Raw genomic sequence first — 70,946 nt, 5'->3', positions numbered from 1 at the left:
TGCATAGTTCTCGTTAGTATAAAAACTTTTCAATAACTCAAACCAGATTTTACCCAGAAAATGGATATAAAGAGAAGTAACTTGAATTCATCTATGTTAATCTGAAGCATAGTTTCCTCAAGTTCTTTAATATAATTTGCTGGTGTCAAGTTGAATTCATCTTTGCTAACATTGAGCTTCCACCAAACTCATTAAACTCAACATGTGCATGTGTCAAAGAACATAAATTCTCTTTAAAAAATCAACTAAATGTTGCCCGGCATCATCCTACAGAGTTAAATAGACAGTGACAGAGCTGCATAAGAAGTAGTTGTTATTCATGTATTGTATGATGGGAGCGTTTCAAACGTGTGAAAAAAAGAAGACAAAAAAAATTCACTTACGAACCTAATACGAACCGGAAGGCAATACGCTGGTGGATGATGATCTTTTGGTATGGGAGAACAACATAGGTCACAAGACGAACTGGAAGGCAGTAGTTCTGATTCAGCTGAGATGGCTTTAAAATACAGGACGACTGGAGACTTTCCGGTGAATCTCATTGTCATAGTTTCAGCTTTCCGGCGACTTTGTCGGTTCGTCGGCGGTCTCCCACCCCTCTTTCTCTTTCGGATCTCGTTCTACGTTGTCGGAACAGTTTCGTTTTGGCGTTATTTGGAGGCACTCCTCCGTCTATTGTGTTGAAGAGAGACCGCCGCCGACGGGACCATGGCGGTTCTTCTGGTTGCTCTCCTTTCAGGTGTGGTCTCTTCTCTCCAACGGAACGACGAAGGCGGAGTGCGCGGATTTCTCGGACCTGTGTGACGACGGCGCTACAGACGATCTGGAAGCGGTTAGGGTTTGGAGTCGGGTCTTCAGATCCCGGCGTTTTGCGGCCGCGGGGCTCCTCCGAAGGTGATCAAGCATGATGGTGAACTGTCGACGGATCTTGCGCTGGTTGTGGACGCCCCAGCGTGAAGTCCCGGCCCACCGGAATGCCGACTGCTGGTGTTCAATTCGGGGTCAGAACTCAGTTTCTCGAGCCTTCTTTTGCTCATACCATTCTCCTCTCTGCTATTAGATTGTTTGTTTGTGACTGAGGTTGAAGCCTTGTAACCTAGAGCCGACGTTTCTCCGGTACACCGGATGATTGTACTGTTTCAGATCCCCGTTTTAGGGTTGAAATTAATGGAAAAAAAAGAAAAAAAAAGGAGTTGAAAAGAATCCATAAAGATGAGAGTGAAGAAAATATTGATTGATAGGATATGGATCGCAGTAACAGAGATAATGAACACGAAAAGGAGAAGACGAAGAGTGTGAGTCAGAACTGATCGACACTTCCATAGGATATTAGGGTTTCGGAAGTGGGTCGATTTGGGCCAAAACGAAATAGGATGAGTCCACACAAAGAACATAATTTTTTTTTCATTTTCTAATAAGCTGAGGTGACGTGGCAAAAATCAAGTTTTTCATTGGTTGATTTTTTAAACCTACGTGCATAGGTTCATTGGAGCTCTTATTTGGCTTTTAGTATTGCGATGATATTGATTTCTACGAATAGTTAGGTTTGTTTTCTTGAATGAAAAATCAAATAAAATTAAGGGAATCTGCTTTCTTACGAACTTAGTTTTTTTAAAAAAATTAAACGGATATGTTCTTATATAATGTTGGATACTCTTTACCTCGAATATAAATTTTAAAAATATTATAGATCAAATTAGATTTTTATATAGATAAATTGTAGATTATTATTAAACAACAAAGCTTTAAGATCTATCATATATATTATCAACAACTTTTCTCGAACTTGAACAAGCTTATGGACCCAACATCTTTTAAACAATCAGTGATCCACGAAACCAGTAGATAAGATTAGTTTTCCCAGCATAGAAGAAATTAGTTTATCCACCGCCCAGTATGTTATGATTACGAAAGGAAATTAAAGAGATGTGGCGTATCTTCTTATCCTTAACAAGAAAGCGATAAGATAATAAAGATATACGTGGAGTTCATTAATAACAGACGACCAACTAACATATACATCTCATTCACAATCACATCACATCTACACTAACAACGACAACTGGTTGTTTCCTTCAGTTATCAATCATGTTTGTATCATGCGATCTTCAAATTCCAAAGATTATTGTAAGTTGAAATATATGATCGCTGCATAATTAGTTTTCCATAGGTAATTGACTCTTTCCTTCCATTTTCAACTACTCCCTCTGTTTCGTTATAAGTGTCATTTTAGGTTTCGGCACACGAATTAAGAAAACAATTAATTTTGTACATTTTCTATAAAAAAACACTATTACCTATACACTTAACCATATTTCAACCAATAGAAAAATAAATTTTGCATAAAATTAATAATTTTTACATTGAAAATCGAAAACGACACTTATTTTGTAACGGAAAAAATTCTCTAAAACGGCACTTAATATGAAACGGATGGAGTATTTTGCATCCACTCTTATCCATCTAGATGACTTTGAGGGTTAAGAAACCGATATCAATATGTCCGCGAACGAAATGTAATCACCCCTGACGCCAAACAAATTGCTTTGGGCTTCAGTTATTTTCAACCTTTCATATTTGTTGTAATTTAAGAACTATTTTCAGGTTTAAATACGTTTAGACAGACTTTTGAAAGAATATGTATGGCACCTTATCTTCTTAACTATTATTGTTGTAAATTGAATTGGGCGTAGACCAAACACCATTTGGATCATCAACCTCATAAACCTACAACTAAGGTAGGAGAATTTCCTTTAACAAAAAAGGTTGAAGGGAATTTTTTACACCAATAATAGACCATATGGAAGGAAGTGGACATCTTTATGTAAGTAACACTACAAGAAAACAGCAGTATTCTGACGGACATTCCGACGGAAAATGAAATCCTCGGAATATTCCGAGGAATTTCCGAGGAAATTCCGAGGAAACACAAAATTTGGTTTCCTCGGAATTTCCACGAAATATACCGACGGAATTCCGTCGGAATTTCCTCGGTCTGTCGGCAGGATTTAAACTATAAATACAAGCAGTCATCTTCCTCTTCATTCACTCCATATCTTCATCCTCCCTCTTACTCTATTTACACACGAATTTGATTCATAAAAAATATGTCTTCTTCAAATTATTTTCGTTCTTGGATCGATCGACCTCATTTGGATCCGAACACGAGATTGCTTACGGAAGAATACCAACGAAGTATAACCGAATTCATGGGGTTAGTTCACCGATAACCGGAAGCAAAAACAGGTATGTTAAGATGTCCTTGCTCTAATTGTAAAAATAGAAAGGTTATTAAAGAGTGGGATGTTTGGACTCATCTATATTTGAGTGGGTTTACACGAAGTTACAAAATTTGGTATCATCATGGAAAACTGATTATGAACATGGTAGTACTAGCGAACCTCAGTCAGCGGTTAGATTAGAAGAACCAATTAGAACGGATGTAGATTATGGTGTAGGTACTGAGGAGATGGTAAATGATCATTTTAGAGGGGAAGATTTACCCAATGCACAAGCTAGTAGATTTTATGATATGTTGGATGCTGGAAAGCAACCATTGTACGAAGGTTGCAGAGATGGTCATTCAGCTTTATCATCTGCTACAAGATTGATGGGCATTAAAATAGATTATAATTTGGCTGAAGACTGTGTGGATGCGATTGCTGATTTTGTAAAAGGTATTCTACCCGAGGATAATGTAGCTCCTGGTTCATACTACGAGGTTCAGAAACTCGTAGCTGGTCTTGGTTTATCGTATCAGGTAATAGATGTATGCAGCGAAAACTGCATGATTTATTGGAGGGCGGATGAACAGCGGGTTACATGCAAATTTTGTGGAAAGCCTCGTTATAAAGATACGAGTGGAAGAGTTCCAGTGCCATATAAAAGGATGTGGTATTTACCTTTGACGGAAAGGTTGCAGAGGTTGTATATGTCTGAACGCACAGCGCAACCAATGAGATGGCATGCGGAGCACTCAACAGGTGGTGAGATCAGACATCCTTCAGATGCAAAAGCGTAGAAGCATTTCCAATCAAAGTATCCTGACTTTGCGTATGAGAGAAGAAATGTGTACCTTGGATTATGTACTGATGGTTTCAGTCCGTTTGGCAAGAGTGGAAGACAGTATTCTCTATGGCCCGTCATTCTTACACCATACAACCTACCCCCAAACTTGTGCTTGCGACGAGAGTTTTTGTTTCTCTCGATTCTCGTTCCCGGACCAAAGCATCCTAAGAGATCACTTGATGTGTTTTTTCAGCCACTAATATATGAGTTGCAACAACTATGGGCTCAAGGTGCTGAAACATACGATGTTTCGTGTAAAAAAAACTTTCAAATGCGGGCAGTACTAATGTGGACAATAAGTGATTTTCCAGCATATGGTATGTTGTCTGGATGGACAACGCATGGAAGGCTATCATGTCCATATTGTCAAGATAACACTGATGCTTTCCAACTAAAAAACGGAAGGAAAACGTGTTGGTTTGACTGTCACAGGAGATTCCAACCACCTGATCATCCATATCGTAGGAGTAGGAATTTGTTTACGAAGAACAAGAGGGTGTTTGACAGTCCACCTCCGGAAATTTGTGGGAATGATTTGAAGATATCCCGACGAAGTTCTCCCTTGGTATATTCCGAGGAGATTTCCGACAAACTAGTGTTCCTCGGAATTTCCTCGGAAATTTGTTTCCTCCGAATTCTGTCGGAAAATTCCGAGGGATTTCCGAGGAAAGAAGAAATTCCGAAGAATTATTTCCGAGGACTTGTTTCGTCGGTATGTCGTCGGAATAACGTTATTCCGACGAAATTCCGACGATTTGCTACAGATTTTTCTGGTTTATATGCTATTCAGGGTAGTTTCTTAATATTAGTCATCATGATATATATACATCAAATTATCTCTATTTTTTATTAGAATTAAACAATAAAAGAAAACATGACATTTGCAATATTATTGGAACAATCAGGACCGGGTTTTGGCAAAACCGAATGAAACATTAGCCTTAGCTCTCTTTTGAAAAAAATTACAGACATAGGATCCAAAAAAATTATCCCCCAAATTTGTATTAAAAAAAATTAGTTGAAATTTTTAATAAATCGCATATGACCCTTTAAATCTCAGAACCGCCCTTGGAACAATGAAGTACGCTAACGCACACCTAGCATAGCAATAAAAAAACGTTACACCTTCAATCAACTCAGTAGTTGATTTATATGTTACAATATCGAATAATTTGATTCGAGTACAATGTCATTTGCCTATATAAGATTATCATTAGTTGCATGCTTGAGTACAGTTTCATTGGCCATATATATATTTTTCTCATTATTTTTAGCTCCAATTAATCCACTTCTGATTGTTTGCTTTGGATACTCTACTTGAATAAAAGAATGACTCTCAATTTAAAAGAATGCCAAATACATATACTAATTCGAAAGTCATAGTTCAATGGGGTTAGATTATTGATCGAAGTTATAAATCAATTTTAATAAAATAATTTTATTGACTAAAAGCAAGATATATATATATATATATACATATATATACAGATTACAAATCCATGATCAACCTTTATTACACCCACAATAACAAAATAAAAAGATCACAATTCTACACTGACGGTCCATTACTAATTTCAGCCAAAATCTAAAACATTTTTTTAATACAGTGAACGGTTGATACTTAGAGCACCTCAAATATATATTATATATGTATTATCACTACAAGAAAACAGCGGCATACTGAGGGAAAAAATCGTCGGTATGTCGTCGGAATAAGGCTATTCCGACGACATACCGACGAAAAAAATCGTCGGAAATAACTTCTCGGAAATTCATTTTTCCTCGGAAATCCCTCAGAAATTTCCAACGGAATTCCGGGGAACTGAATTTCCGAGGAAACTCCAAGGACCACTAGATCGTCGGAAAGTTCCTCGGAATATACCGAGGGAGGACTTCCTCGGTATATTCCGAGGAAATTTCCGATGGTCCAATCCTCGGAAGTTCCTACGAAATCTTCCTCGGAATTTGCATCGGGAATTTCCGAGGAACGTGGCCCTCGGAAATTTCTGAGGAACGTAGTCCCTCGGAAATTTCCGAGGAAAGTAGTCCCTCGGAAAATTCCGAGGAACATTCCCTCTGATTTTTTTTTAAAATTCCGACGACTTATTCCGAAGAAAAGGTCGTCGGAAATTTCCGAGGGTGCTTTTCCTCAGAATTTCGAAAAAAAATTAATTTTTCTTAAAATTTTTTTTTAAAAAAAAATTAAAATTTGTGAAATTTAAATTCGAAAATATAAAATTAAAATTAAAACTGAAAACATATTAGATAATTCAAAATTCTACAAATAAAAATATAACATTCCGAGTTTTTGGTAAAAAAAAAAAAAAAACTACGGGTCTTGAATGTTCGGGAACACCTCGTTCGGGTACATCCTCTTCATCATCTCCATCATCTGCTCGTTCAGCCTCTTCTGTGTCTCATAGCCCGCCTGTTGAGCTGCCATCTGGGTCTCCAACGCAGATATCCGATCACCCTTGTCCTTCAGCTGAGCTGTAAGAACTTCTGGATCAACATATGGCGGTGGTGCAGAAGAAGGAGCAGCCGACCGGGAGCGACGACCCAAACCGACCAAACGTCCCTTCTTCTTTGGAACCGACTAAAATATAAATAGCCAAATTTAAATAATATAAATTGATGATAAAATAAAAATCAAGAAATAAATAAATTGAACTTTGAAAAAAAGAACTTACCGATTCAACGATTTCGTTGATTCGAGACCGGGACAAGTTGGTCGCAGCCGTGGAAGCGTCATCCTCGGTTTGAAGCTGAGACACTTCGTCTACCACCTGAGTTTGGACCAGGTCGACCACGTCCCTCACAAGACCGTCATCAATCTGGCCGGTCTTCTTGTTGGTATACGCCATCCTCATTAGGGCGAGATCATCAACCGGCTCGCCATCATTTTCTTCCGCCTTGAAAAAAAACATAAATTAAAGAAACATTAGAAATTAGAAGAAATGCACAATAAATTAAAATTCTGAAACTCAAATAATTGAAGAAAAAACGGTTGAACTTACCATGCGATCTCCCAGAGTGGCAATAGATTGAGCACCCAAGTTATGCTTGTAGATGCCCTTCCCTTTACGGTCGCTCCTGCGGTTGGTGGAGTTGGTGGAAGAAGTTTCTTTCGTCTCTTCCTTATCCCAATGCGCACACAACTCCTTCCAGACCGTGTCGTTCATCGACTTTGGGACCTTTTAAAAAAAAAAAATAGTTTAATAAATTAAAAAATTGTTTAATAAATTAAAAAATTGTTTAATAAATTAATACATACCATTGAGGATTCTTTGTATAGATAAGCATAAACCATGAAATAACAAATTTCAAAACTAATTGAAAGTATTCCCTTTACCGTTCATTAAAGTGTATAAGTGTTTCTCTTATGTTGTGGGAATTTCGTTCATACAATCGGAAAAGTATTTATTATAGGGTAAGGAACAAATTTTTGACTTCATAATCAGTCTAAGACACTTAATAAGGATTATATAAGTGTTATTCAAACCGCAAAACGTTGTTTTCGGTTTAAAACCCCTATTTCCTCGGAATTTCCTCGGAATATTCCGAGGAAATTCCGAGGAAACCCTTATCTTCCTCGGAATTCCGTTGGAATATTCCGAGGAAATGCCGAGGAACTAGTGTTTGGGGTTTCAAAACATCATTTTTTTTGCCGTATTTCATTTCTTATACAATTGTAATGCATACCATTGAGGATTCTTTGTATAGATGAGCATAAACCATGAAATAACAAATTTCAAAACGAATTGAAAGTATTCCCTTTACCGTTCATTAAAGTGTATAAGTGTTTCTCTTATGTTGTGGGGATTTCGTTCATACAATCAGAAAAGTGTTTATTATAGGGTAAGAAACAAATTTTTGACTTCATAATCAGTCTAAGACACTTAATAAGGGTTATATAAGTGTTATTCAAACCGTAAAATGTTATTTTTGGTTTAAAACCCCTATTTCCTCAGAATTTCCTCGGAATATTCCGAGGAAATTCTGAGGAAAAACAAATTCCTCGGTATTTCTTTAAAAAAAAAAAATCAATGGTAGTCTGTTTCCGAGTCGTCATCACCAGATGAATCTGAATCGGGATCTTGGTGAAACTCTCCAATCACTGGTTCATCATCTACGTGAACGACGGCTTCCTCTCCGAAGTCGGTTAAATCGACTACAAGGCCAACTCCAGCTAAATCTTCTGCTGCACTTAAGGTCCCGGATGTGCTTCGTTGTAGTGGGTCTTCCAGCTCAGAACTTCCCTGAACTCGGCCTCTCGGGTTGAGTCTTGTAACAGTAACCCATGGATCATCTCTGTTCCTTATCCGGGGGTACTTGATAAAACAAACCTGTAACATTTAAAAAATTATTAGTAAAATTATAAATTAATACACATGATGATGAATCATTCTGGATAATTAATATTTAATTACATGATCGGCCTGAGAAGCAAGAATGAAAGGATCATAATATTGCAGCTTTCGTCTCGAATTTACTGATGTAACACCAAATGCATATGTTCTCACACCTCGATCTGGAGCGTTGTCGTGCCAATCACAATAGAAAACAATCTAGCGCAATCCAACCATGCCCAAATACTTGATTTCCAAAATCTCATGTATGTGTCCGTAGTATACATCATCTCCTGATGCAGAACAAACGCCAGCATCATAAGTCGTACTCGAACGTCTCCTCTTCTGAGTTGTGAATGCATATCCTCGAGTACAAAATCTCGGATATGACTGCACAACAAAGTTTGGTCCAACGACCATCTCACGTATCCAATCGTCAAATGTTTCACCTCTGGCCAAACCAGCAGACACATATTAATAACACATATATATATATATATATATATTATATCAATAAATGTGAATTAGTATAAATATGTGATAAAATATATTTTAATTTGTTTAAAGCACTCACATAAGTAAACATCCATCCAGTAAATTATCTCTGCTTTATTTCTTCTAGTTCGTCCTCTGTGGCGTATCTATACTCGAACCGCTTTTCTGCCATGAAAATCCTGTATATGATGACAATAATGTAATTAATTAAGATTTAAATTTCAACTTGTTAAAATAAAAATTTGTAAGCTAATTTATTTACCTCTCATATTGAAGAACGTCTTCGCAGTTGGTGAGCAAATATGTTTGCAAATGACTGCGCTCCTGCTCAGTAAGTCGACGGTCTTTTGGTTTTCCGCTAAGTCGTCCAACATCTGTGAAAATGTCTGGAACCGTAACATGATATGTTGCCCATTCGCCTCTTTCATCATGCCGAGCAGGTCTTCTGTTTTTGTTCTGAACTTCTGTTGGAAAGTAGTACTCGACAAAGTTTGAAGTTTCTTGATTGATCATCTGTGCGACTATAGAACCTTCCACCCTACTTAAATTTTTCACCATCTTCTTCAAATGGAACATATACCGCTCATACAGATACATCCATCTATACTGCACAGGACCACCAAGTTCCAATTCTCTTGCCAGGTGAATAACAAGATGCTCCATAACATCAAAAAATGAGGGAGGAAATGTCTTCTCAAGGTTGCACTGAATCACGACTATGTTAGTCTTCAAATTTTCAATACCTTCAAGAGTCACTGATCTCGTGCATAAATCACGGAAGAAACCACTTATCCCTACAATTGCTTCATGAACATTTCGTGGTAATAGTTCCTTGAAGGCGAACGGAAGGAGGCGCTGCATCATTACATGGCAATCGTGGCTTTTCAAGCCAGTAAACTTTCCTTCCTTTCTGTCGATACAGTTACGCAAATTTGATGCGTAACCGTCTGGAAATTCCACATCGTTTGAAATCCAATCAAAGAACGCATCTTTTCCCTCTGCATCAAGTCGGTATATGGGAAAAGGAGCCCTACCATTCTCATCAACATGAAGTTCTGAACGAGCACATATATCGACTAAATCCAGTCTTGACTTCAAATTATCGTTTGTTTTACCTTGAACATTAAGGATCGTGTTCATGAGATTGTCAAAAAAGTTCTTCTCAATATGCATGACATCTAAATTATGCCTTAGCAGATGATCCTCCCAGTATGGCAGATCCCAGAAAATACTTTTTTTGTGCCAGTTATGTTATTCTCCAACATCATCTACCGGAAAACGCTCATGTCCACCGACGTCTGGCGTCCTTTCTGCACCAAAATCTCTTAGATGTATCTTCAAATCTTTCCCACAAATTTTCGGAGGTGGACTGTCAAACACCCTCTTGTTCTTCGTAAACAAATTCCTACTCCTACGATATGGATGATCCGGTGGTAAGAATCTCCTGTGACAGTCAAACCAACACGTTTTCCTTCCGTGTTTTAGTTGGAAAGCATCAGTGTTATCTTGACAATATGGACATGATAGCCTTCCATGCGTTGTCCATCCAGACAACATACCATATGCTGGAAAATCACTTATTGTCCACATTAGTACTGCCCGCATTTGAAAGTTTTTTTTACACGAAACATCGTATGTTTCAGCACCTTGAGCCCATAGTTGTTGTAACTCATATATTACTGGCTGAAGATACCCCTTATCAAGTGATCTCCTAGGATGCTCTGGTCCGGGAACGAGAATCGAGAGAAACAAAAACTCTCGTCGCAAGCACAAGTTTGGGGGTAGGTTGTATGGTATAAGAATGACGGGCCATAGAGAATACTGTCTTCCACTCTTGCCAAACGGACTGAAACCATCAGTACATAATCCAAGGTAGACATTTCTTCTCTCATACGCAAAGTCGGGATACTTTGATTGGAAATGCTTCCACGCTTTTGCATCTGAAGGATGTCTGATCTCACCATCTGTTGAGTGCTCCGCATGCCATCTCATTGGTTGCGCTGTGCGTTCAGACAGATACAACCTCTGCAACCTTTCCGTCAAAGGAAAATACCACATCCTTTTATATGGCACTGGAACTCTTCCACTCGTATCTTTATAACGAGGCTTTCCACAAAATTTGCATGTAACCCGCTGTTCATCCGCCCTCCAATAAATCATTCAGTTGTCGTTTCATACATCTATTACCTGATACGATAAACCAAGACCAGCTACGAGTTTCTGAACCTCGTAGTATGAACCAGGAGCTACATTATCCTCGGGTAGAATACCTTTTACAAAATCAGCAATCGCATCCACACAGTCTTCAGCCAAATTATAATCTGTTTTAATGCCCATCAATCTTGTAGCAGATGATAAAGCTGAATGACCATCTCTGCAACCTTCGTACAATGGTTGCTTTCCAGCATCCAACATATCATAAAATCTCCTAGCTTGTGCATTGGGTAAATCTCCCCCTCTAAAATGATCATTTACCATCTGCTCAGTACCTACACCATAATCTACATCCTTTCTAATTGGTTCTTCTAATCTAACCGCTGGCTGAGGTTCGCTAGTACTACCATGTTCATAATCAGTTTCCCCATGATGATACCAAATTTTGTAACTTCGTGTAAACCCACTCAAATATAGATGAGTCCAAACATCCCACTCTTTAATAACCTTTCTATTTTTACAATTAGAGCAAGTACATCTTAACATACCTGTTTTTCCTTCCGGTTGTCGGTGAACTAACCCCATGAATTCGGTTATACCTCTTTGGTATTCTTCCGTAAGCAATCTCGTGTTCGGATCCAAATGAGGTCGATCGATCCAAGAACGAAAATAATTTGAAGAAGACATGTTTTTTATGAATCAAATTCGTGTGTAAAGAGAGTAAGAGGGAGGATGAAGATATGGAGTGAATGAAGAGGAAGAGGGGTGCTTGTATTTATAGTTGAAATCCTGCCGACAGACCGAGGAAATTCCGACGGAATTCCGACGGAAACGGCTAGTTCGTCGGAATTTCCTTGGAATTTTTAAAATCCCCCAACGGCTCTCTAACGGCTATAATATATCCTCGGAATTAATCGGTTTTTTCCGAAGAATACGTTTTTCTTCGGTATTCCATAAGAATATTCCGACGGATTTGTATTTCCTCGGCATTCCGTCGGTATATTCCGAGGAAATTCCGAGGAAACACAAATTTTGTGTTTCCTCGGAATTTCCAAGGAAATTCCTCGGGATATTCCGAGGATTTCATTTTCCGTCGGAATGTCCGTCAGAATACCGCTGTTTTCTTGTAGTGTATGTATATATATATATGTGCATGTATATATTATATATGTATAAGTATTTGTGGGGTCCATAATTTTTGTGGAACTCCATAGGCAAAAGTTCTAAAAATCATGTATATATATACATAATATATTTTTTTTGTTTCATTATAAGTGTCGTTTTAGAGCACACGGATTAAGAAAACAATTAATTTTGTATATTTTCTATAAAAAACACTATTACCTATACACATAACCATATTTCAACCAATAGAAAAATAAATTTTGCATAAAATTAATAAATTTTGCATTGAAAATCAAAAACAACACTTATTTTGTAACCAAATTTTATTTCTAAACTGATAAACGGATGAAGTATATTTTAAGAATTCCAATGGAGATGGGAAGAACTCTCATTGGAAGTGGTCTTAGTTACTCACATTTTCTATTAAGAGGGGACATCAACCATGCATCGATGTGTGTGTGATAACAGAATATCACTTTCAAAATGATCTATTCGAATAAGTTATTAGGAGAAGTTTAGTGACCGGAAGAACGCATTAGTTGAAACTTACATATTAATAATCTAAAAACAATCAATGATTGTCAAACATTATGTTTAAGTAAGATGACTAATATCACTAGTTAACTAATTAATTATGAAACCACTCAATTAATTAAGACTAGACCATTTTAACTAGTTAATTTATTTATCTCATAGTTATAATTAATTAATTGAATAACACAAGGAGGGAAAATTGCTATCCACAGCCGCCTGAAAGAGACACCATCAATATGCGACTGAAGATTTTGACCTTTTTTCCTTTTTATATTATTTTGGTGACAACGACATTTGAATCACTTCTATAAAACCATACTGCTATAGTAGAGTTTGATTCGTGCACACATGAGTATTTGTTTAATCGAATAGACATATGAAATTAGTGTAATGGTTGCACAGACATGCGTTGATATGGATGTTTGTTCGATTTACAATATATAACATTTATGATAGATTGACGGCTTTAATTGTCTATAATTTGTTGATTGATCATATTGCAGTCGGATATAAAACTAATCTTATACTCTTTTTGTTTTATAATAAGTGTTATTTTAATATTTTTGTTATTACACAAAAATGTCAATTTAGAATTCCAATGTAAATTATATGTACTTTCAACTAAAAATTAATTACAAATTGTATTGATTTTATAAATAATTTTATTTATCTCAAATACAGTTAGTCAAATTGGTGTAATATTAACATTTTAAATATATTTCAATTATTTTTTTAACCCAAGTGAAAAATTTCAAAATGACACTTATTAAGAAATAGAAGGAGTATAACATATTCGTCAATTAATATTTTAACTATCATAACCATTTTTGATGTGTTTATTTATAAATTAAAACATCAATTATATATATATTTTAATAATTATATCTTTTCAAAATAATTGTATTTATGTTTTAATCGGAAAGATAGATAAATAAGTCTTTAATTTTTTATATTCCAAATAAATTCTACTTGTATGTTCATTTTGAGGAAAATATAAAATTGAAATTTATTTGTTGTATTCTTATAATTAAAAAAATATATATGTGTGAATCATATTAATCATCAAATTATTTAATGTATATTTGAAAATAACCTTATATATTTTAGCAAAAAAGTTAAAAAATTGTAGTTTATATTTTATATGTGAAATGAAATAATAATACACATTTTAAATAAATTTGTTTATAAAATTTAAAGTTTGAACAAATTTTAAGCTTATAAAGTTTGAAAAATTATATTTTATAAAATTTTAAAGTTTGAAGTGATATTTTAAATAAATTTGTTTTATTGTAAATTTTGGGTAAGGAATAATCTGGTTAGACGATAGTTGTCATTTTGGTAACTTTAGTTAGAAAATAATCTAATAAAATAAATAATTTTGGTTAGTTAATTAAGTTTGGTAAGCTTGGTTTGAAAAGAATCTAACAAAAAAAATAATTAATTAATAATTATTAATTTAGTGGCACAAATTGGTAAATATTAAGGTGAAATAAAGGTTATTTTCAAAGATACTTCAATTTCAATAATATAGATATGTATCCGGAAACTTATATAATATGAGAGATTTAAAATATGTCTCTTTTACACTTGCTATTTATCAAATATAATAATTTCAACATATTGTCAGCTTTTTAGCCATAGTGATCAACTCAACTTATCAAATTAAAATCTAACTAATAGTTAACTAAATTAAAAAAAACTCTCATTAACCACAAATCTCTATTTTTGTTAAAACAATAAAATCAGATTTTCCTACCAAAACTGCTAAATCAAATTGTTTTACCAAAACTGCATAATTGCATTTTCACGTTTAAACTGCAAAAACATGTTTTCCGCCAAAAACGCAAAATCACGTTTTCCATCAAAACCACAAAGTCACGTTTTCCATCAAAACCACAAATCATGTTTTCTCACCAAAACCTCAAAACCACAAATCATTTTACTCACCAAAACCGCAAATCACGATCCCGTAAACCCGAATAGTCATATTTTTTTCTGAAAATTTTGTTTTTTTTTTATTTTGGCAGGAAAATCTGACTTTGCGGTTTCGACCTAAAACATAATTTTGCGTTTTGATGAAATTTTTTGTTGTTGTTTTGACGAAAACATGATTGTTTTTTCGTTTTGGCCGGAAAATGTGATTTTGCGGTTTTGACAGTAAAATATCATTATATGATTTTGGTAGAAAATGTGATTTTACGGTTTTGACATGAAAAAGTGATTTTCAGTTTTCGAAGAAAAAATGTGATTTTGTGATTTTGGAAGAGAAAATAGGATTCTGCAGTTTTGATCGAAAGATTGTATTTTACGATTTTAGCGAAAAAACGTGATTTTGCAGTTTGATGGGTAAACATAATTTTGCCATCCACAAGTGCAATGTTTTTACAATCCACATGTACACTTTTTATGTACATTTATTCAACTCGTCTAAGAAATTGTCCTTCTTTATCACTTCCTTAAACTTGGGAACCTCTCATGTGTTCACATATGTACGAGCCATATTAGGGGAAGCTAAACGGTATTCATTGCATTTCATCAATGTATAAACATTATTTTTAAAAAATTACACAAAATTTCATTTATGTTATATGTAAATTTACGAAATGCTGTTTTCCACATGTGACATGCATCTTTTATTTTGATAAACACCAAAATTTATAGAGTTAGGTGTATATGTGTAGACTATAATATTTTGAAATATTATCAAACTTCTTAATCTTTTTTTGTCTCCTCTAAACTCCAACAAATATTAAACTACAGTATAACCTCTTTAAATTAATACTCTATAAATTAATATACATTAAAAATTTCTATAAAATAATATAATTTTATAGTTTCAAATTGAGTTTTTGGTTCAATTATTACATCGATAAATTAATATCTCTATAAATTAATAAAAAAATTATAGCTTTTGTGTACTCCCAACATTATTAATTTATAGATGTTTCACTGTATATAATCTTTCCAGAATCAGATGCCTAACACCGACTTAAAAAACCTAAATCGATCTAAAGGATCATAAACCAAAACAAATCATAATTTTTAAACATGTATCTTAAACCGGAATGTTACAGTTTTAAAAATATAGTATAAACCTTTCAATATAAACGAGATCTTCTCGTTCAAAACAAATCACTTAGAATCTTATCATTTCAATTTTTTAACACACACGGAAATTAAAAAAAAAAACAGATCACTTAGAATCTTGTGAAATTGCATTTCATAAACGCAACTTATCGTCCATTACTCAGGACCTCGTAGTCCAGTGATATCTTCCTTGGGGAGGGGAGGTGACCGGTTCGACTCGCGGGGAGGGGAGGTGACCTGTTCGACTCGCGGGGAGGGGGAGGCGTGTCCAGGGCCCGTAAGAAAGTACAGACAAAGGCTGGTGCCGGGCCTAGGTGGTGGACCGCAAGGTCAACACCTGGTTAAAAAAAAAAAAAAAAAAAAACTTATCGTCCATTTAGGCAAATACTATTTTCCACTGTTATAAATTATGCACAATTTATAAAGACTCCAATACCCCTATGGAATCACTCTTTCGTCTACGAACTGTGCATAATCATTTTTTTTCCAAAAGTGCTTATCACTATTTTCGGCACAACCTGAATCCTCATATTTTAATTGTTCAGACAAATCCTTAATTTATGCTTTCTTTTAGTATTTTGGGCTAATTTACTCTAGAATCTTTATCATTTTAAGTTTTCAACAACACGCGTACAAATATGCTTTACGTGAAATGATAAACAATTACAAATTATTAATTATCATACTACACAGTATACAAACTGTCGAAGTTCAAAATTTTAACATGTAACCTTTAGCTTAAATTATTTTCCCCAAACATTCTAGTTTTTTTTTTCAAAAAATTTGTATCCCGAACTTTATAAAAAAACTCAGACTAATTTTAAAGATGAGGTGCATGGACTAATATGTAAATAGATTAAATGCATGGACCATAGCTGTGTGGGTTTCTAAAAACAATATTATGATTTAATTTTGCGTAGCAAATAGATCAATATAAACTTGAGATGATATTGTAAACTCTAAACTAGTGTTTTGTATTGATCATTGTGAGTATATATACAAAGGCATAAGCCAATTTCAAGACGTAACCCTAGAGAAAATAGGAAACATAACATAAGGGTAAGACGGTTTAGTAAGATAAACCTTATTTAAGATACACTTTCCTAATACTCCCCCTCAAGTTGGAGAGTGAAGGTCTTGAACACCGAACTTGGACGACAATGCTTCAAATTGAGGACGTCCCAAAGCTTTGGTTAAAAGGTCTGCAATTTGATCCTTCGACTTGACATGAATGGTTGAAATAAGACCTGCTTTAACCGCATCGCGTACACTGTGACAATCGCGTTCAAGATGCTTCGTACGTTCGTGAAAAACAGGGTTAGCAGCAATATGAATGGCTGATTTACTTTCACAATAAAAACGAACCGGTTTAACAATCTTGACTCCGAGATCCTCCACTAAAGGAACAATCCATTTTACTTCTTTAACAGCCGTGGCCATGGCCCTATATTCCGCCTCGGCAGATGACATAGACACCGTGTCTTGCTTCTTAGTCTTCCAATCAATAGGTGAATCACCAAGAAAGGCCACGTACGCACTCAACGAACGATGACTATCTGGACACGAACTCCAATCAGCATCGACATAGACTGAGATTTCAAGGTTATTATCAGCACGCAGAAGAATACCCTATCCTGGACAACCTTTGAGAAAACGAACAACATGCAGAGCCGCATTCCAGTGAGCTTCACGTGGTTGTTGCATAAACTGAGACAAAAGATGAATTGTGTAGCATAACTCCGGTCGAGTGATCATCAAACAGACTAGCCGACCAACCAAGCGGCGATCCTTCTTAGGATCAGCAAGAAGTGGAGTGTCCTCTGCTGTTAGTTGATGATATTGTTCCATGGGAATAGAGACCGGTTTACTGCCGAGAAGACCTGTGTCTTCAATAATGTCTAACGAGTATTTCCGTTGAGATATAAAGATACCTTCTTTGGACCTTGCAACTTCGATGCCAAGAAAGTATTTGAGATTTCCCAAGTATTTCATTTTAAAACACTCACCTAAGTAAGTCTTGAACTTGACGAGAAGCTCAAGGTCATTACTCGCAAGAACAAGATCATCGACATAAATAAGCACATGAATCTCCTTAGAGTCTTTTGTGTATGTGAACAGAGAAGCATCTGAATATGACTGGAGAAACCCGTACTCTAACAGCGAGTTTGTGAGCTTTTCAAACCAAAAACGCGGAGCTTGACGGAGTCCATATAAGGACTTGCGGAGCAAACAAACTTTAGTTGGGTCAGAGTGAGTGAAACCCGGTGGCAACCGCATGTAAACCTCTTCATTTAAAACACCATGAAGAAACGCATTGTGGACGTCCATCTGATGGACCTCCCATCCTTTTGCTGCGACAACGGCAAGTAGACTGCGAATTGTGCCCATTTTAACAACTGGAGCGAATGTTTCGGAGAAATCATCACCTTGGACTTGATTATTTCCACAAGCAACCAGACGCGCCTTAGGACGTTCTAACTGTACCATCGGCATTAAACTTTAGTTTATAAATCCATTGACAACCAATTGCTTTCTTGTCTTTCGGAAGAGAAACAATATCCCAAGTGCTGCTTTCTTCATGAGTTATCACTTCTTGTTACATTGCACCACGCCAAATCTTATCCTTGACTGCCTGAGAGTATGATCGTGGTTCTACTCCAGCAGTAACAGCAGCAAGAAATGCTCGATGTGCTAGTGAAAAATTCTCGTCAGTAATGTAATCAGTTAAAGGATATAGTGAGTTACCTTGAACTGTCTCATGAGGATGTGATGAAGAACAGGCGGGTGTGAGAGATGGGTTTTCAAGATGTATGACATTGTACATAACGTAATCCTTGAGCTTAACAGACGGAACACGAGGTCGTTGTCCTCGACCTAAGATTTCTTCATCAGCTTGTACAACTGGTGTGTTAACAGCAGGTGATGCAGGAACAACAACATTCAGCGGAGACTGTTCAATATTGACTGTCCCAACAACATCAGTCATAGGAGAGGACGATGTCGTTATTTGCTCAACGACCGTGGCCATAGAAGGTGTTGCTGAGACTGACGAGCTCCCCCTATCTTCTAAGGTAGGTATATTAGTGTTTTCCCAATCACTGTCTGGTTCTGCATTTGAAACTAGGGGTTCTTTGTTAAGAGAAGCGAGTGTTGGTGATGAGAAGGGAAATTCTGATTCCTGGAACACAATGTCACGTGAGATGAAGAACTCGTGTTTATCAAGATCATACACCTTCCATCCTTTTTGTGCATAAGGATAGCCAACAAAAATACACCGACGACTTCGTTTCCCAAATTTATCTTTATCACGCGACCAATGATGAACAAAACAGAGGCTCCCGAAGACATAGAGTTGTGAGTAACTTGGTTTCTCATTATACAGAAGCTCGTATGGTGAGCGATGACCAAGCACAGCTGAAGGCGTTCTATTAATCAGGTAGGGTGCAGTCAAAATCGCCTCCCCCCCCCCAAAACTTGACCGGCAAGTTACTCTCAAATAGCAAAGCACGTGCAATATAAAGAATGTGACGATGCTTTCTTTCTACTCGTCCATTCTGTTGAGGAGTAGCCACACAAGAGGTTTGATGGATGATCCCATTCTCACAAAAGAAATGAGACATACACATAAACTCGGTTCCGTTATCACTGCGAACAATCTTAACCTCTTTGGAAAATTGTTTCTCAGCCATCTTGCAAAAGTTCTTAAGGACGGTTTGAACTTCTGACTTTTCAAGAAGTAAATAAGTCCAGACTTCTCGTGAGAAGTCATCAACCACTGTGAGAAAGTACACAGCACCATATGAAGATCGAACTCTATAAGGACCCCAGACATCGCAATGAATAAGCTCAAAACATTCTGTTGTTTTATTTAAACTTTCATAGAAAATTCTCCAGTTTGCTTAGCTTTAAAACAAGTGTCACAAGGACTGGAAGCTTTATTAGAATCTAACACAAACGGTAAATAAGATAACACTAAAAATGAAGGATGTCCAAGCCTTTGATGCCAACGAAACTGATCAACTGAGCGAGTATACTTGTCAGAAACTTCAACACGTGCAGCCATAACATCTTTAAAATAGTAAACCCCATCTCTCTCTTCACCTGCTCCAATCAGCGTCCTCATGAAACGATCTTGCAAAACACAAATAGTGTCGGTTAGAAGAGGAATGCAATTCGTCTGTCACAGTAGCTTAGACACTGAGATAAGAGAGCAGTTTAAATTCGGCACAAACAACACATTTGGTAATGTGATGCTATGGGACAAGTGAAAGACACCGGTATGCGTCGCATAAGTTTTATTCCCGTCTGCAAACCCAACTGGGCAAGAGGGAATACTTGTGATGTTTTCTAGAAACGAGAGCTCTCCTGTCATGTGATGAGAGGCAGCTGTGTCTAGAATGAGATCACCATAAAGCTTACCAGTCAGCCTCTCAGTCGATTTGTTTTTCTCATTAATCATCTGAGTGAGCGCTTTCAACTGTTCCTCGGTGAACACTGGAAACGATGATGAGTTCGAAGAGGTAGCATGAGCATTGTGGACTTTTGTGCCGTTAGTGTTGTTGCGGTCTGAGCTGTAACCTCCACGACCACGACCGCCTCTCCCTCCTCTGGTATCACCTCGGGTTGGTGGTGTCTCTTCCCACCAGTCGGGGAAACCTACCAGCTGCCAACAATTAGCCTTCTCGTGACCAGGACATCCACAATGAGAGCAATGAACTACTCGTCTTGTTTGACCAGAATTTTGTGTCTCAGATGCTTCTTTCTTAGCCATAAAACCGACTGCACTCTGCTGGATTTCACGTTCCTTTGAAGAGGCAAGACGCTGCTCCTCGCAAACGACTCTAGCATACGCATCACCTAAATCAATAGAGGCGTCTGTTGCAATAATTCCTTGACACACAACACCAAATCGCGACTCGTCAAAGCCCATAAGGAACTGATGGACCTTCTCTTCTTCTCTTTCTTTCTCGTAGACAGTTACTGCACTGCAAGTACAAGGTGGGAGGGGTTTGTTTGTGTCTAGCTCTTCCCACATCTTAGCAAGACGACCAAAGTAATCCATTACTGACTGTCCATCTTGTTTGCAAGACGCCAACTGTTCTTTAAGATGATGGATACGAACTTTGTTTCCTACAAAGAAACATTTCTTCAAGTTTTCCCATAACTTGTGAGAGTCGGAGATAAACGTAACTGTTGATCGTACTGGCTTTGATGGACGAACGAATCCAGCCAACAATTAAGGAATTGACAGACGACCAGAGCTCGAATTTAGGATCATCAATAGTAGGTTTTGGTATTGTTCCATCGATAAATCCTAACTTCCGTTTAGCTCTAAGTGCATTAACTAGCTCCGTGGACCACTCATTGTAGTTGTCACCCGTAAACATCACCGATGTTATCAACGCTCTTGGGTTGTCGGATGCAAACAGAGAATATGGAGTAGGTATGTTGACGGCACCACCTTGATCTTGTACAACTTGAGCAGACGAACTTTTGGTAGCGGAAGACATGTCACCGTCGACCATAACTTTAGACTGTTGTTTTTACCAAGAACAAAGACTACGAACGACGGAAAAAAACAACTCGGGTCACAGAACTTTATCGCTCTGATACCATGTAAACTTGAGATGATATTGTAAACTCTAAACTTGTGTTTTGTATTAACCATTAACGTGAGTATATATACAAAGGCATAAGCCGACTTCAAGACATAACCCTAGAAAAAATAGAAAACATAACATAAGGGTAAGACGGTTTAGTAAGATAAACCTTATCTAAGATACACTTTCCTAATAATTAAATTTATAATCTATTAGTGTTTAAGCCCGTCTTCTTTTACCATTCTACCACAAGATCCTTGACAGTTTTATTAAAACCAATATTTGACAATAGTTGTGCTAATTTTGTTAAACGCTCATACAAAAAAATAAAATAAAATTTGATAAACGTAATTTATATACCGTCCAACAAGATACGAACTCAAACCCGACGGCCGACACCGTTAAAAGAATTTGCAACTACATAAATTATATCTGATAATTTTCTCGAGTGTTTCTTTCGTAAAATCAATATAAATCTGATTTTTAAAAATATTAAAACGTGAATTTTAAAAATATAAGAATGTGATTAAGACTATATAACTACTGGGAAATGGGAGCCCAATTTTATAAGTTTGATGTCTTTTCACTGAAATTTTTAAAGCTATTAGTTTGGGTCGAGTTAGGGCATAACTGGTTTCTCCGCTACCACCCGCAAACGAAGCTTTTGCGGTTGGTAGCGCTTGTTGGCGTTTTGCAACAATCACTCAAACCGCTCTAAACCGCTTCAAACCGCTCTAAACGTCTTAAATTTAAAAGCTGGTTCCAACTAGCGTTTGCGGTTGCGGACGGTTGCGGGAGGGTCATAAAAAATTTTCTTTTTAAAAAAAATAATATAAATACAAAAAAATAAAAATATTCAATAAAATTTTTAAATTGGAATTATAAAATACTAAAATATATCTATATATTTTAATTAATATTATATTTTTTTAAAATAAAAATGTTTTCTATAGTTTTTAAAATTTTAAAACTATAGCTTTCTAAATATAATTTTTATATTTATCATAATATTATGATTTTTGATATTTTTATAATTATATAAAATGTAAATATTGTTAATTTATTATTTAACGGCAGCTGCATTTGGTAGTTAACCAGTCATAAGTATTCCGCAAACGCACCAATTTCTAACTGCAGTGCCAGTCGTACAAATCTCTTAAAACCGCCAAAAGCCGCAACCACCTGCATCTGCAAACTCCCGCAACCGCAATCGCAACCACTGCGTTTGAACCAGTCAGACCCTTAGTTACGTAACTATCGTTTTCTTTAAATGTTTTCTAACTCTTTGAAAAAATTAGTTCAGCAAGTGACTGATATGGAGATATAAAATTATTGACTCTAGAGATATAGTAATATGGAGAAGACAAAATTGTTTCAAGCACCGACAGAACCTTAAGCGCCCCTTGTTTCAAAGAGAGGAGGACGGGTTATTCACATTTCATTTGATGGTCAGAGGCGAATTGAAAGCTAAGCAGTGGTAATTCTAAAGATTCCTCCGGGGAAAAATAGAGATGTCTCCTACGTTACCCATAATATGTGGAAGTATCGACGTAATTTCATAGAGTCTTGTAGATAAATATCGTAATTTATTTGTTATTTATCTACAAAACTCAAAAAGTTACAATTTAATTTAATTTAATTTTTTTTTTCTTTTCAAAAAAAAAATAGACAAACTTGGACCGTCAGCCAATACATATGTATCTACTTTAGGTAGCGAAAAAATAGTTACCCAAATATTTTGGGGAATAAAAAACTAGACGAGACCCACTTGCGACAACTAGCACAAAACATTGGCTAACTAATCTACTTGGCGGAATGAAAGACAAATATCCGTATGGACAATACTTGACGTGGCGCGAATCAGAGAAGGACTTCAAAGGTTAAGGTAGGTTTGGTTTTTGTCTGAATCGTAACTGTAATTGTGTAGGACCAATTTTGAATCTGACGTGGAATTACCCTCGGGTTTTTGTCTGAATCGTAACTATATACCTTTGTGAACACACCGGTGACGAGAGATTCCAGACCGCCATCTCAATTATCATAAAACAACAAAAGAGTCAACCGATTCTTATTATTAATTTCAATTTAGCTATCTGCATCGAAAATCTGTAATACATGACTTACATTATTAGTCTTACTTTAATTGAAAAGTAGGATAGATATAACTTAGTTCTCAAGCTACCATTTTGTTAACAACCATGAAATTGTTTTTATATCGCTGTTTCGAATAACTCCAAATTTTGTTTTACGACACTGAAAATATTAAATACTGGTTTAAATTAGAAAATGACAAAGAATACGAGTTGTTATAAATTTAAGTGTATCCAAAAGAAAAAATTGAGTGTGTGAATTAGAGGTATATTTAACTTCGGCAGTAGCAATTTGTGTTCTTTTTTCCCTTTCATATCATGCCAGTAGTGTCCCACCTACCGATGTTTGTTCGTTCAATGTCTGAAAACCAAATAAATATTCCATCCATTTCGAAAAATATACTCCCTCAGTTCTTTAAAAAATTCATTTTGATACTTTTACATAGATTATAAATGATTAAAATAATCTAGAATTTTGTGTTCGGGAGGTAAGAAAAAAAGTTTGAGATATGTAACCGTTTCAAGTTCGATCGACCAGTTGCATGAAACTAAGTCACATTATTTTTGGATAGCTACATAGATATGAATTCTTGCTCATGGCACATTTGCATATCTATCTTAATTCTTAACAAAACGAAAAGAGTATGTTTTAGAATTTTCACATATACTAAAAAAAACATCTTAAAATTTGATCATAATGCATTATTTTTCTATTAACAATTTCCAACAATTTTTAATCAATCAAAATTCAATAAACATAATTAATTTCTTCCAAGCTTAAAATTTTCTATTGTTGCCTAATAAAATAAATTGAAATATAAAAATATTTTTTTTGAAACAACTTTTTTGAAAAACATAGATCATTTTAAAACAGATGAAATATTTAGTTTGGTCAAAATGATATTAATAATATCAAATGAAATATATATAAGAGAAAACATAACATCAAATTTATTTATCTTGATTTGATCTAAAGAGTAATTTATAGTAAGAACTAAGAAGTTATCTAGTCTTCTAGATATGTTGTTATTAACGAGATGGTAATTAGAGCCTCCATTTCTTTCTGGTTCCCGTGGACGGTAGAGCTTTAACTACGTCATGAATGTGAATGTGGCAACTTGGCTTGGCTTTCTTTCTCAAGACGAAACCAAATAGCAAAAATGTGAACGAATATATCTCAACACATTACTACAAATACAATATTAAATTAATAAGAAAAGAAACAATTCAAAATAAGAAAGTATATCCATACGCAATGGCTTTTTGGATACAAAGAAAAGCACCGTTTTGTACTCTCTCGAACTTATTTATATGTATGAATCAAAGCGAATTTTACACATATATATATATATATATATATATATATATATGTTCTGTTTTATCATATATAAATTATCAGTTCAAAGCGGAGGCAAGTTAGGCAACACATTTTAATGGATCTGAGATAGACATACGGTGGTGTAACACTCCGAGTTGTAATATATGGAAAATGATTGATTTGGGTACTTATGTCACTAAAGTTGACTTATATTTTCCGTCACACATCCGTTTAGAACACCAGAGTCAAGTCTGGAGTAATGAAAGGATGAGTGACTTATCGGGAAGTGATTTCCGATACCGTGTGAGTGAGGCCAAAGCACAGAGAAATGTCTTGTGGTGATTGCAGAATCAATAAACATGACTTTCGGACCTTGGAAAAATTAACGCACCGACCGTTGGAAAGGAACGAGGCCCACGGGCCGAGAGAGCGGGCGTGGATGGCTCATTAGCCGTGGGCGGTCAAGGCGTTATAAGTGGAATCAGAGCAAGGTTAGCCATCTCGGTTCTGACTCAAAAGACGTCTTGAGACATGTTGTGGGGTGCAACAAGAACGTTGCGTTCTTTAAGAGGAAGTGAATTGTAACATCCCGAGTTGTGATATATAGAAAGGGTTAAGATGATTGATTTGGCTACCTATGTCACCAAAATTGACTTTTCTTTTCCATCACACATCCGTTTAGAACTCCAGAGTTAAGCGTACTTGAGCTGGAGTAGTGAAAGGATGGGTGACCTATCGGAAAGTGATTCGCGATACCGTGTGAGTAATGCCAAAGCACGGGAAATGTCTTGTGGTGATTGCAGGGTTAGTAAACATGACTTTCGGTGTTGAAGAAATTAACGCACCGACCGTTGGAAAGGAAGAGGGCCCACGGGCCGAGAGAGCGGGCGTGTGTAGCCCATTAGTCGTGGGCGGTCAGGGCGTTATAAGTGGTAGACCTCATACAATAAGTGTCTTAGCTCTACCATATCTTTTTTTCATTTCTTCTGGAACAATTACAAACACTTTTTTGATTATGGATCTACTACCAAAAATGAAATGTGTAATCTTCGCATTCAATGTGTATTCCATAGTCATGTTAGCCATCTCGGTTCTGATCCGAGAGGCGTCTGGAGACATGTCGTGGGGCGCAACAAGAACGTTGCGTTTTTTGAGAGGAGGTAAATTATAACATTCCGAGTTGTGATATATGGAAAGGTTTAAGATGATTGATTTAGCTATCTATGTCACCAAAGTTGACTTATCTTTTCCATCACACATCCGTTTATAACTCCAGTGTTTAGCGTGCTTGAGCTGAAGTAGTGAAATGATGGATGACCTATCGGGAAGTGATTCGTGATACCGTATGAATGAGGCCAAAGCATGGATAAAAGTCTTGTTCTGATTGTAGGGTCAGTAAACATGACTTTTAGACCTTGAAAAAATTAACACACCGACCGTTAGAACGGGATAAAATCCACAGGTTGAGAGAGCGGACGTGGATGGCCATTAGCCGTGGGTGGTCGGGATGTATATATACGGTTGATAAGAGCACGGCATGGTATAAATTATCCTTCCGAACATAGATTTAACTTTCTTTCTTTCTTTTTTTTTTTGTCCAAGGACATAGATTAAACTTATGATACAACGAAACTAACTCCTTGTACTGATAACTAGACCAACACACCTTTATTAGAATGATTTTTGTGTGTCATCAGTCTATTTGTTCAATTAATATTTCTTCTGTTTCACATTATTAATATAATTGTAAATTTTTTGAGAAACTACATATTATTTGATAATTTTAATGTAAGACTTTAACAAAAACTTTTAATCCTATTATTTTAATGTATTAATAAAACTGAGAAAAATATAATAGAATAATTAGGGGTAAAGTAGAAAATTAAATGTCATTTAGTGTATAAAAAGAATCTTCAAAAAATGCACAAACCAAATAACATAATATCAAGAAAAAAGGCACGATTTATTCATTTGCAATAATAATAACAAAAATGTTTTTGAAATCTATAGGTAAAAGGTTAGATTTTGAGTGATCTATTTTACACATGAAAATATCTCCAAATTCAGTTAAAATCTTTCAGATCAAATAAGTTGCAAGAATCTATCAAATTTTAATAATACAGGATTTTAAATGCTATATTCAAATCTTTGATTGAATAACTATAGATTTTAAATTCTTTAAGTGAGAGAACTGTAAATAAAAAAATCAATAACACTAGGTTTCAAAGTTTTTTAATACTAATATTTTAAATACAAAAACCAATAACACTAGATTTCAATAAAAGATTTAAAATGAATAATTGAATAACACTAGATTATAAAAGCTAAAGAATTAACTTGAAATCTACCATTGAATAACACCACCTTAACTTTTAACCCTATTATTTTAATGTATTAATAAAACTGAGAAAAATAATAATAGAATAGTTAGGGGTAAAGTAGAAAATTAAATTTCATTTAGTGTATAAAAAGAATCTTCAAACAATATTTTAAAAGATAACTAAAAGATACCATCATTTTAGCTTGTATTAAATTTCAAAAATAAGAACCTAATATGAATAAAAAGGACAATTATAAGTAAATTTCATTTTATTTTCACATAATTATTACTCTTGATTATTTCCTTCTGAAAATTCCAATTTGCAAACCATCAAAAAAAATTATTTAAGCATAGTATTTGTCCATCGAATTCCTTCCACATTATGTTATTTACTACTCCATAAAACACTTGATTTTTTTTTCTTTTGAAATTATAGTTTTAAAGGAAACAATACTACAAATATATATCCCCTCATATTGTGGGTGAGCTACCTAATCAATAACAAGAGGAAGGAAAAAAAGAAAATCCAAAATTAATCAAACTAAAATAAGTAGGTTGTGACGTTTCAAAGTCACCCGCACAAAGCAAACAAGATTAGACAGACTCAAGATAAATTTCTATCTTTAATCTCTTCCAAGAATAAAGAATAGATATGGTATCCTTAAAATCTATACATACATCATCTTATATGTATCACCATCTCTCTCTTCTTATATATATTACTCCAAAACAAGCATTGCTCCAAACCCAAAAGCCCATTTTAACAGATTTTTCTTTCAGTACGAATCTTATTCGTCAGGAAAATCAAAAGAAATGGGATTGAATGTTAGAGATAAAGTCTCCATTTTTCTGGCTATTCTTTGTTATTCATCATTGATCTGTTCAGTAAAAGCAACAGTCTCTTATGATCGTAAAGCTGTGATCATCAATGGACAAAGAAGAATTCTTCTCTCAGGTTCCATTCACTATCCACGAAGCACCCCTGAGGTAATAATATTTATTCACATCAATCAATTTCTTTTATTTATTTATTCAGTGTTTCTTCTGCAGAACTTAAATGTAAATTTTTATCAAAAAAAAAAAACTTAAATGTAAATTTCATAACTTCTGATAAATAAATAAAACTCTTATTTTCCTCTGTTTTCTTGAATTTATTGGCTTAATTTGATTTTGTGCAATGTGTTTTTCTTTCCAAGCTTTCTACGTCACATGGGTTTTTGCTTATTGTCTACATAATGTGTTAGATTTTTTTTTCTTATTCTAAACAATAAATGCATGAATCATTGAATGCTCTGTTTTGTGTAGATGTGGCCTGGTCTTATACAGAAAGCCAAAGAAGGAGGCTTGGATGTGATAGAGACTTATGTTTTTTGGAATGGCCACGAACCTTCTCCTGGAAATGTAATTACAAAAGAATAAATATTAAACCGTTTGTTTGATTACTTTTCTTCTCTCACAAGTCACATCTCTTCTCATTTTCTCTGTATTATTTGGTTGTCCAGTATTATTTTGGAGACAGGTATGATTTGGTTAAGTTTATCAAGTTGGTGCAGCAAGCTGGTCTCTATGTTAATCTCAGGATTGGTCCTTTTGTCTGCGCAGAATGGAACTTCGGGTAAGATAAAATTACTAATTTCTCTTTAGAAAAAGAAAAATGTCGTTGGTTATAAGATTTTAATTAATTTTTATGGTTTTCTAGGGGATTTCCGGTCTGGCTCAAATTTGTTCCTGGTATAGCTTTTAGGACGGATAATGAGCCCTTCAAGGTTTAAACTCTATATATACCCATCTTTCACCCATTTTATGTTAACATTTTTGTCTCCTTATTTGATGATTAATGTTAATTCTAATTGATATTGAATAGGCTGCAATGAAGAAATTCACTGAAAAGATTGTATGGATGATGAAAGCAGAAAGGTTGTTTCAAACCCAAGGAGGACCCATCATTCTTGCACAGGTTTCACATATTGTTGCTGTTTGTTACATTAATTATCATCATTAACCAATGATTAGACATGGACGGCTCAAATTAAAAGTGTTTTTATTATGTAAATGAAAAAAATGGACAGATTGAGAATGAATATGGACCAGTGGAGTGGGAACTTGGTGCACCAGCGAAGGCTTACACACAGTGGGCAGCTCAAATGGCATTAGGACTCCAAACAGGTGTTCCATGGATCATGTGCAAGCAAGAGGATGCTCCTTCTCCTATTGTATGTTCTTTCCTTTTCCTTCTCTCTAATTATAAATACCTTGGCAAAGAAAGTATTTATTTTTTATTGTAGGAAAAACTGAAAATTATTCTTCATCTTTTTTTAGTTGAATACAAAAATGATTTTGGGTTTTTGATCTAAACCAAACTTCTGTGGATTTGGTATGGGTTGGGTTTTACCGGAATATATCATTGACATCGGTTCGCTTTTATTTTATTTTTCTCAGTACAAAATTAAAATAATACAAACAAAATTTGGATCAGTTACGTATTACATTTTATTTGTGAAGTTGAATTCTCTCAAATTTCTCCTTTCCTTTATGATGATTTTTTCTGTTAATGCAAATTCCAGATCGACACATGCAATGGTTATTACTGTGAGGGTTTCAAACCAAACTCAATCAACAAGCCCAAAATGTGGACAGAGAATTGGACTGGTTGGTAAGTCACAACATCAATATGCAGAGAAAATAAAACTATCTTTATTCAGTTAAATAGAAATTATAGATTGTAGTAGGATAATTTACTCAACTTTCTTTTTTTAGAATCATAATTTTCTCAACTTAAAAAATAAATAAAACAATTTGTAAATTAAATCTCAGGTATACAGAGTTTGGAGGTGCTGTACCATATAGACCAGTGGAAGATATAGCATACTCCGTTGCAAGATTCATACAAAACGGAGGTTCCTTTGTCAATTACTATATGGTAAGTAAATATAAAACAGAGCTACATATGAATGCAATGACTACACATAAAACAGTGTAAAATAACATCTCGGTTCAACTTACGTTTTCTTTTTATATAGTATCATGGAGGGACGAACTTCGACAGAACTGCTGGTGAGTTCATGGCTTCAAGCTATGACTACGACGCACCTCTCGATGAATACGGTACTAACCAAAACTGAGAACACACATCAAATCTGTCTGAATGATTAGCTAATCTGATTCTGTTTACTACGTAAAGGCTTACCAAGAGAACCAAAGTACAGTCACTTGAAAGCATTACATAAAGTCATCAAACTCAGCGAGCCAGCTTTGGTTTCTGCTGATGCAACCGTCACATATCTTGGAGCTAAACAAGAGGTAGAGGATCAAATCTTTTCTTTTGTAACTTTTTGTTAACGTTTATAGAAAGAAACCTAATGATCATTTGAATGTTGCTTTCAGGCTCATGTGTTCTGGTCTAAGTCATCTTGTGCTGCGTTTTTATCGAACAACGATGTGAACTCTCCAGCGAGAGTTATGTTCCGTGGATTCCCATATGATTTGCCTCCTTGGTCCGTTAGTATTTTACCTGATTGCAAAACAGAATATTACAACACCGCAAAGGTAAGAAAAGAAAGAAAACTTGTTTGTCAAGAAAAGTTAGTTATCTTATTGATTTTTAAATTAAATTGAATTAAACAGGTGAATGCACCAAGCGTACACAGGAATATGGTTTCAACAGGAACAAGATTCTCTTGGGAATCATTCAATGAAGTGGTTCCTTTTGTGAATGAAGCTGGTACGTTTGCAAGAAACGGGCTTGTGGAACAGATAAGCATGACTTGGGACAAGTCTGACTATTTCTGGTATCTAACAGAGTAAGTGTATAACTTCAAAACTCTCTTGACTTGTGTCAGTCTCCTGGAAAAAATAAACTCACGGTTTGTTTATTTGCTTGTGGTTATTTTTTTACTCAGCATTACAGTTGGTGCTGGTGAGAGGTTTTTGAAGACTGGTGATTTCCCTCTTCTTACAGCTTTGTCGGCTGGGCATGCTCTTCATGTGTTTGTCAATGGCCAGCTTGCAGGTAATATTAAGACAAAAAATCAAAGCTTGTCTAGTTTTGTAACATAACAACATTGTATGGTATGTTCTCTGTTACAGGAAGGGCTTATGGATCACTTGAACATACTTCACTAACATTTAGCCAGAAGATCAAGCTACACGCAGGTGTCAACAGGCTTGCTCTGTTGAGTGTTGTTGTTGGTCTTCCTGTTAGTTCCTGATGAGATAAACTAGCTCTCTTTTTTTTTTTTTGATAACGGGGGGTATCCGGCTGGCCGAGACCCAACTAGCTCTTTGAAAAGCAGTTTTTGTTGTTAATTAGATCTTTGAACTTCGTGGTTGTTCTTGGTTTGTTTGCAGAATGTTGGTAAACACTTTGAGACGTGGAACAAAGGAGTTCTTGGAGCGGTCACACTAAAGGGAGTTAACTCAGGAACATGGGACATGTCAAAATGGAAATGGTCCTATAAGGTCCTCTTTGATCTTCAAAGCCAATAAGTTTTGAGTTTCTTAATAATAACAAGAAACTAATCATAACAAATGGTTTAAAATGTGATTTGAACAGGTTGGTATGAAAGGTGAAGCTTTGAGTCTTCATACCCCGACTTCCTCTGTGAGATGGAATCAAGGATCATTTTTGGCCAAGAATCAACCATTGACTTGGTACAAGGTAAGATAACACAAAACAAAGCAAATACTATAATGTCATAATTAGATTGTAAACACAATTATGAACAAATGAAAAAAACATTTTTATGTTTGAATTGTTGCAGTCTATTTTTGCGGCACCACCAGGAAACGAACCATTGGCTGTGGACATGAACACAATGGGGAAAGGTCAAGTTTGGATAAACGGTAGAAACATTGGACGTCACTGGGCTGCTTATAAAGCTAAAGGAAACTGTGGACGTTGCAACTACGCTGGAACATTCACAGCCACGAAATGTCTAAGTAATTGTGGTGAAGCTTCTCAAAGATGGTAAGAACAAAACTGTTTTTTTTTCTTCTTTTGAATGTTGCCTTATAATACAAATCTTGATACATAGAGTTGTGTCTCTTTTTGTAGGTATCATGTACCTCGTTCATGGCTCAAGCCTCAGAACGTTATAGTTGTATTTGAAGAGTGGGGTGGTGATACTAGTGGAATCTCACTGGTTAAACGAATTTAAAAGCTTCTTCTGATTATCTGAGGAGAGTTTGTCTCTCTGGCCTTGCTTTTGAAGATCATCATCAATAGCCAAATAAAATTTTATAAAACAAGACCAATGACCAATATGAGGTCTCGATTTCATTACCCATCATTGGCTATTGGCTACGTACTAGTTCCAAGTCCAGTTACATCTTACTTGATTGCCAAATTCAAATATAGAAACCAATGAAGAATTAATCTAATGGCTAAATTCATGATACATATCTTGATTGACGAGTTTGTGTTTCTCTTATATTATGAAATTGTGCAGTTATTACATGAATTATTACGTGCATGTTACTGATCATCATCAATAGTAAAATAAAATTCATAACATAAACAAAATATAAGGGTTTCCATTTTACATTACCCATTGCCCATTGGCTATTGCCTACTACTAACTAGCTCTAGTTTACAAGTTCTGTAACACCTAGATAGCCAAAATCAAATATAGACTAGCGAACCGGTCTTGTACCGGGACTGTAAAGAAAGGTGTGATGCCTTTCGACTTAAACGTGATATGTACATTCAAATCAGATAAACACATGATCTCTTGTTCCTTCTAAAGATACAAATACATCTTTTCAACTAACTATTGGACCGGGCATGATCTCTCTTGACCGGTTTCCATAAGGTTAAGAATAGTTGCTTGTAATACAAGACACCTTTCTTAACTTAAAAGGGACAATCAAAAACTCCAATGTTCTGTAACCAGTCCAAGATCCTTCACCGCGAACCAGACCGTACCATGAGTGATGATGACCCGTGCTCACTCAAACTCCCCGTGGACAATCTCCTCATCTTTTGCCAGAACCTCTTGCTTCCACCCGAGGCCAAGGGACCAGAGTTAGACACTCTCTCTAACCTCCCCGAACCGGTGAACATTTCCGACACAGAAAGTCCTCTCTCCGTGTCAGGCTCAGAGTCATAACTCGGTAGCAACGGATACCGAACCATCCTGCCAGACCCCTCTCCACCACAAGAGCTCTCAGCTCCATTATCATCTCCCAGACGATCATCTTGAGTAAGTGAATTTACAGAGTTAAGTTCCTTAGCTTCATCGCATTCATTGCATACAAGTTTCAAAGCTTGCACTACTTCTCCCATGAAAGGACGGTGCGATACTTCCGGTTGAACGCACATCGAAGCTATAGCAGCTACTTTAGCTATGCTATCGAATGGGATCTCGGGTTGTCCTAAAGACTTGTCTATAATAGCTTCAAGCCCTTCTTTGCTCGTGAGAAAAGACCGAGTCCATGAAACTAAGTTCTCTTGACCTGGTGGTTGTGACATATCCACTGGTTTACGCCCCGTGAGTAGCTCGAGAAGCACAACTCCGTAGCTATACACATCGCTCTTCACTAAAAGATGCCCTGTCATTGCGTATTCTGGCGCCACATACCTATCAAAGAGCAACACTTGCAAGTTAAAAAAAAAAGAAAAAAAAACAGTTTGGAGGAGTTTGTTCCGGTTCTACTTGGGTATGGGCATATTAACCTAGAACCGAAAACTGAATCAGAACCCATGTTCACAAATATGAACGGTTCCTATATCTCTAGAAATGAAAAACCAAAAACAAAACAGGTAATCGAATATCTAAAATACGGTTTATACTTACAAATATTACTCTTATATTTAGTTTTAAAATTATAAAAAATAAAAATAAAATACTATTTATAACCGAACTACTCGAATTACTCAAATAATTTATTTCCAAAATATTTTAAATTATCTGAATTATCCGCAAGAACCTAACTATCCAATTTTTATCCAAAATATTTAAATTTATTTGAATTATCCGAAAAACCAAACTAAATCAGAACCGAATTGGAACCGAAATTTATATAAATTAGTTGGTTCCTAACACTGTTACCCGAACTGAAAACCAAACCAAAACCGAACCGATTTTATAAATAGCGGTTATCTCTAGAACTCTAACACCCAGGCCTAGTTCTGGTTTGTATTTACCCGAAAGTTCCCATTACGCGTGTGGATATATGTCTGTTATCTTCATCATCAAGGGCATTTCGAGCTAGACCAAAGTCAGAGACTTTAGGTGTGAAGTCCTGTTCAAGCAAGATGTTACTTGACTTGAAGTCTCTGTGTATAACTCTTGGGCTTGAGTCTTCATGTAAATACGCTAATCCACGAGCTGCACCAAGAGCTATCTTCAACCGAGCTTCCCAATCTAAAGGCGAAGACTCTTTATCAACCCCTACAGAAAAAAAAACAGAAACAGAACAATACATTAGTTTCAAAGACCAACAATCTGAACCGTGGAGGTTCAAAAAACATACCGTGGAGGTGAGATTCAACGCTGCCATTAGGTATAAGTTCATAAACCAAGGAACGGTTACGATCTTCGATACAAATACCAATCAAATTCACCAAGTTCCTATGATGAAGACGGCTAAGCATTTCAACTTCAGCCAAGAACTCTCTCCCACCTTGCTGGTCATCTCTCTTTAGTACCTTAACCGCTACTTTAGTTCCATCATCGAAAAGACCTTCGTACACCTTTCCAAACCCGCCTTCACCAAGAACCCTCGACTCCGCAAAGCTATTAGTAGCTTTCGCTATCTCGCTTGCAGTGAACGTCTTAGCAGAGAGAGTAAACGGAGCAATGCTTGACTCAAAGGACAGTGAAGTAGAACTAAACCGGCTTCCGGTTAAAGATCTCACAGAACCTGCAATGTTCCACAAAGCTAAGTTGAGCTAAACCAATGTTCAAGAACGCCCGCCTAGGAGTCGCCTGGACCGATTTTTAGAACACTAAATGGAACTAATCATTCCTTTTTTTTTACCTGGTGGCTTGGTGAGAGAAGGTAGTGTACGCTGAGCAAGTGATGCTCTTGTAGAAAGCCGCCGCCGAGCTCTCCCTCGCCGGAAAGCCAAGAACCAAACAATGGCGAAACACAAACCGATAAAAGCAGCAGCCGACAAAACAATCACAGCAATGCTTGCACCATTGATCTCTCTCTTCCGCATCTTCTTTGGAACATCAACTCCGAACGGTTTCTTCACCATCCCGTTGTTGTTATTATTACGAGAGGACGGTTCTTGATCTATAACAGTCATGCCGCCGGAAGGGGGAGAAGCTGGTAAGCCAGGATAACGCACGTAGACCACGTCGTATTCGCCGAAGGTTGTTGCATCTATGTATACTTTCTTTCTATAGAATCTCTGGTAAGTGAGCATTGCTGTCATGTTATCGAACTTGTCTCCAAGCGGGACCAAATCGATGAGAAGAATGGTTTTGTCAGGCTGTTCAGTGGCTGCGTTGGCTCCCATTATACGGACTTGGCTCTGTTTCATGAATACTCCAGCACTTATCTCTCGAGCGAACTCTGAGACCATCGGGAAGAAGTCGTAGAGGGGCATGGTGAGACGAAGCTCGACCTGAATAGGCCAGACGCAGCCGCATGGAGATCCTGGAGGTGTGTTTGTGTAGGGGTCTAAGCAGACGGTTGATGAACAATCTGTAGAAAAAAAAATGTGGTTTCAGATTAAAACAAAGATGATGAAAAGACAGTGTCTGAAACAAATCTGAGAGGGACCTGAGTTAGGGGGAGGAGGAGGGAGTGCTTGAAGAGGTGGGAGTTTTCGAGGTTTTGAAGGTCTTGAAGAGGACCTGAGAGGAAAAGCTTAAGGAGGAATAAAGAGAGTTTAGTTTAGCAATGAGGTTAAAGAGGAAGAGATTTTGTCTATTTGTTGTTGAAAAAGTTTTAAGAGTGGAGGAAGCAAACCTTGGGTGGGAGAAGGTGATGGAGCTATGGAGATGGGGTGCATTGAGGACGAGATTGGACCTATAAAAAAAAAAAAGAGAGAATCAAGATCACTGAGAAGAGTGATGACTTGGCAAAACTAAGTATCTCAGAGGGTACGGTAAAGTGGAAACCTTTACGGTTTGACATCTTTGGTGGTGGTGGTGGAGCTGGACTATCTTTGGTCTTCTTTGGCTCTTGATGATGTCTATGATACAAAGGAGGAGATGATGAAGAATGATGGTGTATGTTACTCGGAGTAGATTCTGGCGATGTAATAACAACATGAAGTTAGTCTTGTTGATACTGGAAACAAGAGTAACTCATATGATTGATGGCCTAAAAAGGAAAAAAACCTTTATGTGGTAAGACAGATAAGGGTTTAGCAGTTTCATTAGATGGTGCAGCAAACGGACTTGTGTTATCACCGGCAGGAGATTCAATGGGGAAAGCCCACGGGTGGGTAGTTGGTGAGTTTCTTGTTGGACTAGAGGTGGGTACTGCTCAGAGCAGAGGATTAAACAGAGACAATGTGAGGAAAGTAAATAAGAGATTCAAGTATAGTTACAGAAACCACAACATACCAGGTGAGCTAGAGTGCGGTAACTTTGGTATGACTGGCGGAGATGCAACTGATTCAGAGACCACAAAATGAGTTTATGGCATAAAAAGCGAAACAGAGTAATAATAAGGGGTAGGTACTATACCAGGAGCAACAGGAGGCTTTTTGTTAGAACCATTTCTAGGAGGCACAATGCTTGGAATAGGCGGAGGGAGAGCCACCGATGGAAATGGAGGTTTATCTGAATCAGGGCCTGCAGAAAACAGAGCATTACAAGTTCAAGATCCAAGATTCATGCTTATTACAGAACATTACAATATACCTGGTGGAGCAGTAGGGACCGAGACAATAGGTAACGGAGACGGTGGTGGTGATGATGATGGAGACAACAAGTCCAATCCTGAAATTGAAATACAAGCCCATTGTTAAATGATAAAACCCAGAATTATAATACGTTGGTTGAAAACTTGAAAATATAATAAATAAAACCGAAAAAGCAAGTTGATCTATCTGGGTTTTGTCTGAATGTAATCAAACAATGTAAAAATGTTTGCTTTCTTTAGGGCATAATGAATCAAACTTACCTGAGGAAGAAGCAGCAACTAAAACCGACGAAAGTAAACAGAACCTTAGGAAGGACATCAAAATCTCCATTCCATAGAAGAGATCAGCTTCCTCGATGATCACGAGGAATATGAAGTTTGATGATGGGTAATCTCAAGCTCCAGGTTTAGAGCTGAGAGAAAAAAAAATCGAAGTGGCAGAAGGAGAGAGATGACTTAAAACGCAAGAAGAAGAAAGTAACAGCGAGGAAGAAGCAAAGGAATGAATGATATTTTTTGTTCTACTTTATTTATGAGAGTTTAATGCTCTCACAAAAGAGAGGGAATTAATAACAGAAACGAGTTTGGTGTAAGAAGAACGGTGAGGGATGCAATTAATCTTCAATCTCCATGTTTGAACAGAGACGTTTCTTTCTTTTTCTGTTTGTTTGGTTTCTGCTCCCAGTTGGTCACAAGAGATGGAGAAAGAGAAAGAATTGTTTTAACAGAAAAGATGGGATGAGTTCGAAGCTAGTGGGATAATAGTGTCAATGGAGGAAACTAGTGTGTTTAAGAGAGCCTAGTGGGTTTTGAACCCATTTGTTTTTTTTCTTTGTTTAGGTTGAAGAAGTAAATTTTAATTTAATATTAATGTCAATAGAGACTCAACACTCAATAGATTCCCTACACATTATCTTGTTTTATTTTGGTAAATAAACTGGTTTGAGTATATGTGTTTCAGTCTTTCCCAAACATAATATTGATGCCAATTCTCAAGTATCATATTTTTTAAGTTTTTGTCACAAAAATAACATTCAATAAGAAAAATGATTAAAATAATTATTTTTTATTTTGAAAATTTTAATTTTAATTTTTTATTTTAAAAAGATTGAAACTATATCTTCAAAACTCCACCTCTTGACTCTAAACTGTAAGTCTAAATTAGTTAACCATAGGATATAAATGTATATTTACCCTTTAATAAAACTTTCTTTTTGTCATTTTATCCATTGAATATTATTTTGTGACAAAAACTTAAAAAATGCTATCTTAGAGAATTTTTCTAATTTTGATGCATCTGCATTGAAATATATATATTTCAAACTTATTTAAAAGAAAAACTAAATTATTTCAATATTTTTTAATGTATACTATTTTAAAACACTTGAGAAATTATTTAGTTTATATTTCTCAAGTTTTAAAATATTTACTAATAAAATATAATATATTTGAAATAAAGAATAACTTTACTGATGAATTACTTTCAAAAACTATCAATAGTAATACTTTTAGTAGTTATATAACAAAAAAAAATTAAAAACAATTATCTATAATTATTGCTAGACACGAAATAAAGCAATACTCGAAAGAATTAAACATTATTCTTTTCATGCATTTAATTTCTTAGATTGCCTAACCAACCACCATTTTGTTTTAGATTTTTATTAATGCAACCATCATTTTGTTTTAGATTTTTATTAATAAAAAATGGGTATCATGTCAATTAGAATTATACAGCTAAACCCACCTTTTAGGATACTTATTTGTCACTTTTATGACATATTAACATCGTCCAGTAAATGACATGATTCCTATAATTTTTCTATCATGTGAATCATGTTTGTTTTATATGCACTGCAGAGAACTCCAAACAGTAGAAGTTGTCTCCGATTGAAATTATAACCAAACATTTGGAAGCATTACCCAACTGGGACAAGATTTCATGTCCCATTTTGTAACAGTCGCAAGAATGAGATAAATTGCTTGGAAAGACTATTAACTTCAATAGGTGACTAAATGCATCTCCATTACGGAGTGGGTTGGAGATGTTATTAGCTGCAATAAATTAAGCTATTATATGAAACTTTTTGTCAAAAAAAAATTATTGTATAAATATTAGGGTAATTATTTCTGAATATTAATATTACGGTAACTTATAGAAAATATATATTACGGTAACTTCCATAACTAAATTTATATTTTCGCTCTCATCCGCGTTATCACTTTTTTTTTTGTCGACGCCCATCTTTTAAGATCAAGTGGTAGTCGGGCTTGAGTCGTTCCGAAGAGACATTCTATCCGGCTGAATCTGATCTATATGGGAAAAAAAACACCGGTACACCTTGCCTCCTTGGCGAGAGAATCTGCACGAGAATTCCTAGTCCTCGGTATATGGCTGATGTTGAACTCCAAGAAACCGGCTCGTTGAAATCGGAAGAAAGCTAACTCAGAGGCAAAGGCCGGCCAGTCAGTAGGGTTAGCAATTATATTTACCATGTCGGAACAGTCCGTCTCGATATGAATCACGGTGTACTGTAATTCTCGCAAACAGGACATCGCCCATATGAGTCCTTCCATCTCTGCATGGAGGCTTGATAGGCTTTTCCTGCAACCTTGTAGTCCAAATCTTTTGACTCCCATTTGATCTTTGTAGAACCACCCTAAGCCACTAACCGTGCTATTATCGATCCATGATGCATCGATTTGGCAGGTCGAACGTTGGGGGTCGACAGGAAGAGGCGAAACCAGCGACGGAGCAAGATGTTGCTCCTCTTCTTCTCCCTCCTCCAGTAAATTAGCTTTTCTCACGCGTTATCACTTATCACCTTCAAAATTGATGTTTGTCTATATCTCTTAGTATTGTATGATTATTTATATGAAGTCCAAACTTTCATAATGGTTAATCCCCACTGTCGAAGAAACTAAGCAGTGGAATTGATTGAAAATTGTCTTGAATTGAGAACTTTGTTGGATCTAAAAAGGTATCCAATGCGAAGACAAATTAACACGATCAGATCCCGTTGATCCAACTATCACCAAAAGAAAACTTTTGGTTTGGATTAGTTTGTGAAACCGATATGATCAAAACTGATTATGAAATATATGGGGGCTTATTATAAAACAATATATGTGGGGGTTAAAACAATTATAAAACTAAAAAAAAAAATTATTTCTTTTTAATTAATTCAAGAAACGATGATTTTTATATCAATGATTTAAATTTTATGGACGAATGTAAATGTTTCATTTTGATATGTCCAAACACGGTTCTAAATACAACATTTGATATAAATTTTAAATTTTTTGAATGAATATAAATGTTTCATATGTTCAAAATCGGTTTTAAATATGACGTTTATCATTTTTTTTATTTTGAGAAAAGGGCTTTGACGTTTATCAATTTTTGGTATACACTATCACCATAAAACCACAACGTAACGTTCTATATATGTATGTTTCTTCCTCCAAATATAAACTTACAGAAACAATCCTTCTTGATATTAGATTGGATATATTCTTGTTTTATTTATTTTTCATTCCCCCCAAAACGTTGTTTTCATATCTTTGCTTCGGGAAATAAAAAAGAAAGAGCTAAAAATCAAATGGTTGTGAAAACAGATATCAACAATTCACTTTAACTGTTAGGAGAATAGCACCGACGTAACATCTTGTGCATATCTCCCTAATATATAAACTCAATATATTACTAGAATTGGTAAATCATTTGATATTCCCTTGTCCAATTAAGAATTCAAATGCAAATATATCATAGGTCCACAAATAAAGTGATCAAATGTTGACCATAACTAAAAGAGTGCGTATTACTGATCAAGTGATTATGTTATCTAATAGAAAGAAACATTAATTTGTTCTTCCAAAAAATACATATAAGAAAAGGTTGCATATTGTTAAAACGCAATAAAACAAAACAAAATTCTTGATTGGCCAAAACTTTCATAATAACCAAAAGATAATAATTTTGTTTTTAAAAAACAACATTTATTTTCAATGCACCGACAAGAAATCCTGAGATTCATTCACACAACTAAAAATAAAAAAACAGATGAATAATAAAAGTATAACGAGACGTAGTGGCGAGAAATGCAGATCGTAGATTTGGTTTCTTGCGTGGGGACATACCATCGATACCGTCCCAGTTCGAGCTTGGATTATGTCGTTTGATAGTAAGAAGTGATCGTAGACAGCGACGTTGAGTCCTTGTTTCTTAACTGTTCAAACAAATTAATATATTCTTTCAATCATATAAAAGAGTTCAACGTAATTAGGTGGAATTTTTTTTTTTAGCCGAACCAAAAATAAAAAGTGAAACTCTCACGCTTAACAAAATTAAAGTAAAAAAAATTAATTTATACTAGATTTTGATCTGCACTTAAAAAACACAGATTTGTTTTAAAAATTAAATAATTGTTTTAAACGAATTTCTATAAAATACTGTATAAGTCTGAGCATATTTATCCAGAATATCGAATCAAACTGTACCAAATAAAAAAAACAAAACAAAAATTAGACTGAATTTCATAAATAATCGAACAAATAATATATGCATGTAACTGGAAGACTGAAACCGAACTAAGAATCAAATGGGTTTCTGAATTTTAAAATACAAATTATATACTTACAAATATTAATTATATTTAATTCATAAATGACCAAATACCCTAACAATACTATTTATAAATCAAATTACCCGGAAAAACAAATTATCCGAATATTTTTTATTCAAAATGTTTAAATTATCTTTTTTTTTTTATCCGAGCAATCCAAATTACTTGATATCTAAACTGAAAACCTTCAAATTATGTGATTTTTTTTAATTTATAAAAATCACCCAAAAAATCAGAATCAAACCGGAATTGAATCGGACCATATCTTTTTGCAAATTAGCCGTTTCCAACTTTGCTATTAAACCTAGCCAAAGACCTAAATTACTCAACTGAAACCAAACCCAACTTTGTAAATACCTGAACAGTTTCTAAATTTTATAATCAAAACACCTAAAACCAAAATACCCAACTAAAACCAAATAATGAGGGCTAATAGTACATCTACATTTAAATAGTGCGAAATATATTCTATTTTTACAAATTATTTAAATCATTTTAGTGGAGTACATATGTGGTTTATAAACGAATTTAAATATAAGCATTATTTTATATTTGATCGAAACACGTGACTGAACACTAAATCCGGTGACCGTATATAATCCAAACTAATTTATGTTCTTCTATCAGAGGTTTTACCAATTGATATGTTTTTACAAAATTTGGATATAATGAAAATCTATTAACTAAAAATACGATAAAATCCAAAAAATCTATTACTAACCTGTGAACCGGCACCGGTTGATTCGACAAAAAAACAAAAAAAAAATAATATTTGAATTGTCGTATCAAATAAATAATTGTATTTATGCTCTGTATTTTAATTTATAGGTTTTGTAACGATCAATACTATTATAGTTTTAACGTAGATTATTTATTTCTTTGGCTTAAAAGCATACAATGGGCTCATTTTATCTATTAATTAAATTAAATTTGTAATTAAATACTATTCAGATTTATGTTCATATGAGTAATTTATTTTTTTCTTAATGTTACAATCAATATATATATCTATACTAATAAAGTTGAAGAGAAAGTCTCCACAATGCGCCACATTATTCTTCATATCCCTATTTTGCGACACATGTCGAGCAAAGAAGCAACTTCTTCTTTTTGCTTTGTTTCCAACTCGCGAATCTTCTTCTCCTTTTCTCTTTAGTGTTTCTAACTAGCCGATTAGCTTGAATTTATGATAATTTATTGGGCCTTTATGTTTATTTATTAGTCCATACTTTATGTTTATATTCATTATCAATTTTTTTAAAAAATCCTCTCATTCTATCTCACATAAACCAAAACAGAACCTACATATATAAAAATTAAACCTACATATATAAAAATTACACTACATGAAACATAAAAGTGTGTGATTTCTTGGTATAACTGACACGGGCACCGTCAGCAAAAACAAACAAATATATCTCCAAACGAACATCTATTATACTAAGAAAAAACTCATTGCGAGAATCATGAAACTACAAAAATAACTAATATTATCCAGATCTAGAGGAAACAAATAGGCCTCCAACTTACTCTTACCATCTAAGACTACAACCAAAATGCGACTGCAAAACTTGACGTTGATCTTATCATCACAGATCTATAGGAAATAAATAGGCCTTCAACTACAAAAGAAGAAAATGATATATGCACTATATGCTTCGAAAATTACAAATATGGAAACAAACTTTGCTCTCTTACTTGCACTCATAATTTTCATTTTACATGCATTAATCAATGGCTTCGTAGAAACAAAATATGTAGAAAACGTAATCTATGATTTCACCCTCAATATAATTAATAACATGGAATATCATGTTTTAATTTACAACTTTATTTGTGTAGTATTTTCTACTTTGGTTTTTCATTTCCATACAAAATAATTAATAATTTATCTTCATTAATAAATATTTTCCATTCACACCACTGTTTTATTATATAAAATATAACATCAATAAAGACAAACAATACATGACACACAAAAACATTAAGATTACTTCCCAAAATTAAATTACAAATGATCACCAATTAAGCTACCACCTCAATCGCTGACTAAGTTAACTCCCGAGGGTTCCTGAAAAGGCGATTAGGGTCTACTGTTCGCTCTTTGCGATTTCAATCCGAATTCTTCGGTAAATCTTTTCTTTTACCACAAAAATTTACTACCACAACTTCACTTAAGCAAGATGGATCGAGATCTATGGAAAGCTATGCAAAACTTAAACATTGGATCAAATCTCCAACCACTCCGACTCTCGAGAGACACCCAAAGAAAAAGTGCAACTGCGAATCGTCTAAGTCTAGTGGTTAGAGGATTAAACCCCGCGCATCAAAACCTTACCGGAATGCGTAACACACTTCCGTAAGCTTGGAGACTCCACAATCGAGTTCGAGGTCAGATAAATGATGACGGTACGATTCAGTTCTTTTTCACAGAGGAACACAATCTCTTATATGTTATAGATAGGGGTCCTTGGTCCTTTAAAGACTAGATGGTTGTCATGGATCCTTGGTTTAGAAGAAGAAGCCCAAGCTTCCTTACTACAATATCCTTCTGGGTTCAAATCTATAACATACCGAATGAATACAGAAACCAGGGGGTGGTAAAAGAAATAGGAAGAGAATTAGGACAGCTAGAAGGTCTCAGAATAGTGGAGCCCACAAGAGACAATCTATCAGAGGTTTGGGTTAGAATAAGATTTGACGCTTACCAGCCGCTTACCTTCTCGCGATACATCCAGTTTGAAGAAGGAAGAGACCCAGTACTACTCCGCTTCGAATATGAAAAGCTAAAAAAGTTCTGCATAAGATGCGGGAGACTAACACATGAAGAGAGGGAATGTGGACATGCTCTTCCTCAGCCTCAACAACTCATCGAACAGAATGAAGAGGAGCAAATAATCCAACCAGTGAATCTACAAGTACAAGATCAAGAGGAAGCTCTGGGTGAAAATGAACAAATCTTGCCTGAACAGGAAGACGATGAAGCGCCAATAGAGCAAGTTAATCACGATGAGGAGGAAAACATTGATCAAGTCCACATTGCCGAGTATATGCAGGACGTTACTCAGCCGCTTCTCAACCATGGAACCCCTGTTTCTATCCCTGGTATCACTGGACCCACCACAACGTTTGAGATAGGTTCTTCCTCTGGTGCAGATAGAGGATCAAAAAGAAAGCTTGAAGACATCACCTCTGAAGACTCTTACCCATTCACAAGACAAAGACAAAGACTTGAAGAGACTAATGATGAGGAAGGCTTGGTGGTAGCCATAATACCACCACAGGATCCATGAGAGTAATGCACTGGAATTGTCAAGGGTTAAAGAGGAACCCCTTGAAAATTCCCTACCTAAAAGACATCAGGGAAGTCTTCTAAACCTGATGTCTTGTTCCTCACCGAAACTAAAAACGGCATAAGTTACGTTAAAAACATCGGATCAGAGCTAGGCTATGCTCATAGCTATGTTTTACCTTCTGAAGGTCTAAGAGGAGGGTTAGCTATTTTTTGGGAATATCATATCAGTTTGAGTTTTATGAAGAAGCCTTCACTTCATCAAACTGATATATGCATATCGGAAGCAGGAAATCCTACCTTGTACATAACCTATATATATGGCAATCCATATCAAAGGCTGAGAAACCTGCACTGGAAGAAGTTGACTCGTATAAGGGAAGCTGGAATCGTCAACAACAAACCGAGAGTGGTCCTTGGTGATCTTAATGACATAAAAAGCAATGATGAGAAAGATGGTGGGCCGAGAAGAGATGAGTACACGTTCAATACATTCAGGAGAATGCTCAACACTTTAGGTCTCCATGACTTAAGAACAGTGGGAGGTCAGTACACATGGATGGGTCAAAGAAAACAATATACTATACAATCAAAGATAGATAGGGTGGTAGCTAATGCGGAGTGGCAAGATTTATTCCCAAAAGCATATGTCAAACTATTTGATTGGATAGGATCTGACCATAAGCCACTTCTTCTCAATACATGAGACAGAAAATGGAAAAGAACAAGACTCTTCATATATGATAACAGATGGAGATTCAACAAAGAAGTTCAAAAGGAGATTCAACTCACCTGGGAGGCAAAGTGTCAGCACTTACCTGGTAGCCGCTTCCATATTGCTCTCAAGAGATGCAGATCAAGTCTAGCCAGATGGAAGTCAAAATCCGCTACAAACTCAGCAAAGAAGATTGAAAAGCTGAAGAATCTCCTAAAATCTGCGTATAACTCTTATCCCTTAGATTTTGCATATATTAATACTATAAAAACTAAACTAGCTAAAGAATATAAACTTGAAGAGGATTTCTGGAGAACAAAAAGTAGAGCTTTTTGGTTAAGAGCAGGTGATAGAAACACAAGATTTTTCCATCTAAAAACTAAACAAAGAAGATCCTTTAATCGTATCACCACAATATGTGATGACACTGGAAAAATATTGACATCTGAGGAAGAAATCCAGAAAGTCTTTATAAATTACTTCACTGATCTTTACTCTCTCAATGGGGATAGGTCAACTCAAGAAATCATGAAGCATCTAAAGCCCAAGGTCACAGACGAAATTAACAAGGACCTCACCAGACCTGTCATAGAAAATGAACTCTTCCAAGCTATCTGACAGATGGACTAAATCCAGGCTTCTTCAAAGATCATTGGGAGACAATAAAAACAGGTGCTCTAAATTTTGCTAAAGCTTTTTTTGAACATGAAATCTTAGACGATGAAATGAAACAAACCCATATATGTCTCATACCAAAAACAGAGTCCCCTACAACCCCAAAAAACTTTAGACCAATCAGCTTATGCAATGTTGCATATAAGTTGATCTCTAAAGTCCTAGCAGATCGTCTAAAACCCTGGCTGCACCTAATAATTTCAGAAAACCAAACTGCTTTCATCCCTAATAGACTTATCACGGATAATATCCTAATTGCCCATGAACTCCTCCACTCTTTGAACACAAAAAAAGCTCAAACAACCTTTTATGTTTTTAAAACTAGATATAAGTAAAGCTTTTGACAAGGTCAAATGGAACTACATAAATGAAGTAATGGAAAGACTAGGATTTAATGAGAAATGGCGTAGATGGGTAATGAAATGTATAAGCTCTGCCTCATATTCAATTCTCTTAAATGGCAACCCTGTTGGAAAAATAATACCAAACAGAGGAATAAGGGAGGGCGACCCCATTTTCCCTTACCTTTACTTATTATGTACTGAAGGGCTTTCTTCTATTATTCAAAATAGTATTCAAAGAGGAAAAATTCATGGCTTTAAAGCAAGTAGAACGGGTCCTGCAATCTCTCATTTACTTTTCGCTGATGATTCCCTCTTGTTTTGTAAAGCAGAAGAAGGAGAATGCAGGGAACTAATGCAAATCTTGCAAATCTATGAAAATGCTTCAGGTCAGGCTGTTAACTTCAGTAAATCAGCTATTATGTTTGGTAAAGGCCTAGATAGGGATGATAGAAGAAATCTAAGTGAATGTACAGGAATTAATAAGACAGTCTGGTTTTGGTAGATATCTAGGTCTCCCTGAATTCATAGGCATAAATAAGTTTAACGCTTTCGATTTCATTAATCAGAAGCTAGAGAAAAAGATAAGCAGTTGGTACACTAAATTTTTATCCCCTGCAGGAAAAGAAGTTCTTCTGAAAGCCGTTGCAACAGCCATTCCAGCATATAATATGTCTTGTTTCCTCTTGCCCAAAAGAGTACTAAATCAAATGACAAAAGCCATGAGAAAATTCTGGTGGTCAAGCGCCAAAGACAAACAGGGGATACCTTGGAAAGTAGCTCATAACTCAATCTCAACTGCAGAGAACTTGCACAAAAGAAAGATGGTGGCAGATAGCACATGTCAGCTATGCGGTGAACATCAGGAGACAACGAACCATCTAATCTTCCAATGCAGAGTCAGTAAGGAAATATGGAGCATGACACCATCCATCCAAATACCAAGTGATAACTTATTAAGTAACTCATTGATAGAAAACGTAAGCATGTTGCTTACCCTCAATAACAACTAACGAAAGGAAGCAAGTATTTTTCCTTTCATAGGTTGGAGGATTTGGAAAATGAGAAACAATCTAATCTTTAATGCGAAAAGAAAACTCATCCCTGATGTTATAAATCAAGCCCTAGTAGACTATAATGTTTGGAAAAATACATCAGAGGAGAATGAGTTACAAAATGTGCCACCTGAAAGTTCTAATACTTTGGCATTGGAAAAATATGATAGTATTGATGATATAATTACACAGACTAATACTTTGTCCTGTTTTGTAGATGGTTCATGGACGTCACCAACGAACAATGCTGGCATTGGTTGGACTCTATTTAACACTGACGGAAGAATTATATTAGAAGGAAAAGCTGCAATAGAGCCAGTCAACTCCCCACTAGATGCAGAAGCTGAAGCATTGAGAATGGCTGTAGTTCAAATGAGGAAGCTAGGATATCACATAGTCACCTTTTATGGAGATTCCTCTGAAATCTATGACACTTTGTCTAATTCTCATCAAGCTTCACCCAGCAGCATCAAAGGAAATCACTGCCCAACTTACATGAAAGATATTGTCAATCTGGCAAAAGAGAGTAATTACTGCTTTGGCTTTCAAAAAGTCAAAAGAACTTGTAATGGTGTAGCAGACAAATTAGCTAAAGAGGGTAGGATTACAAACTCAGGTTATGTTGTAAGATGGAAAAACAATGTGTAATATTTTGTATTGTATAATAAAAAGTATGCCATCAAAAAAAAAAAATTACAAATGTCGGACTATTTTATACAATTCACGTGTTTTTTACTATCTACCTACACTACTTAAACCATAAAATCATTAACACCACCATGGATCCAGATATTGCTTAACCATCTAACATATAATTAAAACTTTAAAAAGACCACCCACCAACCAAAATATGCTACATAAAAAAAATTCAAATTACAACAAAGGACAGCTACTCCGTGCACTAACCACTAGTATATATATATATAACTGACATATCGCAGAACAACTTTTGCATATGGCAAATATAGTAATAAATATAGATAGGTCTGGTAATCTTTTTAGTAGATTTATTAAAAGTCTTTTATTTTTAATAGTATTGATAAGACTAACAGAATGGTTGAATGTATAGATTAGTGTCAAAATCTAACTAATATTCTTAACTATTAGTCTACTACTACTATATTATTATAGGCTTCTAGCCTCCCTTAAGACTTATTCTTGGGTTCACCCTTATGGTGAATCTCTAGGTTCACCAACCAATAAGATTATGTTATTTCATATTCGATATCTTTTAAAAAAGGAACCAAAATATCGTCAAATTATATTATGTTTTTAAAATTAAAAGGTAAAAATAAAAAAATAAAAAAAGTATTAATTACAAAAAAAAAATTTGAACATCGTCAGCAAAATATTAAACTCTAAATCCTAATCCCTAAACCCTAAATCCTAAACCCTGAACCCTTGGGTAAATCCTAAACTTTAGGATAAATCTTAAACTCTAAATCAAAATCACTAAACACTAAAACACTCAAGGATTTAGGGTTAAGGATTTAGGGTTTAGGGTTTTAGTGTTTTTTATTTAGAGTTTAGAATTTATCCAAGGGTTTACGGTTTATCCAAGGGTTTAGGGTTTATCCAAGGGTTTAGGGTATATCCAAGGTTTTAGGGTTTAGGATTTAGGAATTTGGTTTAGGGATTAGGATTTAGCATTTAATGTTTTGCTGACGACATTTAAAATATATTTTTTTAATTCTTTTTCTGTAACTTCTATCTTTTTTGATTTTAAAAACATTATATAACTAGACAATATTTGTTTTTTTTTAAATATATCGAATTTGAAATAATAAAATCTTATTGGTGGGTAAAATTAGTGGTTCACAAGAATAACTCTATACTCTATATATAATATTAAAATTATACATATAGTTACTTCCGAATTATCGTATGATGGTCCGGAAAATTCTTGTTGAGACTCGTGACAGTTAATTACTCCTATAACCGATATAAATAAATATTCCACTCTGAACTGGATCTGACCAAGTCCAGGTAGTAGTAGTACTGTACTAAACTAACGCCATCTTTTATTTATTATTCAGATTTTCAAAATAACCTAAGAAACAACAAATGTGTTAAATAGTCCAAAAGATGCAGTTAACCTAAATTACTAGAAAATTAAATGGCACTTGATGCATTTGAAGAGATATATAGAGATTCAAAGGCGAGTATAATAATCTAAAAAGAAGTTGCAATTAACATACAATATTACCAGAAAGTGAAATAGTAGATGATGCATTTAAAGAGAGATATAGAGAGACACTAATGGGGACAATCAAAATTTTATTTTCACAAATAAAGGAACTAGAGAAGGTAACAACACTAAGAAGGGCACCATGTGCTTAGACAGAATCTATAACCCTTTATAGAAGGGTTTGTTTTGTACCAGTTGATGAAGCTTTTTTCTTTCTTTACTCTTTAGCTAAAGCTGCAACAACTACAAAAGGAAAAAACTTAAGTTACACCTTAGAGACGAAGAGATGATGCTTCTCTCATCATTTACCATGTGTTGACCAAACCTCATTCTCAAGGCACCAATACTTATGCAGAGCTTGAATCCGATTCACTTTCACTGTTATGAGTCTTTTGACAAAACCAGTTTCGGCAGATACAAACTGGTTTTTGGTTGACGTGTCTATTGAGAAGATTGGATTTTACTGCAGTATCTTGGCTTAAAAATGATAGATTACTACTGTAAAGGAAAGAGCAAGTACCTTTTCTTAACCAACCAACAAGAAAAATAAAAAGGAACAAGGACAATGACTAGTTTAGGTGAAAACAGGTCAAGCACATGCTTATGTAGTGACCACTCTCTTCTTAAACAAAGTACTATATCAACTTAAGTGTTTACAAGGAAAAAAGGGTAAAATTAACAAGGAAATAAGATGGAAGAGTGTAAGCTTTTAATTAGCAAATATAAAGAAATCTGTAGGAACCTGTTTCTAAACATGAGGAGACGTTTCAAAGACGATGCATTGCAGGATTCAGCTTCAGACCTAGAGAGAATGTGAAGTCTAAAGGCGGTTAGCAAGAAACATAAAGATCTATATAATTTTGGTATTAAGCTGGAACGAAAGCACAATACCTGAATGCACTAAACACTGAGTTTAGTTTTTCTTTCTTTCATCTCAAAGAGAAACCATATACAGATCAGTTTTTGCCATGGTTAAAGCTTGACAAGAAGTCGAGGATCTTGGACGATATGTTCCCTGAGTTTCTGGTTACAGTGTTAACTGTGACGTCCCCCTTGTTTACAGCTTCTTCGGGGCCATTTGTGCGTCTCTCAACTTTAGTAGATTCGAATTCTGCAGCGAGTTTCATGGCAGAGTGTAGAGAACTTTGAATGTGTAAGTTAGGCGTTGTCTTGAGATTTCTACTACTTGCTGGTTCTTCCGATGCAGATGGTAAGAAACTGATTCCTTTGGGAGCCACCAGAGGAACAGAGCTTATCTGTTGTGGCTGCTTGGACTCGAGAGACGGTTTGACCTCCTTCTCTTGTGTGGTTTTGTCTAAAGAGAGAAAACTCATACCCTTAGGAGCAACGGATGGTTTTCTCAAAGGAGGAATCTGTGGAGGTGTTGCATGTTCATTGATCTTCGAAGATGATGCATCAGATGAGTTCTTTTGGTTGGGTTGACTAGAGGGCTTCAAAAACGCAGCTGAGCTTGAAACTCTTGCTTGAATAGCGGGCAATTTGGCTATGGCCTGTCTCACGGTTTGTTTGTTTGATTTCTGAGGCGAGAAAGATGCTGCAGCGATGTTACTTGATGAGGTTGTTAGATTTGCACTCGGTGTATCTGAAGCAGCTTGTGGAGTACCCTGTTAATTGAAATTTGGTATATTAGGATCTAAAAGATCAAATATATAATAAGACTCGGAAGAAGACTCACTAGAAGTACCTTGTGAGAAAACAAACACTTATCACCCCTGTGACAGAAACCTTTGGTCACGATATTGTGGCAAGGGTATTTGGACAGATCATGGTCGAACGGACAATCGTCTCCTTTCATACATGACTGAGTTGCAAAGTAGCAGCACGGCTGAAACAGCAAGAAGTCATTAAGTATATAATGAGTGGAGACCACAGAGAAAAAAAATATAAGATTCAGATTTTGTCTAAATAATTGCTGCTATATAAAGTTCAGAAGAGTAGTATATGTTTGTGAAACAGTAAATCATACCGAAGATTTGGTCTCCGGAATTATATCGTGTGAAAATTTGCAGTCTTTTCCCTGCAAAACATGGAAAGAAGTTTCCGTCAGCGACAAGAAAACAAAACCAAAGTTCCATAGAATCTTGTAGAATCCAGCGCCATAGTGCATACCTCATGGCACCGTCCCTTGAGATGGTGTCGACAATATTTTATAGGTTTTGGTTTCGGAGCTACTGGCTTCAGTTTCAACTTCTTCACGCCAAGTGCTATACGCTCTTGAGCTCTTTTCTTCCGAGCTTTTGCCTGTATGAAAATAGCTTATCAGTAAACAAACGTCCTATGCCACACACAAAAAAAAAGAAACTAATTGCAAGATATTCCCATGAAGATATGTTACCTTCTTTCTAGCTTTTGCTTCCTTAGAAGGCACAGATTTTTTCTTTAGGCAAGTTTGAGAAGCCATCTGCAGACAAAAATGTTAAAACACAAGTCAGCTTTTGTAAACGCCATACAGGAGATCAGAATATAATCAGCAACATGGCATTCCAATACCTGTTCTTGGTTTTTGGAAGTTAGATCATTCTCCTTAACTCCATTTTCACCATTCACTACCTCAACACAAGTACTCTTACTACTATTCCCTTCTCCTCTTTTATCCAATTCCTCTTGTGAGAGATGCGTCTCCTCGTGCCTTTCAGCTGGTAGATCATCTCGTACAAGCAAATTATAATCACCATCATCCCCAGATATCTCTCCTTCTTCGACTTCGTCATCATCTTCAACCATCTGAAGAATAGAATCTGTCAAAACCTGACTACTAGTAACAGGTCCCATCTGTTCACCATTGGTCTCCAAGACTCTAACTAATTTGGGAACTTCCTCTTCCTCACTCATACTTTTCTTCTCATCACCTTCTACAGAATCTACCTGAACCTCATCTGCAACACTAGGCTTCTCTGGAACACTTTGAACAAAATCAATCGCTTGTTTGGCCATACCATCATCATCACCGTAGTCATCCACATCCAACGCCTCACATAGATTCACACAACTCTCTGAAGCAAACTCTCCACTTCCATTAATAATCAGCTCAAACTCGTCGAAAAAATCCTTGTGTTGGCTACGAACAGATGCATCTTGCAAGTCAATTCCGTCGAAAACATCTCCAAGCATCAGATTATTTTCCAGCGAAACCGTTTCCACGTTCTCAGTTCTAAATTCACCAGAAACTCCATCGGATCTTGGCTCAAGGATCAACGGATTCACAGTCAGCACTTCACCAGGTTCGCAAGCGATTTCTATACTCAGAAACACACAAAAAGGATCATATTATTATACCACACAATCGAAATTATAAAAGCTCAAATCACAGAGAAGGAACTTGTAATTGCAATACGAGAAGAGATTCTCACCTGTTCTAGTGACGAGCTCCCGGAGAACATCCGGTGTGGCGAGAGATATTTGGCTATTACTTTCGAAACTCGAGCAGAGGTGATGAAGAACAGAGCGAAAACTTCGATTCGGCAGGTGCCGCCGTCGGTGAGGAAGAGGAGCGACGGTAGACTCCATCGTCTTCTCCGTACAGTAATCTCTAACGGTGCTGATCGTCTCGCCTTCGTCGGAGAAAGGCCGTCTTGTGGCGGCGAACCAAATCCTCTTGTGCATATGATGGGAACACCGTCTTGATTATGTAACGGCGCCGTGAAAACTTATTTAAAAAAAAAAAAAATAGACGGTTTTGACTTATTGACTCGTTAAAACGGACGTTATCGAACCGGCGTCGTTTTGAGGATCAGGAGAAAACCCTAAAACCTTATCGATCTCAGCCTCTCTCTATCTTTCTCTCTTTGATCGGGTTTTGTGAGTTTCGCCAAGGGGAAGAGAAAGATGGTTGTGAGGCTCCGATTATCGAGACTAGGATGCAAGAATCGACCGTTTTTTAGGGTAATGGCGACGGATAGCAGATCTCCGAGAGACGGGAAGCACATCGAGGTCTTGGGTTACTTCAATCCCTTGCCAGGTGATTTACATGAAGAAAGTCTATTCCTCGTTTCGATTGCTCTCTTCGTTTTGTTTTAACACTGTTTCATTCGTGTGTGTGCGCTTCAGGCCAGGACGGTGGTAAGAGAATGGGTCTCAAGTTCGATCGAATCAAGTATGTTCCTTTTATCTAGCTCCTGGAACGTATTTATATAAAGGAGGAAGCCCTCTTAGTTTATTAATATGTGTGAATGGAGCTGGAAGCATTAGGATAAACACTATTTGGACGCAGTCTTGAGTTCGTTATAGTTTTGTGAAAGAAGGCTCTTTTGAGGAGCAATTCGTTTTTACGAATTTTGTTTTCTACTTATCACTCTTCAGAGCTTCTGCATTTGAAATCTTTTGCTTGACTGCTAAATTAGTTCTAGAAGATATCAGTCAAGGTTTTATAGTCACATTTTTCGTTAATAGTTAACTGTCTTTCCATCTAATACAAAAAAAAAAAAAGAGATGAGTTTTGTCTTGAATGTTTTTTTTTTTTTAGATCAAAAGGTAAATTTACATGGTTAGTTCCCATGGTTTGTGTTGATCATTTTCATCCTTGTCATGCTAACTGTTAGTCGAACCAATACTGAGATTGAATCAGTTTCTAGTTTAAGAAACAGATTAAATTTTGTGGAAATGCTTTAACAAACTTTACTGTATATATATATATAACTAATGAAACTCCTCCAGTCTTGAGTCTTTTCTGAGGAACTTCTGCTTTGAGTTATGGGCCATTGCTTCAAAAACCTGTGAGATGAAGAATCTATTGATTTGTATAAACACTTAACATTCCTTCCTATACAAAATTGCATATATAATATGGTAATCATGAAGGCTATGCAGCTTTGGAATCTTGCTAATTGTCATGCCCTTTTGCATCATTTAAAGTTAAAAGTTTATGACGTCTGGATAGTAGCAGAACACATGCCAAGATTAGCTAGAACTTAGTCACGCAATCATAAATCTTGTTCTGGAGGTGTAAATTTAATTAAATACGAATGTATTTTTTCCTGATGAATGGACATTTTGTTTGTTTTTTCTGTACAGGTACTGGTTATCTGTTGGTGCTCAGGCATCAGACCCAGTTCAGCGTCTTCTTTTCAGATCCGGTTTACTTCCTCCTCCTCCAATGGTGGCTATGGGACGTAAAGGCGGGGAAAGAGACACTCGCCCTGTTGATCCAATGACAGGTCGCTTTGTGGATGCAGAGAAGAAAACACCGGTTATCATCGATAACCAGCCTAAGGAAGAAGACAATGCACAAGACAAGAGTCCATGATTCATTAGTCTAAAGGAAGAAGACGAGAGTCCGTGAACTATTGGCGTTAGCCTTTGTCTTTGTAGCTTCGAAGTTCAGTTTGGCACTTTTGTGTAATGCACATTTCTAGTTAATCTTGGTTTATTTTATTCCTTTGCATAATTCCCCATGTTTGGTGTGTAAAACGGCAAGGCGTGTTGAGGTCTTGAGGGAGATTCAGGTTATAAGTTTGACGTTTATGATGTGCTTATTAACACTACCTATATGAGCTATTCTTTAATCGATTTGTGTAGATTGATATGGTCTCTTGTGAATATGATGAGGGCGAAGATGAGGGATTGAGGATGAAGAAGTTGATGAGGTCCTACCCAAGGAACATAATCAGTTTCCTCCCACACGTGTTTGTGTTAAAACACACAGTTTCTGTCAAATAGTCCGACACCAATGAATCTTAGAAGAGTCAAACTATTCGAGATTTTTGGCTCGACCATGATGCATGATCACAAATGCGATAACCTATCTCATTTTATAACTAGAGGGATTAGCTCAAATAACTAGTCAAGCTCATTAATGAACGAATCAATGAATCATAGAAACTTGTGTGAAGATGAAGCAATAAGAAATAAGATGGTTGGTTAAGGTCTCAAGACAATAATGGAGATGCCAATACAAGAGACAAGCATGCATGGTTGGTTAAGGTTTCAGGACAATGGATATGCCACTACAAGGGACAAACATGCATGGTTGATTAAGGTCTCAAGACAATAGAGATGCCACTACAAGGGACAAGCATGCATGGTGGGTTAAGGTCTCAAGACAATGGATTATTAGTTTATCATATCTCATCTACCATTTGCCATACTTGTAATATCTATATATATGAGATGTTCCCATAAGCAAATTAATCAAGCAAATAAGATTCTCCTTCTTTACTCTATCTCTCTCTTTACTTTCTATATTAAACCTCTCTCTTTCTCTTTTGTTCTTCACTTTGTTCTTCAATTTCTAACATGGTATCAGAGCCTCCAAGCTCTTGAACACCAAACTGCTTCCGCAAATCTATTCTATTCACCTTACTCTTTTACTTGTTTGGTTTACTTTCTTCATTTCTAGAGAACATATCTTGGCTTCTCTTGTTTTCTCTCTTGTCTAGCCTCAGAAATTCAAATTTCTTTTTGGCGCATTTTTTTTAACCCGCTGGACAATAGCAAGCAAAGATGGAGCAGCACAAGCTAGTGAGGATTCCAATCATCCTGAAAGGTCCTAACTACATTACCTGGTCGAGATTGACCAGGACAGCTCTTGGAGGAAGAGGTCTATGGGAGCACATCACCACAAGTGAGGCCCCAAGATAAATCACCCAAGGAGAAGATGGCAAGGAGGTTGTAGTGGTAGATGAAGGCAAATGGGGTCAGGAGGATCTCATGGTGCTGTCTATCTTGCAAGGCTCACTTGATACTCCTATCATGGAGTCTTACTCACACTGTGAGACTGCAAAGAAGCTATGGGATACCTTACACAAGGGATATGGCAACACTTCAAACCTCACCGGAATTTTTGAGGTTAAGAGAGCAATCAACAACTTGCAGCAAGAGGAGATGGACTTCACCAAGCACCTTGGGAAGTACAGCCAGCTGTGGTCTGAACTTGAGATGTTGAGACCAAGTACCACTGATCCTAGTACACTAGAAGAAAGGCGTGAGCAAGACAAGGTCTTTGGATTGCTTCTCACACTCAACCCAAGCTTCAATGATGTACTTAAACACATAATGAGAGCTAAAGAGCTTCCAAGCTATGATGATGTGTGTGCTCAACTTCGGAAGAAGCTAGGCTCAGATGGTCTCTTTGGTGGAAAAGGGGAACTGTCTATGGCAAACAAAGCTGAGAAGATGGAGAGTGCTTCAGTCAACAAAGCACACTTCAAACCAAGAAGAGGAGGAGACAAGTCTGTGACTTGTGAGCACTGCAAGAATCTAGGCCACTCCAAAACCAATTGTTGGATCCTCCATCCTCACCTCAGACCTACTTCAACCAACAGATACAACCAGGCCAAAGCACATGAAGCAAGAGCTCATGAAACCACAATACCAGGCTCCATGCGCATAGGAGAAGATGGAAGAGCTATGATCTCAACCACCCACACTGGTGGATCCACATCCCATGCCATGTCTCAGCCATCCCCTATGATGCCTTCATCCGCAAGTCAGACATTGAAGCCCTTATCAAGGCTATCAATGCAAACTCTGGTAACATCAGTGTCAATGCTTTAAATTCTATTCACAATGCTTCACATACTACTAGACCTTTGATCATTGATTCAGGAGCTTCTCATCGTATGATTAGGGATGCTAGACTGATTAGTGATGTTAAACCTGCTCTAGGGAGTGTAGTGATTGCTAATGGTGATAGAATTCCAATTGAAGGAGTAGGAAACTTGAAACTGTTTGATAAGGAGTCTCAAACTTTTTATATGCCTACTTTCACATCCAACTTATTATCTGTTAAGAGAGCAACCAATTATCTAAATTGCAATGTTATTTTCAGTCCTAATGATGTGTGCTTTCAGGATATTAAGACCAGGAAGATGCTGGGAAAGGGTGTGAGCAAGGGAGAGCTTTACTTGCTTGAAAACACCAAGCTTTCAGATTTATCTTGTGCTTTCAATTCTGCTTATGTGTTAGCTAGTGATGTTTTATGGCATGGTAGATTAGGCCATCCTCATTATCGTGCCTTAGGACTGATGTTACCTAATCTATCTTTAAAGAATGGAAGTTGTGAGGCTTGTATTCTTGGTAAACATCAGAGATCTGTTTTCCCTAATTCTAAGACTATTTATGAAAATTGTTTTGATCTTGTGCACTCTGATGTTTGGACAGCACCTTCTATGTCTAGGGAGAGCCATAAATATTTTGTAACATTCATAGATGAAAAATCAAAATATACATGGCTCACCTTGATTCAAACTAAAGATAGAGTTTTAGAAGCTTTTATTAACTTCCAAAACTATGTATCTAACCATTTCAATTCCAAGATCAAAATTTTTAGGTCTGATAATGGCGGGGAATACACAAGCACTGCTTTCAAACATCACTTAGCAAAACATGGCATAATCCATCAAACAAGTTGTCCATACACACCACAACATAATGGAGTTGCTGAAAGGAAGAATCGCCATCTTATGGAGGTTGCAAGGAGCATGATGTTCCATACCAATGTTCCAAAAAGGTTCTGGGGAGATGCTGTGGTCTCAGCATGTTATTTGATCAACAGGATCCCCACCAAAGTCCTCCAAGATATCTCTCCCTTTCAGGTATTAAACAAAATAAAACCTCCAATTGATCACTTGCGTGTTTTTGGGTGTGTGTGCTATGTCTTGATACCAGGAGAACAGAGAAACAAGCTTGAAGCCAAGAGTGTCAAAGGCATGTTCATAGGATATACTCATGCGCAGAAGGGGTACAAGCGCTACATACCTAAATCAAGTAGAGTTATGGTCTCAAGGGATGTTAAGTTTGTGGAATCAAAGGGATACTATGATGACAAGAGTTGGGAAAGCCTTCAGGATCTCTCACAAGGATCTTCAGATAAGGTAAACAACTTGAGAATCATTCTGGAAAGCCTAGGCATCAGCAAGCCTCAAACAAGTGGCGTACCGAGCACTTCACCTATACCTCCAGTTGTGGATGAAGCTGCATCAATTGAAGAAGCAGTCCATCCTGATCATGAGGGGGAAAATCAACCTAATTTGCAAGTTATCCATGAGGAAGCTATCCCTGAAGAAGCTATCCATGACGAAGCTATCCACGAGGAACCTATCCAAAAAGAAGCTATCCGTGAAGAAGATATCCATGACGAAGCTATCCACGAGGAAGCTATCCAAGAAGAAGCTATCCAAGAAGAAGTTGTTAATGATCAAGATGGAATGCAACAAGAAGTTCAACCATTAAGGAGGAGTACAAGGCTGAAGAAACCATCTCAGTGGATAGACACCAAAGTATACTTCAACAACAATGCAGTAGCTCATCCAATCCAAGCAACATTTTCTTTTGCGAGACTATCTGAAGAGCATGTAGTCTTCATCAGCAACCTAGATCAAGAGTATGTACCAAAGACTTATGAAGAAGCCATGAAGCATGAAGAGTGGAGAGCGTCAGTTGGGGATGAAGTTGGTGCCATGATCAAGAATCATACTTGGTATGAAACTGAGCTCCCCAAAGGAAAGAAAGCTGTTACAAGCCGTCTACTCTTCACCATCAAGTACTTTGCCAATGGGAAACCAGAAAGAAAGAAAACAAGGCTAGTTGCAAGAGGATACACCCAAGTCTATGGAGAAGACTATCTGGATACTTTTGCACCAGTAGCTAAACTCCACACCATAAGGATTCTACTCTCATTGGCAGTGAACTTGGAATGGGATTTATGGCAGATGGATGTCAAGAATGCTTTTCTTCAAGGAGAGCTGGAGGATGGGGTTTATATGAGGCCACCTCCGGGCATGGAAGACATGGTCAAGCCAGGGAATGTCCTAAGGTTGAAGAAAGCAATCTATGGGTTAAAACAGTCACCAAGAGCTTGATACCACAAACTGAGTACAACTCTCAATGGAAGAGGGTTTGTAAAGTCAGAAGCTGATCATACACTCTACACACTCACAAGCAAGCAAGGAATTGTGGTGATTCTTATTTATGTAGATGATATTATCATCACAGGAAGTGACAAGGAAGGTATTATCTCAACCAAAGTCTTTCTTAAGTCTACTTTTGATATTAAAGATTTGGGTGAGCTAAAGTACTTTCTAGGGATAGAAATATGCCGCTCTAAAGAGGGGCTTTTCTTATGTCAAAGGAAGTACACACTTGATCTTTTAATGAGGCAGGAAAGCTTGGAGCGAGAGTAGCCAAGACTCCACTAGAAGATGGGTATAAGGTGCTGCGTGAGGGGGAGATTGAAGATAAGCCCTATGCTGACATTAAACACTATAGAAGAATGGTAGGAAAGCTGATATACCTCACCATCATCAGGTCTGATGTATGCTTTGCAGTTAACCAAGTAAGCCAGAATATGCAAGCTCCCAAGATACACCATTGGAACATGGTTGAAAGGATCCTAAGATACCTAAGAGAGGCGCCAGGGCAAGGAGTGTGGATGGGATGCAACAAAAATATAGAGATAGTTGGGTATTGTGATGCTGATTGGGCAGGAGACAGAGTGGATAGGAGATCCACTACCGACTATTGTACATTTATTGGAGGCAATCTTGTCACTTGGAAGAGCAAGAAACAGAAGATAGTTTCATGCTCAAGTGCTGAAGCTGAATATAAGGCAATGAGGAAGCTCACTAGTGAGTTGATTTGGATCAGAAACCTACTTCGAGACTTGGGTATAGAGACATCAACTCCAATCACCATGCATTGTGATAATCAAGCAGCAATACACATAGCTTCCAACAGTGTGTTCCATGAGAGGACTAAACACATTGAGGTGGATTGTCATAAAGTTAGGCAAGCAGTGGAACAAAAGATCATCTTACCCTGCTACACAAGAAGTGAGGATCAACTAGCTGACATCTTTACCAAGGCTGCAAGCACCAAGGTTTGCGAGTTCATACATTCCAAGTTAGGACTCGTAGATTTTTCATCACACTAATCCTCTTAGCCATGAAGTGTTCTACTTTTTTTCCTTGGCTTGGTTTTTATCCCATGAGGTTTTTCCAAGCTAAAGGTTTTAATGAGGGAATGCTTCATGGTTTCCAAGCTTGACCAGTCCCTATGGTCAAGCTTGAGGGGGAGTGTGAAGATGAAGCAATAAGAAACAAGATGGTTGGTTAAGGTCTCAAGACAATGGAGATGCCATTACAAGGGACAAGCATGCATGGTTGGTTAAGGTCTCAAGACAATGGAGATGCCACTACAAGGGACAAGCATGCATGGTTGGTTAAGGTCTCAAGACAATAGAGATGCCACTACAAGGGACAAACATGCATGGTGGGTTAAGGTCTCAAGACAATGGATTATTAGTTTATCATATCTCATCTACCATTTGCCATACTTGTAATACCTATATATATGAGATGTTCCCATAAGAAAATTAATCAAGCAAATAAGATTGTCTTTCTTTACTCTATCTCTTTTTACTTTCTAGATTAAACCTCTCTCTTTTGTTATTCACTATGTTCTTCAATTTCTAACGACCTGAACGATTCCACGACTAAATTTGAATATAAGTAGACAAAATTGTAAAGAAACAAAGTTTTTTAGAACCATGTCTCATGCATACATAAAGCTTAAGACTAAATCTGGTATTGCAAATCAGTGTGTTGTGTTCGTGATTAAGATATATATATATATATATATTCTGTTTAAAATCAAATTGCAAAAAGGAGGCTGATACCAGCTTAACGATGAGCAACCAAGTGAAAGGCCTCCTTAATGCAAGCAACATTAAACAAAAATGTTTGTGTAGTTTTCGAGTGAAAGTTTTCCTTTTTAACGTCTCTAAGTTATCGGTTCGAATGTACCTATATCCTCTGGGACGAAATCTAAACCATTTTAAATATTTTTTTTTAGGAATTTAGACACCTCCTGACTATATTTGAATTGATGGCCCTTTATATTTTTATTAGAAAATCTAAATGTTTTAGCCCGGTTGGTTTGACTGAAATTCTCATGCAACACAAAATGTTTTTGAAAAGTTTTTTTTTTTTTTTTTTTTGAAAAAGAGCATTCAATTTTTTTGAAAAGTTGGGCTATATCAAGAGGTATTTGATAAATTATTATTGGTGTATTTTAAGAAATACTTTATTATGTAATTTTGATTTTACAGTTGTCAAAGTATTTCTTGTAAACAAAAAAAAATTCTTGTAGAAATGGATTAGTAATAGAGAAATCGGCCAAAAAAACACTGAACTTTGCGGAAATTGCCAAAAGAAACCTGTACTCGAACCTGACCAATAAAACTCCGATTTTTTGTTGACTTTTTTAGTTAATTCACAAACTTACGGTTGACTAACCAAATTAACACACCGTTAACCGACAGTTAAGACAGTGTTAACTCACCGTTAATTACTGCCGTTTAGTGAAACTACGTCGTTTCATTCAGTTGTTTTATTAAACACAAAATCTCAAGACGACGTCGTTTTGCTTAATTAAAATTGTTGTTGCTTGGACTCGAACCCGTGCACTCGTGGTCGTAAGGGGGTATTGCCACTGAGCTAGTGGACCTTTCGGAAGGTTATCACACATGTTTATTTTTATTGATCAAAAGATGTGTTTGATTGCAATCAAACAAAATGAAACCCGTGTTTGAACGTAACCCTAATTTCTCAAATCGATTTGGGGATTTCTCTTGTAGAGATGGTAAAGACGAAGTTCACAAGGAATGGAAAGGAGAGATGAGACGAATCCTCACAACCCGAACTCATCATGCGATACTCGAAGAAGGAGAGATGAGAATCGAGATTTTTAAGGACGAGATCGAAGAGAATCGCGAACTGGATTTATGATTTCGCCCATTTAGGGTTTATACCAATCGGAGGAGAAAACCGTCGTTTCTTTTTGATTCATTTAACTCGGATTCAAAGAGAATAAAAGAAACTGTGTTCGTATATCCATTGCAAAGTCCACTAGCTCAGTGGCAAAAACCCCTACCATTAAACCCGAGTGCACGAGTTCGAGTCGATGGAACCCCATCTTTTTAATAAAAAAGTTAATGTAAAACGCGTCGTTTCATTAATTTGTCTTTAACTCGGATTCGAAGAATAAAAGATATTGTGTTCGTATAGCCATTGCAAAGTCCACTAGCTCAGTGGCAAAAACCCCTACCATTAAACCCGAGTACACGAGTTCGAGCCGTAGGAAACACATATTTTTAATAACACAACTATATAAACGACGTCGTTTGTCTTTAATCAGACAAAGTGATGAAACGACGTCGTATACTTTAACACCCAAAATTAACGTCCGCTTAATTAACAGTTAACTCGGTTAACGGTGTGTTTATCTGGTCAGTCAATCGTAAGTTTCTTAATAAACCCGAAAAGTCAACAAAAGTTCAGGATTTTATTGGCTAGCCCATATGTCCAGGTTTCTTTTGGCAATTCCCGCAAAGTTCAGTGTTTTTTTGGCCGATTTCCCATTAGTAATATGATCAAAAGTCTGTGTTAAAAAAAAAAAGGGGTCAAAAGTCAAATTACTTACCCATCACTAACCGACGAAATACAATTCAGTGAGCATCGTTTCTCGTTACCAATCAACTAACCGACGTAAAAATCAAAGACAGATATATGATTTTTTTTTCTTTCTCAAAAGTTGATTTGGCTGTTGATTATGACTTCAAATGGACTGTTTTTCCACAAGTAAAAATAGCAGTTGAATCATGGTCTATAGCATTTTGGTTCTCTGTTTGTATTATTTTGATCTCAAAATACATGTATATGAAGTGAGATCTGAGAAGCAGTTTAAGGGAACAAGCATAGGTCGGGTTTCCGATCTCAAGAAGCCGCATTTGGAAACTGGAATCATAAATATTTGAAAGGTAACGTTATTAATTTAACTGGATCAAAAAGGAAAAAAAATTATTAATGGTCTCTTAGACAAATATTTTTTAAGAAAATAGCTAGCTACGCATGCAAAAGCTACGTACGGCAAGAATGCAAGGTACAACTCTTATCACTTATTATTTTTTCTTTTCTCATATAACTTATTAGATGTATGTTTCGTGCTTTTTTTTGTTATGATCTTGTATGTAGTAATTTAATTACTTCTTTTTGAAATTCCTAATTTAGGCTAACAAATTTTCATATTCATTATTATATACTTTATGGATGTTTCCCAAACATATTCACTTCCTACAAAAAAGAAAAGTTGCATCCGCATTTTCAAACATTTTACTTTTACTAAATGCATTTAGAATTCCATGCTAGTTAAATACTACGTATGTTCCATGATATAAGATGTTTTGCATAAAGCACAAGAATTAAGAAACTTAACTTCTTAGAAAATAATATCATTAATAGCATAAATGTAGAATAAATTAACCAATCATAAATAATACAGTAAAATATTATTGGTCAACCAGTTTCCAATAAAGTGAAAATACTTTAAAAATATCAAAACATCTTATATGTCGAAACACTAATTTTCTCCAAAACATCTTATATCGTGGAACGGAGGGAGTATACGTAGGATGTGGACTCTAATCAAATAATTTTATTTTATTATTGAAATTCATAAGCAAGAGGATTATTATTCCTAAATAGACCGTATATACTGCAATTGATAATTTTGTTTATGGCACTAAATAATACCAGTGGTAAGAAATATATTTTAAAACATTTTGAGGATTCCAAAATATTAGAAGTTTTATGGCACTAACATTATATGTTTTTGTATAATTAAAATCTATGATTAAAATTGTTATAAAGGGCCCCTTTTGTCTTTGATTTATTTCAAAGATGGCTTCTAAATTATGAATTTCTGATAAAATAATTTGTAACAGCTTTAGTAGCACGAATTAATCAAAGAATTGAGGAATGTGGGTTGCTATCTAAATCTATGTTACTAGTCTACAGAGTTTTTGTCAAACAAAACAAAAAGTCTATAGAGTTATGTTCCCTCACAAGTCACAACCTAACAAAAACAGGAGTGAAACTACTTAGCATTTGTTAGCAAAAAAAAAGACTTCTTGGAATTTAAATAATCAATCATTATCTTTTGACGAAATCAGAGTATTCAATCAATGGATACTAATCAAAAAGGTCTCGCCTCGCGTGTACAATTATTCAGAACTTTAGTTTTGATTCATTTGAAGTTCCTATTTTCTTAAAAGAGCTGACTTTTTACAAATGAAAGTAGGGCCATGAAACTATTCGGAAATAGTATCAGGTATGAGTTATGATAAATCACGTCTCTTTTAAAGGGGATTTTAAAGGAAACATAAAATTTATATTTTGGTAAAAATGTTAAATAAAGATAAAGATAGATAATATAATAAAGATAAAATGATTCGATGATACGAATGCTGAGAAACATTAATTTCTATTTAACGTAACATATGATGTCAAAAAGAAAAAAATATAACATATATAAGTATTACCAAATGTATTAAAATGATGTGTATAAATTAATAGACAATACTAGTGTTTCATCTTAATTACAATAAATCTATTTATTGATGTGTACAATACAAAGAGTCTATAAGATCAGCCCGTTTTCTGGTTCCAAATTTCAATTGCCAATATTATATAATACGATGAATATATATATATAGCTATTTGTCATGACTAAATACTTCCTCCGTTTCAGAATAATACATGTTTTAAGATTTTCACGCTTATTAATAAAATATAATAAAGCTTAATTATTAATGCGTAGTTTTTTTTATAATTTATATTTCATATATTTTTAAACAAATAAAGCTTTAAGAAATGCAATTAATATTTCTGAAGTTTACAATTCTTTATTATTATTTGAAAAAAATTGCATTAAAAATACAAAAAATATATTTTCTTTAAACAATTTTTTTTCTAAAATATAAAATATGTAACTTTGTGAAACCGAGAGAGTATATAGTATTGAGAATCTAGTTAAATACAATGTTTCAGGACATTTTAACTAAGCTTTTGAGTTTCTCACTTTTTTCTATTAAAATAATCAACGTCCTTTTCATCTTTAAGTACCTAGAAGCATAATCTTCTAAAGCTCCACGTGTTTAAGTGTTGATTTATTCTTTTAAATACATTGTACATAGGAGTCTCTCAATATATAATATAATAAAGGTTATTTCAATAACATGAGTAGCTGATATAGAAAAAAGTAAATAAAGCTTTACGAGATTCGGAGATACCTTAGAAGAAGGTTCTTCCTTAATCTGAATCGGGTCAAAACTGCCGTCTTCCAAAAACCTAAGTTCTGAATTTTCTGCAGACTGCAAATGTTTTTGTTCTGCGACACTCTAGCCCACATACCCTCATTTTCTTCGAAATTACATTTTATTTATTTTTCGTAAATCAAATGATATTTTTTAGTCCATACTTGTAAAATGGTAAATTGCGTCTTTTAAGTTTTTGTAATGACGTTCATTATCTATCAAATAATCTGTATTATGAAAAATTGTTTTTCGGTGTTGCAGTTTTTTTTTTTTTACCTGGGGTATTCCGGCCTATGGAAGGGCCCAGACTAATCTTCAAGGTGAGGTGCAGCCCACGGATAGATCCTTTCTCCGGATATGCAAATAGGCCCTAAAGCATGAACCCATATCCGTGTGGAGTGTCCAGAGACATAAAGCATATAATAATTTCTTAGTTATTACACAAAGAAATAAAGCATATAATAATTATACGTACAAATATACATTTTGAACCGACACTTGATTCAAAGAGCACTTTGGACTTTGGAGTATTAGTTTTCATGAAACGAAATGAAGTTTGTATATTTCCACTGAATTTGATACCTTATGTATGTTATCGCTGTATCGCACATTCCGCAAAAAGGGTACTGGACATTAGAGTTAATCACGTTTATGAAATGGAAAATAATTTCAAGAAATTTCTCTAGTTAATTTGAATTTGGTAAGTAAGAACTAGGTATATTCCTTAAGTGGAACTAATCCATATGTTTTCAGTCTCTTGAAATTTCACTTTTCCTTTTTATCTTGAGATGTCGTAATCGTTTCCTTTCTCCATTTAGCAAGAAAAAAGTTCAGTCAATTTGGGCGATAGAAGAACATCAAACTTAGCCACATATATTTCAGAGAGTTTCTATAGATCGTGACTCACAATTTTATATGTTATATCTTTTAAAAAAAAATTATTTGGTATATCTTCCACAAGATCATATATTGTATTAGCGAGACTAAAATCGATGATTGGATGCTCTTATAAAATTAGAACACAATAAAAATATATGCAACTTATTAAACAAAACAGAAAACGAAAAAAACTCTACAACTTGAACCGGTACGGACTACGTGCGGACGGAAAGTACAATGATTGAATACTAAATTATACATTACCCATCAATCATAAAGTTCTAAATAAAATATACCAACATGTATATTTAAAGAAAAGTTTACATCAGCTTCATTTAAATAAATATTGCCTATATACGTCGTTAATAACAATAATAATTGACAGAAACAATGGGTCAAGATTGATTCACGGAAGACTCGACGAACGGCTGAAACAGTCAACAGTAATAAGAACACGAAGAGGACCATCGAAAACGATATGAGCCGCGGACGCGAGCGTAACAAAACAGACTGTCCGTAAATAACATCAATCATTAATTTTATATGTATATTATTAAGTTGTAAGCGTAGAAGAGAAACGAAACTATGATTATAAGAATTAAATATATGGTTAGGATTTAGGAAATAATCAAACTTGTTGTCAGTGAGCCAAGTCAGCAACAACTCTTCTGATTGCTTCTTGGAAGGCTGATTCGTCGCATTCACCCTACAAAACAATCAAACTTTGACGTTTATTTCTTTTCTTCACAACGACTATTAAAATCTTTTAGTCAAGATCGAACCAGTGGTTATCAACTGATCTTATCAATTATACATAATTATATAGACACCATCAAATAAATTTGTGGAAGAGAAAATTTTGACCTTTTTAAGAAAAATTGGATGTATATATCACATAAATACCACCTAACAAATAATCCAACCAATCAATGCAATTTCTTGAATAAATCCCACCAAGTTCTAAATAACACGTTAGAAAATGTGAACTTTCTTTTGATATTAATTTATAAAAAGTAGACCAAAAAACTATATGCAACTATTAGCGTTACAAAATACTTAATCCTTCTGTATAACCTGACTAACAATGAGTATGAGTAATTAACTTATACAAAATTGAAAATGAATGAAAGAAAGGTATTATTAAAAAAAATCTTTTACCTGAAAGAAAAATTATACAAAGTAAGTCCTTTTTAATAAGTTAATTGCAAACCTTAGGTAATTAACAAATCTCAAAATAAGATAATAGAATGAAGATTGTTATTTTACCTCAATCTTGAGCCTTAAGCTCACGAGAACGACCGAAGTAACTCCATCTTCTCTAGCTCGGGTTTTACCGTCGATTGATACTAAACTCACATTGTTGATTTGCTTTAAGAACTCTAGAAGCCTTATGATCAAATCATCAGCCCCAATGTTGTCTCCTCTGTGAGCAATTCTTAGATCCAAAACCCTTTCTCTGGATGTGGATTCGGGTATATGTATTATACGAACGTTAAACCTCTCATCGGCTTGTAAAAAATTTTCCATCTCTCTTTCCCCCGCTAGCTTAGCCTCCAGCTCTCGATTTCTCTCTAGTAGTTTCGAAATGTCACCTTGCAAAGAAGTTAGATGATCCTTTGCAATGGTGAGGACCGATGCTTTATCTTTCTGTTCAAAAGTTTTAACCATAACATTAGCTCAAATACATATATTTTCTAACCATAACAGCTCAAAACATATATCATGGTTAGTAAATGAAACCATAACACTAGCTCAAAACATATACCATGGTTAGTATATGAAATTTATATGTAACCTAGAAATCTAATGTATAGACAGCATGATAAAAGTATTGTGATCATATATATATATAAAAGAAACAATCTTAGCCAAAGTGTTTAATACGTTTTTAGTTAAAGTTTGAAAAGGTTAAGGAATTTTAATTCTTGTATACAAATTGAACTTATGTCATGAAAACAAGATGGTAGCACATACCTTAGTTCCAGGAGGAAGGAGAGATCTTAATGCTTGAAAGCTCTCATTAAGCTTTTCTCGCCGTTTCCTCTCCGATATCATATGATGCAACTGCGTTGCGGTTGGCCCACGCCCGCCACCGCTTCCACCGATTCCATCACTGCCGCCGCCGGTAGCGTTTTCCCTAGGAAAACGCTCTCTCCAGTTAATGTTAAGCCTATTGTAGAACGAAATAGCTCTTTTCATCATACTTTGCCTCCGTACACTCGGCGGTTGCGGTGCTCTACCGCTCACACCGCCGCCGCTAGCCACGCAGTAGTATCTCTTAAAAGCGGTGGCCTTTCCTTTTCGATGCGGCGACGAAGGACTTGAAGACGTCGACAAAACCGCTAAGATAGCTTGCGTCATTACTTCCTCCTCACGTTCACGGTTGCGAAACAAAGGCTCTTGTTGTCGTTGATGGATCATGTTGTTCGTTGTTTCTGCTGTGGTGACCGGAGCTAGCAGCGTATGCAGCGGAACATTAACGGCGTCAGTTGTCGTTGAAGGTTTAGGGATGAGTGGGAATAAGAGAGAAGAATATTCGGAGGCGTTTTGGGGACTGTCTAGTGATCTAAGAGAGGAAGAGGATGAAGACGGAGGAGGCGGTGGCCGGAGATAGTCTGAGTTGACCGGAGAAGTCTTTCTACTGAAATCTTCAGGGAACCAATCTCGAAGACTTGCTTCTACTTTCATCTGTCGTTTGGGTCAATGTACATGTACATACAGTATTAATATATGTTTATATAGAGAAAGAGAGACAAAAATAATAATAATGATTTTATTGAATTAAATATTATACGTATAAATACATACATTTGCAGCATCATACGTCAATCCGAGTTCGATCTCCCCGCTCCGACAACCCATGAATATCACCGTCTGATCATTATACATATACAATACAACGTTATATATACATAAATTGAATATAATATCTCTATTACATTTTGGTTGGAAGTTGTACAAAAAATAAAAAATGTACCTGAATCCTGGCTTCCTGCGAAATTTGATGAAATGAGTAGGGAAATGATTAGCAATGAATTTTCATATCATTGACAAGAAATGGTATTAGCATTATTGGTTAGAATTGATAATGACCTGATAGAAGAGACGCTGTGCGTCGTTAGAAGCAAGTCTTTGAATATCTTGTGTCTGAATCTCTAGGTATGGGAGATTATTCATGAACGCCATGCTTGGTATATGTCTTCATTGAATAATCAAAACATTTAGATTATACAATATTCTAGTATGCATGTGTATATATATAGAACTCAGACGTTATGCACATGTCTATGTCTTCATAGTGAATAATTTTACCCATTTTGGAGAGGAATGACGGATTGGCGATACTCATGGAACAATCTTCTCGCTAAACTTCCAGTAGACGTAGAAGGCTCGTGAGATGCTTCATTGTAATATCCATCGAATGATATCAAGTAGCTGAAGCTCAAAAAATAAAATGCACCTTTGTGAATAAAATAGTAAATATATACCATACATTATAAAGATATATGAACATGACATGTGTAATGGGTATATATATGTAAGGATCAAGAAAGAGGAAGATATGATGATTATTACTTAGACGGTCGAGGAAAATAATAGGACCAGAGAGAAACGTAGATGCATCCGAAAGAATGAGCTAGCGACCCAATTAATTGTTTCCGGGTATTCGGATCATCCGTTAAGAAGATTGCATCCATGAAGAATGATGTCACTTTCTCCCAAACACAACAGAAGATTATGAGAATTTGAAGATGAAGATGAAGATGAGGAAGGAGGATAGATAATTAGAGAGCTCCATCGCGTAGCTTATGTGATAACCAGAGAGAGTATGGAGGGAGGGAAAGTTATTCGTTCTTTTTTTTTTTTTTTTTTTGATCAAGGAAAGTTATTCGTTCTATTTTTATTTTCTTATTTGAAAAGATAGAAAATATTAAAGTGAAGAAAAGTAGAGAGAAGAAGCAGCCAAATAAGATGGACAGATTTTAGAAAGAGAGAGAGTCAAAGTCGTATGGTCCCAAAGTTTTGAAAGACGGTCAAGAGAGGATGGCAAATTGATTTTTATTTATTTAGTTGATCAACCTAGCAAATTATCTTAAAATATA

At 35.7% G+C, this 70,946-nt stretch overlaps 7 protein-coding genes across 15 annotated transcripts in view; 3 read left to right on the top strand and 4 right to left on the bottom strand.

Moving 5' to 3' along the window:
• Nucleotides 1-19,992: 19,992 nt before the first annotated feature.
• Nucleotides 19,993-21,337, bottom strand: LOC111211996. The gene is made up of 2 exons (XM_022713364.2): nt 21,016-21,337; nt 19,993-20,942 (listed from the first exon to the last, which is right to left on the bottom strand). The coding sequence occupies exons 1-2, from the start codon at nt 21,335-21,337 to the stop codon at nt 19,993-19,995; spliced, it is 1,272 nt and encodes a 423-aa protein (XP_022569085.2).
• Nucleotides 21,338-27,639: 6,302 nt separating this feature from the next.
• LOC106377554 (beta-galactosidase 4) lies at nt 27,640-32,599 on the top strand. Its single transcript, XM_048747117.1, has 18 exons — nt 27,640-28,127; nt 28,446-28,541; nt 28,643-28,755; nt 28,840-28,906; nt 29,005-29,097; nt 29,210-29,353; nt 29,705-29,793; nt 29,955-30,060; nt 30,161-30,245; nt 30,322-30,440; nt 30,525-30,686; nt 30,765-30,940; nt 31,040-31,149; nt 31,227-31,336; nt 31,488-31,598; nt 31,693-31,797; nt 31,901-32,106; nt 32,194-32,599. Exons 1-18 carry the CDS (start codon nt 27,954-27,956, stop codon nt 32,294-32,296), a joined length of 2,169 nt encoding a protein of 722 aa, XP_048603074.1. The 5' UTR covers nt 27,640-27,953; the 3' UTR covers nt 32,297-32,599.
• Nucleotides 32,600-32,799: 200 nt separating this feature from the next.
• On the bottom strand, nt 32,800-37,776 carry LOC111211998 (receptor-like serine/threonine-protein kinase ALE2). Its single transcript, XM_022713366.2, has 12 exons — nt 37,227-37,776; nt 36,965-37,042; nt 36,788-36,895; nt 36,665-36,712; nt 36,437-36,580; nt 36,215-36,346; nt 36,063-36,122; nt 35,874-35,960; nt 35,121-35,795; nt 34,614-35,003; nt 34,285-34,531; nt 32,800-33,718 (listed from the first exon to the last, which is right to left on the bottom strand). The coding sequence occupies exons 1-12, from the start codon at nt 37,294-37,296 to the stop codon at nt 33,043-33,045; spliced, it is 2,715 nt and encodes a 904-aa protein (XP_022569087.1). The 5' UTR covers nt 37,297-37,776; the 3' UTR covers nt 32,800-33,042.
• A 5,833-nt stretch (nt 37,777-43,609) lies between these two features.
• Nucleotides 43,610-48,361, top strand: LOC111211995 (uncharacterized protein At4g02000). Of its 5 annotated transcripts, none has more exons than XM_022713363.2 (5): nt 43,615-45,821; nt 46,110-46,269; nt 46,943-47,002; nt 47,235-47,516; nt 47,886-48,361. In XM_022713363.2, the coding sequence occupies exons 3-5, from the start codon at nt 46,969-46,971 to the stop codon at nt 48,314-48,316; spliced, it is 747 nt and encodes a 248-aa protein (XP_022569084.1). In that variant the 5' UTR covers nt 43,615-45,821; nt 46,110-46,269; nt 46,943-46,968; the 3' UTR covers nt 48,317-48,361. The 5 variants fall into 5 exon arrangements, 3 of the variants coding, with proteins under 3 accessions (XP_048603075.1, XP_022569084.1, XP_022569083.1); XM_022713362.2 differs by having other exon boundaries at nt 43,617-45,821; nt 46,946-47,002; XR_002662804.2 differs by having other exon boundaries at nt 43,621-45,821; nt 46,946-47,002; nt 47,235-47,512.
• A 1,452-nt stretch (nt 48,362-49,813) lies between these two features.
• Nucleotides 49,814-53,528, bottom strand: LOC111212000 (zinc finger CCCH domain-containing protein 65-like). 5 transcript variants are annotated; one of them, XM_048747116.1, is made up of 10 exons: nt 53,228-53,528; nt 52,368-53,113; nt 52,213-52,278; nt 51,987-52,118; nt 51,844-51,894; nt 51,553-51,702; nt 50,748-51,481; nt 50,599-50,658; nt 50,182-50,354; nt 49,814-50,099 (listed from the first exon to the last, which is right to left on the bottom strand). In XM_048747116.1, exons 1-7 carry the CDS (start codon nt 53,478-53,480, stop codon nt 50,813-50,815), a joined length of 2,067 nt encoding a protein of 688 aa, XP_048603073.1. In that variant the 5' UTR covers nt 53,481-53,528; the 3' UTR covers nt 49,814-50,099; nt 50,182-50,354; nt 50,599-50,658; nt 50,748-50,812. The 5 variants fall into 5 exon arrangements, with proteins under 5 accessions (XP_048603073.1, XP_022569091.1, XP_048603072.1 ...); XM_022713370.2 differs by having other exon boundaries at nt 49,814-50,354; XM_048747115.1 differs by having other exon boundaries at nt 49,814-50,351.
• A 64-nt stretch (nt 53,529-53,592) lies between these two features.
• Nucleotides 53,593-55,382, top strand: LOC111212001 (30S ribosomal protein S16-2, chloroplastic/mitochondrial-like). The gene is made up of 3 exons (XM_013817806.3): nt 53,593-53,835; nt 53,925-53,970; nt 54,888-55,382. The coding sequence occupies exons 1-3, from the start codon at nt 53,703-53,705 to the stop codon at nt 55,117-55,119; spliced, it is 411 nt and encodes a 136-aa protein (XP_013673260.1). The 5' UTR covers nt 53,593-53,702; the 3' UTR covers nt 55,120-55,382.
• Nucleotides 55,383-67,354: 11,972 nt separating this feature from the next.
• Nucleotides 67,355-70,946, bottom strand: part of LOC111211997 (putative transcription factor bHLH041) — a 3,703-nt gene continuing 111 nt past the window's right edge. Inside the window, exons 1-8 of the mRNA XM_022713365.2 lie at nt 70,420-70,946; nt 70,156-70,278; nt 69,937-70,042; nt 69,821-69,835; nt 69,652-69,717; nt 68,818-69,531; nt 68,110-68,490; nt 67,355-67,549 (exon numbers count right to left, since the gene is read on the bottom strand). The exon at nt 70,420-70,946 is cut by the window's right edge and continues 111 nt beyond it. Coding sequence (XP_022569086.1) covers nt 67,484-67,549; nt 68,110-68,490; nt 68,818-69,531; nt 69,652-69,717; nt 69,821-69,835; nt 69,937-70,042; nt 70,156-70,278; nt 70,420-70,541 — 1,593 coding nt within the window. The 5' untranslated portion in view covers nt 70,542-70,946 and the 3' untranslated portion in view covers nt 67,355-67,483. The remainder of the gene's footprint in view (nt 67,550-68,109; nt 68,491-68,817; nt 69,532-69,651; nt 69,718-69,820; nt 69,836-69,936; nt 70,043-70,155; nt 70,279-70,419) is intronic.

This window comes from Brassica napus, chromosome C2, assembly GCF_020379485.1.
Source record: "Brassica napus cultivar Da-Ae chromosome C2, Da-Ae, whole genome shotgun sequence".
NCBI lineage: Eukaryota > Viridiplantae > Streptophyta > Magnoliopsida > Brassicales > Brassicaceae > Brassica > Brassica napus.
This window is presented reverse-complemented; position numbering and strand designations above follow the sequence as displayed.

Coding starts and splice junctions, on each gene's coding strand:
- LOC111211998 (XM_022713366.2), bottom strand. CDS start 37,296: ATGGAGATTTTGATGTCCTTCCTAAGGTTCTGTTTACTTTCGTCGGTT. Junction 36,581..36,664: donor ACCGCACTCTAGCTCACCTG/GTATGTTGTGGT, acceptor TGCTCTGAGCAG/TACCCACCTCTAGTCCAACA. Junction 35,961..36,062: donor ATCACCTTCTCCCACCCAAG/GTTTGCTTCCTC, acceptor TTCCTCCTTAAG/CTTTTCCTCTCAGGTCCTCT.
- LOC111212000 (XM_022713370.2), bottom strand. CDS start 53,480: ATGCACAAGAGGATTTGGTTCGCCGCCACAAGACGGCCTTTCTCCGAC. Junction 52,279..52,367: donor CTTCCAAAAACCAAGAACAG/GTATTGGAATGC, acceptor TTTTGTCTGCAG/ATGGCTTCTCAAACTTGCCT. Junction 52,119..52,212: donor AAGCAAAAGCTAGAAAGAAG/GTAACATATCTT, acceptor ATTTTCATACAG/GCAAAAGCTCGGAAGAAAAG.
- LOC111212001 (XM_013817806.3), top strand. CDS start 53,703: ATGGTTGTGAGGCTCCGATTATCGAGACTAGGATGCAAGAATCGACCG. Junction 53,836..53,924: donor TTACTTCAATCCCTTGCCAG/GTGATTTACATG, acceptor TGTGCGCTTCAG/GCCAGGACGGTGGTAAGAGA. Junction 53,971..54,887: donor CTCAAGTTCGATCGAATCAA/GTATGTTCCTTT, acceptor TTTTCTGTACAG/GTACTGGTTATCTGTTGGTG.
- LOC111211995 (XM_048747118.1), top strand. CDS start 44,080: ATGGTTGTCATGGATCCTTGGTTTAGAAGAAGAAGCCCAAGCTTCCTT.
- LOC106377554 (XM_048747117.1), top strand. CDS start 27,954: ATGGGATTGAATGTTAGAGATAAAGTCTCCATTTTTCTGGCTATTCTT. Junction 31,337..31,487: donor GTGTTGTTGTTGGTCTTCCT/GTTAGTTCCTGA, acceptor GTTTGTTTGCAG/AATGTTGGTAAACACTTTGA. Junction 31,599..31,692: donor AATGGAAATGGTCCTATAAG/GTCCTCTTTGAT, acceptor TGATTTGAACAG/GTTGGTATGAAAGGTGAAGC.
- LOC111211996 (XM_022713364.2), bottom strand. CDS start 21,337: ATGGTCGACGGTGACATGTCTTCCGCTACCAAAAGTTCGTCTGCTCAA. Junction 20,943..21,015: donor TCGTTCGTCCATCAAAGCCA/GTACGATCAACA, acceptor GTTTCTTTGTAG/GAAACAAAGTTCGTATCCAT.